General features: G+C 35.9%; 3 protein-coding genes across 4 annotated transcripts; 1 reads left to right on the top strand and 2 right to left on the bottom strand.

Annotated features, from left to right (window-relative positions):
• The first annotated feature begins 19,261 nt into the window (after positions 1–19,261).
• On the top strand, positions 19,262–26,443 carry LOC18598910 (uncharacterized). Of its 2 annotated transcripts, XM_018121948.2 has the most exons (10): positions 19,262–19,485; positions 20,273–20,329; positions 20,424–20,486; positions 20,599–20,933; positions 21,509–21,715; positions 23,474–23,695; positions 24,346–24,552; positions 24,719–24,937; positions 25,112–26,178; positions 26,302–26,443. In XM_018121948.2, the coding sequence occupies exons 2-9, from the start codon at positions 20,293–20,295 to the stop codon at positions 26,150–26,152; spliced, it is 2,331 nt and encodes a 776-aa protein (XP_017977437.2). In that variant the 5' UTR covers positions 19,262–19,485; positions 20,273–20,292; the 3' UTR covers positions 26,153–26,178; positions 26,302–26,443. The 2 variants fall into 2 exon arrangements, with proteins under 2 accessions (XP_017977437.2, XP_017977436.2); XM_018121947.2 differs by having other exon boundaries at positions 25,112–26,443.
• Positions 26,444–27,579: 1,136 nt separating this feature from the next.
• On the bottom strand, positions 27,580–29,985 carry LOC18598911 (threonine-tRNA ligase 2). The gene is made up of 5 exons (XM_007028645.3): positions 29,686–29,985; positions 28,847–28,889; positions 28,668–28,759; positions 28,498–28,597; positions 27,580–27,849 (listed from the first exon to the last, which is right to left on the bottom strand). Exons 1-5 carry the CDS (start codon positions 29,737–29,739, stop codon positions 27,800–27,802), a joined length of 339 nt encoding a protein of 112 aa, XP_007028707.3. The 5' UTR covers positions 29,740–29,985; the 3' UTR covers positions 27,580–27,799.
• A 620-nt stretch (positions 29,986–30,605) lies between these two features.
• GPDHC1 (6-phosphogluconate dehydrogenase family protein) lies at positions 30,606–36,826 on the bottom strand. Its single transcript, XM_007028646.3, has 5 exons — positions 35,260–36,826; positions 33,792–34,013; positions 31,969–32,216; positions 31,296–31,435; positions 30,606–30,965 (listed from the first exon to the last, which is right to left on the bottom strand). Exons 1-5 carry the CDS (start codon positions 35,915–35,917, stop codon positions 30,842–30,844), a joined length of 1,392 nt encoding a protein of 463 aa, XP_007028708.3. The 5' UTR covers positions 35,918–36,826; the 3' UTR covers positions 30,606–30,841.
• Between the last annotated feature and the right edge of the window lie 16,194 nt (positions 36,827–53,020).

Genomic DNA, 53,020 nt, shown 5'->3' with positions numbered 1-53,020 from the left:
GTTGAAGATTTAGTTGTTATACGTCATATTAAAAAATATAGTTGTTACGTGCCACATTGAAGATTCAGTAGTTACATGCCATGTTGAAAAAATTTAGCTATTACACGCTATGATGAAAAAGTCGTTACATGTCACGTTATAATTTGAATCGTTTTGATTTGATAAAAAAAACTTTTTGACAAAACTATCCTTCCGTATCTTATCCTTCCAAGTCAATGTCCACGTCATGCATGTGTCTTACATGTACCAAATACCTTTCACTTTAGCCCTTAATTGTTAAGAACCGAGAACATTTGGGCCTTAATTATTACAATTGAAATGTTTGACTCTCAATTAATAAAAACCCAAAGGTTTTGACCCAAAATTGAATATTTAGTCTTTAATCAAGTCTTATTACTTTTATTTTGAATAAAATAAACTTTTATAATTAATAATTGACAGACTATAATTAGTTAAAACATTCACTTATTATTTTTTTATGGCACGTGATATTAATGTGGAAGTAAAAGTATCATGTAATAATATCATCATGTTACATAATTGTAGACAATATAAAAATTGTAATTTTATTAATTAAAAAAATCATAAACAAAAAATAAATAAAAATTACAAAAAATATAATAAATAAAAATAAAGAAAAAATGAAAAAAAAAGGTATGACTGGCAGGGTGCGGACGCACCCTGCCAGGCGCCACCCTCACCTTGCCAGACGCAAAAAATTCACGTCTGGCAGAGTAGTGGGAGCGTGCCCCCTTCAGCCCAGTATAAAGGGGGCACTGTAGCATAAGGATTCGGGAGCCAAAATCTGAAAACCAAAAAAATTCCTAGGAATCCCTATCAACCCAAAAACACAACATCGAAAACATTAAAAAGCCTAGTCTAGCACCCAGGAGCAACCACAAAAACCACAATCCAAAAATAAAAAAAGCATATAAAAAATACCAAAAAATCAGAAAATATGCACAATGAGAGAGGGAGAATGGTAGGGTTTTTTGGGTGAATTTTTTGTTGATTTTTAGAGAGGATAAAGTCTTGGGACAGTGCTATCGTCAGTTGAAAGATAGATTTTGGGGTTTTAGTGCCACCAGTGGAGGTGTCAAAGCTTGGGTTTTGCTGTCGCCAGCTGTAAATAGGAGATTTTGGGTGAGGGAGCAAAGAAAGATTTAGCCAGCGACGAAAGGAAGGAGAAGGAAAGGAGAAAGGCTCGAGCTGCATCGGTTGGAGAAGAAAGATTTTGTTGTTGGCGAAAGGAAGAAGCAAGAGAGAGAGAGAGAGAGAATGAGATCAGGTCGACGTCGGAGAAAAGAAAGGGAGAAATCCGGTCAGTTGGGTCGCGTAGCCGACGACGGCAGAAAGCCCCACTAGCTGCCGACGGGTAATGAGGGAGAGAAAGGTGATTTTTTTTAGAGAGAAGTCAGAGTGTTTGGTTCTAGAGAGAGAGACAAAAGGGAGAAAATGGAGAGAGAATAAAAAAGAAGGTTTTTATACCCAGATATGAGCTTAAACGACACCGTTTTGGAAAAGAGAAGTAGACATTGAAACGACGTCGTTTTGGGCATTTGCAGGCTGCTGGACAGGGACCAAACGGTGGGCTTTGAGAGGTAGACCAGTTGGGCCAAACTAATCGTGTTGGGCTACTGTCAAACCATTGAAGGTATACATTTTGTTTGGTTTTGATTTTGTGGTTGTGTTGGGACTAATGTTTAGGTAGAAAGACAAATAAGTTTTAATAGATTATTAGGTAGAATAAAAAGGATAAGATACATATAAAAATGATTATACGTTAAGAGAGAACAGAAATTAAAAAAATAGCAAATTAAAAATTAAAAAATAAACGAGAATAAATTAGGAAGAATTAGAATTAAAATGTAATGAAACAAAAATATGAAATATATTAATTGAAAAAGATAGCTTTATATAAAATGGAGAGGGATATAAATGAAGAGAGAATGAAAATGAAAAGATAAAGAATTATTAATATAAATAAAATAATTAATACCGATGATGGGATGATCGGTCGGGACGCGAGAAGTAGTAATCTCGGGTCCATATTCCCTAGGTTCGGAATCCGAATCAAGGCTCCACCAGTACGATGGGAGGGCCTCGATTTCAAGATCTCGAAATTTTTAATAAATAAAGAATTTGACTATACAAAGATTATTCAATAAAAAAAAATAACAATAGATAAAAAAAATAAAAAAAATAAATAAAAATAATTCAAATATATAATAAATAATAAATTTGTGAAAATGCAATATACATGACATTAAATAAATAGAAAAATAGAAAAATAAATAAATAATAATAAAAAATCTAAAAGAACAACTAATTTAAAATTTAGCATTAAATATCAAGTGGCACAAACTATGAATTAATAAATATTATAAAAAAATGTGAAGACAGAAGATAAGAAAGGAAAAAAAAGGAATTAAAATATAGATATATTAGATTTAGGTTCAAATAAAAGATTGCTTACAAAAAAAATATAATAACAAAATAATAATAAAAATATAAAAATGTAAAAATAATAAAAATAAATAAAAATAAAAATAAAAAAATCATCACAAAAATAAGTTTTTCAGTTCACTAAAAATAACATGGAATCATAAATAATTTATCTAATTATAAATGGAAAATATAGGGGAAAGTTAGAATAAAAATGTAAGGTATAAAAAAATAATAAGGAATAAAATAGAAAATATAATAATAAAAAATATAATGAAATGAAAATAATAATAAATAAAAAATAGACAATTGCATTAGCATAGCATATATATATATATATATATATATATATATATATATATTGTATCATGCATATCATTGCATATAAATATTTCTATTTTCGAGTTTAAGCCCCGATGATGGGATCTCCCGAGAATCTGGCAAAGGTGGGTATTTCTTGGAAAGTTTCCTAAGTGAAAAGATGTCATCAGGTCCCACCAGTATGATGGGAGGGCTCGGGAAACATCTTTAATAAAAAGCTTTTGCCCGAATTAGGTTCATTATGCACGAAAATATTATTTTAAAAGAAAACGTACGATAACCCCGATGACGGGATTTATTCGTTGAATTTGCGAAGATGAATTTCTCGAATAATTACCTAGGTGAGAGAATGCCCTAGATCTTACCAGTATGATGGGCGGATCCGGGAGAATATCCTCGATAAAAGGTTATTCGTTCGATATATTTTTATCCCACGCCATGCATTTCATCTTGCCTCACATTTGCATTCTATTTTAGGTTAAATAGGAGATAAAATAAGAGAATAATAACTAAGGAAATAGAGTGAAATTAAAAATTAAAGCCTAATAGGATAATCTAAGAATGCTACCGTTCATGGAATGGGCGTCCCGGGGGTGCTAATCCTTCCCTGGGCGTAACCGTACTCCCGAGCCTAGATCTAGAAAACCGTAGACCAGTTTAAGGTTCTCTTCGACGGACTTAAAATTAATTTAAGGCTTCGTCAATTAGAATCAAGTTAATAGGTGGCCAATCGCACCTAGTAAAAAAGATTGGTGGCGACTCTTAATTTTTTAGAGTTTTCACTCACGTCTGGTGATCGGGTTCCCGGACCCGCACGTTACTACAGATGACGACTCCACTGGGGATTTTCGAGAGTCGAACCATTAAATAATAATAGGTTATCAAAGGCTTTAAATAATTCGATGTTTCCTTAGTGTGATGATTTGTTCTGCATATTTTGTTTAGTGCATTTGTTTATTTCGCATTTGTTACTTTATTGCTTTTAATAATTATGGGGATTTAGGATAGAGGGATGTGAGAATGTTACTCCGAACTCGATATTTTCCTTCACACACACAGCACATTTTGCATTCATGCATAAACCCTCCACCCGGGTTATGTCCTTTTTAGGAGGGAGTTTAGTAGCTACGCTCTCAAGAGGTGATAACCTCCGCACGGGCTAGTGAAAACTCCCACTCAAATCGAACTTAGTCCGTTTGAAGCTTGTAATGGGTGAGGACTGAGGTGCCTTACTAGTCTGCGTGGACGATAGTGAGGAACGATTTGGGAACCTTAGCTCTGTTTATAAACTCCGCTCAACATATAGAATACCGAGAGCAGCTTAACTCTAGGTAGGGCCATACTTGTGAGAGTATACCCTATAAATAGGTACACATGGAGGAATTTCTTCCACTCTCTCTATTTTAAATTGCATATAGGAGAAATATTGGCTACGCAACATCCAACCTAAGAGATCCCAGTTACATCCATGGCGTCGTCATCAGCAAGTCCACTCAACATATACAGAAATGACTATAAGATAGAGTTACAGATGGGGCAGATTCAACAAGAAAAAAGAGACTGTTTGACCCAAGGACATATCCCAACTTTACCCGAGAGAGTTCACTTGGACCTTCAGCAAAATGACTTCATAGAGATGATAGGAATTTGGGAACAATGGAGATGTGCTCACCGAGACAATTTTCAGAGCAAGTATGGACACATTACATGGCTTCTATATGTACCTGTTGATGACTAGATGCTCTGAGCCATTGTCCAGTTTTGGGATCCTTCATACCGTTGCTTTGTCTATAACAAGGTGGACATGACCCCTACCATAGAAGAGTACTCTTCTTTACTCCGGATAGATCATATGCAGCCTGACAAGATCTATTGGAGGGCCTAGAAGACAGGACATTGACGAAAGTTGGCCAAGTTGCTAGGAATGACTACAATAGAAGTGGATTAGCACCTGAAGAAGAACGGAGACACATAATGCCTTTCGTGGAGTTTCTTGAACGGATATATTAAAAAACACATGAAGGATGAACAAGGTCTCCTAGCTTTCGCGATGGCAATCTATGGCTTAGTGGTCTTCTCGAAGGTTTTAGGTCATGTGGAGGTATCAGTCATAGACTTCTTTGATCAGGTGACAAAGAGCATCAATCCGGCCTCATCCATCTTAGCTGAAACCTTCAGATCCTTGAATTTATGTCGGTGCAAAAGAGAGGGACGATTCATCGGATGTGCCCAACTTTTAACCATATGGGTCAAAAGCCATTTCGAATGCAAAAAGAGCAAATTTTGGAAACCTTATTTGTCTGCAAGTTGCCCTATCCTTGAATTCTGCGAAAGTGTATGGCTCGACTGCAAGAGGAAAGAAGAGTGGGTCGCGAATCTCCAAAGGTTAATGAGAACGGAAGTAACTTGGAGAGCTCCATGGATGCTGCCAATGCAAGTGATGTATAAATGTGGGGACAAGCCGTGGGTTTCGCTGATGGGACCATGGAGAGCCATTAGCTATGCACCGATAATGGTACGAAGACAGTTCGAATTTGAGCAATTTGTGCCTATGACGCACCAGCTCAACCAGTTAGAGTTTACATATGGAGAGCCAAAAACGCTAAAGAAAATTGAGGAAATTGCACAAGATTAGAAGAAAACATGCCAAGTGGATCAATGGAGGGTTACCGATGAAGTCACCACAAGATATCATACTTAGCACGACCAAAGGGTGAAAGATGTCATATGCCCCCCGAGAAATCCATCAAAACATCCCATAAACCGAAAACCTCAATATGTCCTGCTAGAAAGCGAGTTGACAAGAAAGAGACTTAAAAAAGAGATAATGAATATGAAGCAGAGACATGAGGATGAGCTAGAAGAAGTGAAGAAAGAGATAGCAAGAAAGGTACGGATGGCTTTGGAAGAGCGGGATGAGTGGCAAAGCAAGTTTGAGGAAGTGAACGTGGTAAATTTTTCTCTGATAGCCAGAATGCAAGAACTCCAAAGTGCCAACAATGCTTTGCAGCACGAGGTATGAATACAAGAACAAACTATCCAAGAGTTGAGAAATGATTGCAGCTTGTTGGAAACTGCCATGGAGGGCTACAAGGCACAGTATGAAGCAATAAGGCAAGAGTATTTCCAAATGAGGGAAAGAAATGATTCGTGCACATAAAGCCTTTGAAGGAAAGAAGCTGAAATACGATGGATACTAAGACAGATGAGAGAAGTGGCATTTAGAGCTTGAGTAATGACAGACAAGACTGAAAAACTCAGGCGAGAGATTCTTTCGAGGGATGAATTGAGTGAGCGGTTGATCGATCACCTCAGGATGGTTAGGGACCAATATGACAAAGTTGGTTTTTCCTTTTGGTAGTCATGTAATGGTTTTAGACAATGATGTAATCGGATATTTCAGTTCTATGGATGTGGATTTTCTTATGGTAAATGTTAGATGGCCAATATTTTTCCTATTATTTCCAAACATATTTCACTTGCATCATAGTTGTATGATTCATATAACTAATAACAAATGATAATGGATTCATTAACATAAAATTTTAACTTATCCATTTGACCCGTAAAGAACAAAATTCCAGAGAAATGAACTTTACACAGATACAACACAAGAGCTCGCTCCAAAATCATGGGGGACGAACACTCGAAAAGAATGGACAAGATCGAGAAGAAGCAAGAAGAGATTATGGGTCAGTTGTCAAAGATTTTGGAGTTGATGTCAATAGATAAAGGGAAGAGAGTGGTAGGGAGTTCTGGTGCACCAAAAGATGTTCAACAGACAGAAGCGAATACAGACCCTATATATCCACTAGGATTCGCACCACCACCGGCAAGGAATACGTCTATCCCCATGCCATCGATAGGACAATATCCGTTCTTTAGGATGCCAATGCCTACAGGGCCACCACCGACCTATGCCCAATAGAGTCTAATTGAAGGGGCAAGTCCTTCAGACCCCATATCTGTACCGGATCTGGAAGATCTAAAAGAACAAGAGAAGCTCAAGTATGAATCCGTTGAATCGAAGGACAATTTCGATACCCACCAGAAATTTGACCTTTTGGAGGAGATACTACGCATGATAGAAGGAATGGGAATGTATTGCTCTATGGATGCAATCGAACTTTGTCTCGTTCCAGATTTGGTTATACCCCCAAAATTCAAAGTTCCAAACTTTGAAAAGTATGATGGAACTAAGTGCCAAGTCACACACATCACCATGTATTACAGAAGGATGTCTGCATATGCCCATGATGACAAGCTCTTGATATATTGCTTCCAAGATAGCCTCACTGGTGCTGTAGCAAAGTGGTACATCCTACTGGACCGCAATCGAATCCACACATGGAAGGACCTTGCTCGGGTGTTTATAGCTCAGTATAAACATGTTACAGATATGGCTCTGAATCGCCTTTCTTTACAAAACATAGAGAAGAAACCCACTGAAAGCTTCAAAGAATATGCTCAAAGATGGAGGAATATGGCTTCTCAAGTTCAGCCACCATTGACTGAGAAAGAGACCATCGTGATGTTCGTTAACACCCTGCGAGCCCCTTACTATGAACGATTGGTTGGTAGTGCCATAAAGAACTTTACTGATATGGTGATTTCAGGAGAAATGATAGAGACTGCCATTAAGCAAGGGAAGATAGAAGAAGGTGATGCGACACACATGAAAAAATGGGAAACTTTTAAGAAGAAGGAAGGAGAATCCCAAGCCATCACTTCGGGACAACCCCAATGAGGAAGCTACAACCCTTACCAGCCATATCCACAATACCCCTATTACCCAGTTGTGAATAACGTTTCACAAAGCCCATACTTATATCCACCCATGCCAAATGCCTTTTCTAACCTATACCCATATGCTCCTATCAAACGGACACCTTACCCCACAAATATCCACCCACCTACTTCCACACCCGTTACAGCTTCAACCACACAACAAACAATACCTTCAAACAACCATACTGCCGGTGAATCAAGACGATGGCGAAACAAGCAAGAGAAAGTGTAGTTTGACCCAATCTCAATCCCATATGCTGAACTCTTCACTCAGTTAGTTGCAAACCATCTAGTGGCACCTTTATACATAAAGCTATTAAAACCTCCATTCTCGAGATGGTATGACTATTTCACCCATTGTGATTATCATTATGGAATCGAAGGTCACTCGATCGAGAATTGTACAGCATTCAAACATAATGTGCAAGGGTTGAGCAAGGTAGAAATCCTGAATTTTGAAAAGAAGTCAGAATAGAATGTTAACAACAACCCACTGCCAAATCATGCTAGGGCAGGGGTAAATGCAATCGAATGGGAGGTGTATGTTAAAAGAAACATTTCGGAAGTGGAAACCCCGATGGAAAAAGTGTTTGAAGCCTTGGTGAAGGCCGATATGCTTGAGGTTTGGCCAGAATGTCTTGATGTGAATAACTCGAAAGATATCAAATGATCATACTGCTTATATCACAAAAGATGTGTGGGGCATTTAATTCAAAATTGTAGTTCTTTCCGGAAGGAAGTGCAAAGGATGATGGACGAATCAAGGATCGAATTTTACTCGAAAGCCTTTGGGCCAGCAGTAAACATGATGGCCAAAGATTCTACTCACCCAATGAAGATAAAACCTTTAACCATTTTCTATGAACCAAGAGGAGAGTCTGTGGAAGACAGAATCCATGCCAAAATGACCATCGAAGTCCCTAAACCTTTCCCCTACAAAGATGACAAAGCTGTCCCGTGGAACTACAATTGCAATGTACAAGTTTCAAATGCGGGAAAATGGATGATCGAATCTCAAGATAAGGCTGCAAATATAACTGGTGTTGGGGGGATTACCCGCAACGGACGTTGTTATACCCCAGAGGTATTGGAGAATCTCAAGAAGGAGAAGGGAAAAGAAAAAGAGCAAAATTTGAGAGAAGAAAAGGTACAATCCCAAGAATCGACAGATTGTTCAAAAGGACCAGTGACGGAAAAAGAAGTTCCAGAGTTTCTCAAGTTCATCAAACACAGTGAGTACAATGTGGTCGAGCAATTGAATAGGTTACCTGCTCGTATCTCACTGTTATCATTGCTCCTCAGCTCGAAACCACATAGGAATTATTTGATGAGGATTCTGAACCAAGCATATATGGATCACGACATTTCAGTTGAAAATTTGGACTACATCATTGGGAACATTTCAGTAGGTAACATAATATCCTTTAGCGATGAAGAAATCTCTTCTGGAGGTAGGGGAAACTACAAAGCCTTGCATATCACTACCAAGTGTAAATGCTGTACCGTCACAAAAGTGCTGCTTGATAACGGATCGTCCTTGAATGTAATGCCCATGAGGACCTTGGCCCGCTTACCCATCAACATGTCTTACATAAGAAAGAGCTAGATGATTGTGAGAGCCTTTGATGGGATAAGGAAAGAAGTAGTAGGGGACATTGAGATATCGATAGAAATCGATCGGTGTACCTTTACCACTGAATTCCAAGTTATGGATATCGCTCCTTCATACAATTATTTGTTAAGAAGACCTTGGATCCACTTGGCTGGGGCCATACCTTAATCGCTTCACCAAAAGGTCAAGTTAATCTTGGATAGGAAGATTATATGTGTTAACGGGGAAGAGGACTTACTCATAAGCAAGCCAGCGGATACTCCTTACGTGGAAACGACGGAATAAGTGCCTGAATGTTCCTTTCGATCCTTTGAGTTTGTTAATACCACATATGTTAGAGAAGGAACCACACCACTCATTCCTAGGCTTTTCAAAACCACCAAGATGGCTGTCAGTCAGATAGTAGGGAAAAGATACCGAGCGGGGACAGGACTGGAAAGAGAACTATAAGGCATTAAAAAGCCAATACGTGCTACCAAAAATGAAGAAAGGTTTGGCCTGGGATATAAGCCGACTAAGAAGGAAAGAGAAGAAATGATAGCCGAAAGAAGAAGGGAAAGGTTGGCTCACTTTAAGGGGCATGGGTTGGAAAATCATAGAATGATATATCTTCATCTCTACGAGACATTTCGGTCCGGAGGCTGCATATTTCCTGAATCACTCACCGGTGGGAGTCGAGAGTTAGTGTCAGCATTAGGGGAAGCCTTTTTTGATTTATCAATATGTGTAACGGAGGAAGGCGAAGAGCAGCTAAGAAATGCGGAGGGGATTCCTACTACATACCTCAGACCACCTGAGTTGAAGTTGAGCAGCTAGACCACCATAAGTTTACCAGTCACTTGTGATTCAATTTCAAAGTAATGCAAACTAAACATCCGTGCTTATGCCCAAGAGCATTGGAAATTTTATGTATCGAGCTTTTTATCATTTATCATTCTAATAAATTGACATGCGTAGTGCATTTTTCATATCTCTTCTCATGATTCACCATTTCCATTATTGTCATTTCATTTCTTTACTTCAACTATTTGTGTTTACGATAGCTCTATATCCTTCAATTCCCTTTACCTTTCATGATTCCAAATAATGAATGCGAAGATGATAGTGACAGCGGTTTTAAGGTTAATTTTGAAAAAGGTACAAGTGTTAGTGAACTTGACGATACAAAAAATATGGAGGATTATGATTTAACTCCGGACTTGTTAAGATTAGTAGAACATGAGGAGAGACAAATTGTCCCACATCAAAAGACACTTGAAATGATTAATTTGGGAAATGAAGATAATAAGAAAGAAGTTAGAATTGGTACGACGCTGAGGCCGACTGAAAAAGAAAAACTAATAAAGCTACTTCATGAATATATAGATGTGTTTGCATGGTCCTTTCAAGATATGCCGGGACTCAATACAGACATTGTAGCCCATAAATTACCTTTGAAACTCGAATGCAAACCAATTAAGAAAAAGTTGAGAAGGATGAAACCTGAAATGCTGTTAAAAATTAAGGAAGAGGTGAAAAAACAGTTCGATGCAGGATTCTTGGAAGTAGCTAAGTACCCTGAATGGGTTGCAAATATTGTCCCAGTGCCTAAAAAGATGGGAAAGTAAGAATGTGTGTGGACTATTGAGATTTGAATAGAGCTAGCCCAAAGGATAATTTTCCTTTACCCCACATCGACGCCCTTGTTGATAATACTACTCGTCATTCCATGTTTTCCTTTATGGATGATTTTTTAGGGTATAACCAAATTAAGATGGCACTAGAGGACAAAGAAAAAACTACCTTCATAACTATGTGGGGGACTTTTTATTATAAGGTAATGCCATTTGGTTTGAAGAATGCTGGGGTAACTTATCAACGAGCCATGGTGACTCTTTTCCATCACATGATGCACAAAGAGGTTGAGGTGTATGTGGATGATATGATTGTAAAAGCTCGCAAAACAGAGGACCATGCGACCAATCTTGAAAGGTTATTTAAGAGGTTACGAAAGTTTCAGCTCAGATTAAATCCGGTAAAGTGTACTTTTGGGATCACTTCAGGAAAGTTACTTGGTTTCATCATTAGTGAAAGAGGAATAGAAGTTGACCCGGATAAAGTTCAAGCAATCCGTGGTTTGCCTCCTCCCAAAACGCAGAAAGAAGTTAGAGGATTCTTGGGAATGTTGAATTATATAGCTCGATTTATATCACAACTCACACTCAAATGTGACCCAATCTTCAAGCTCCTTCGCAAACACAATCTTGGGGCATGGAACGAGGAGTGCCAAGTTGCTTTTGACAAGGTTAAAGAATATCTGTTGAGTCCGTCAGTGTTGGTACCACCTGTGGCCAAGAGACCCCTCTTTTTGTACTTGACAGTAAATGAAGGATCCATGGGATGTGTGTTAGGACAGCATGATAAAACTGGTAAGAAAGAAAGAGCAGTTTACTACTTGAGTAAAAAGTTCACTAAGTACGAGTCCAAGTATTCCTCGTTGGAAAAGATGTGTTGTGCTTTAGCATGGACGGTGTATCGACTCAGGCAGTACATGCTATATCATACCACTTGGCTCATTGCAGAGTTGGATCCTATTAAATACATTTTTGAGAAACCATCCTTGTCAGGTATAGTGGCAAGATGGCAAGTATTATTGTCTGAATATGATATTGCATATGTGTCCCAAAAAGCTATCAAAGGAAGTGCAATTGCAGATTTTCTAGCAGAAAGGGTGGAGGAGGATTATGAACCAATGGAGTTTGAGTTCCCAGATGAGGACCTGATGTCGGTTTGTCAAACAAATGAGGAGGAATCAAATGAGAAAGAGAATTGTAAGATGTTTTTCGATGGAGCTTCAAATGCCCTAATGCATGGCATAGGAGTCGTGTTAGTGTCACTAGAAGGAGATCATTATCCCGTCATAGTCAAACTCAACTTCTATTGCATTAATAATGTGGCTGAATATGAAGCTTGTGTCATAGGTCTTCAGGCAACAATCGAGAGGAAAATTCATGTTTTGGAAGTGTATGGGGATTCTGCTTTGGTCATTTATCAGTTGCGAGGAGAATGGGAGACATGTGACTCGAAGTTAATCTAGTATCATAAATGTGTTTCAAAACTAATTGAAAATTTTGATGAGATTTGCTTCACCCATTTGCCCCGGGAGGAGAATCAAATGGCTGATGCATTAGCCATGCTGGCAGCAATGTTCAACGTTGGTACCGATGTCAAGATTCAACCCATCATGATTAATCTTCGAGAATGCCCCGCACACTGCTCCAGTGTAGAAGAAGAAGTAGACGGGAAATCGTGGTACCATGATATTGTGCATTATCTCAAGTTTCAGCAGTATCCGGAACAAAGCTTAGAAAATGATAAGAAAACCATTAGAAGGTTGGCAATGAATTTCTTCTTGGATGGGAACATCTTATACAATAGAAATAGGGATCAAGTGCTTTTGCGATGTGTGGATTTAGCAGAAGCTAGGAGAATAGTTGAGGAAGTTCACGAAGGAATTTGTGGGGCACATGCAAGTGGGCATATGTTGGCAAGACAGGTCATGAGAGCAGGGTATTACTAGCTCACGTTGAAAACATATTGTATAGATTTCGCTCGAAAGTGTCACAAGTGTCAGATATACGCAGACAAAATCCACACTCATGCAAATTCACTAAATGTACTGACATCACCATGGCGATTCTCAATGTGGGGCATGGATGTGATTGGGTTAATAACCCCGAAGGTATCAAATGGGCATTGGTTTATTCTAGTGGCAATTGACTACTTCACTAAGTGGGTAGAAGCAGTATCTTATGCCAATGTGACTTAGAAAGTGGTATGTAAGTTCATCTAAAAAGAAATAATATGCCGCTATGGTCTCCCGGAAAGGATCATCACAGATAACGCTAGTAACCTCAATGGTTCAATGATGAAAGAGGTTTGTGTCAAGTTTAAGATCAAGCATCACAATTCAATGCCTTATCGCCCAAAGATGAATGGAGCGGTAGAAACAACCAACAAGAACATCAAAAGGATAATTGAAAAGATGACAGATGTATACAAAGATTGGCATGAGAAGTTACCCTTTGCTTTGCATACTTATCGCACAACAGTCCGAACTTCCACGGGAGCTACGCCATTCTCTTTGGTATATGGGATGAAAGCAATTTTGCCAATTGAAGTAGAAATCCCTTCCCTAAGGGTCCTTAAAGAAGTACAGTTGGAAGAAGCCGAATGGGTTAACACTCGTTACGAGCAATTGAATCTCATAGAAGAAAAAAAGGTTGATAGCACTTTGCCATGGGCAGTTATATCAAAAGAGAATGATGATGGCATATGGCAAGAAGGTACATCCTCGTTAGTTTTAAGAGGGAGAGTTAGTATTGAAAAGAATTCTTTCGAACCAGCAAGATCCTCGCAGAAAACGGACACCGAATTGGGAATGACCATTTGTGGTGAAGAAAGCTTTTTCAAGAGGAGCACTAATTTTGGCAGAGATGGACGAAAGGGAGTTTTCCAACCTAGTGAATGTTGATGCTGTCAAGAAATATTTTACGTAAAAAAAAAATAAATTTATGAATTAAAAAAAAAACAAAAAACAAAAAAAAATTTCAAGTTGAAAACTTGAAAAGGCGACTTGAGTATGGGAGATGTGTTTAGGGTGAAAACCCGAAAGGGCGATCTAGACACGAAAGAGGTCCAAGTACTACAAGGGTTTAACACAGAAGGGGTGAAAATCATGATCCGAGATGTTCAGACAAAAGACAAGGGAGCTGATGATTGTGCCTATTTCGGGATAAGATTTCAAAACTACTATCAATATCTATCAGAACAGTCATTAAGAAAGACTTGTATCCCTTTTGTATTAGTTGGTTTTCCCTTGTTCCTTGTCATTATGCTTGATTGTAGAAACTTCCCTTTTTCTAATGAAAAATAACCTTTCTGCTCCCAATATTGTCATCATTTCCATTCTGCCAAAAGATGAGATATGAGTACATTGCATTGCATTTGTCATAAAATTGGAATGATATTTAATAAAGAGCATGATAAAGTAAAGAAAGGTTTGCAATATTTTGAAAAAAGATCATAATTGACGGGGAATGAAATGGAGTCTGGTAATATAAAAAAAAAAAGAAAAAGAAAAGACTAAGAAAAGAAAGAAAGAAATGGAAATAGAACAGAATAGAGAACAATAAAACTGTGAAGAATGATTGGACCATACATATGATAGAGGAAGAAAACAGTTGTGAGCAATGAATTGAGGAAGACGAGAGATCGAAAGCGTGATCGGTTCATCCCCCAATGATCAAAGAGAAAGCTCTAAAACACTTAAAAAAAAAAACTAAAGCTGATGAGTAGGATATTCAAATTGCCATGTTCAAAGTTTTAAAACAACTGAAAAAGAAGGAAATTCATCTTTAAAGTCGTAGAACCTTAGATGAGGAATTGATTTTTCACCATTTCAAAAAAGAAAAAAGGTTTCGTTACCTCAGTTTTGAGGAGTTCATTTTTAAAAGTCTTGTTGCCTCAGCTTTGAGGAGTTCATTTTTTAAAATCTCGTTGCCTTAGTTTTGAAGAGTTCATTTTAAAAGTCTCGTTGCCTCAGCTTTGGGGAGTTTTATTTTTAAAGTTTCATTGCCTCAATTTTGAGGAGTTCATTTTTAAAGTTTCGGTGCCTCAACTTTGAGGAGTTCATTTTTAAAGTTTCATTGCTTCAATTTTAAGGAGTTCATTTTTAAAGTTTCGGTGCCTCAATTTTGAGGAGTACCTTTTTAAAGTTTCGTTACTTTAATTTTGAGGAGTTTATTCTTAAAGTTTCATTGTCTCAATTTTGAGGAGTTTATTCTTAAAATGTCATTGCCTCAACTTTGAGGAGTCTTATTTAAAAAAAAAAACAAAATAATAATAATAATAATAATAAAACCTTGGTAAGAGAATTAAAGAATTTAGTCAAATACAGTGTCTGCGTCTTTGCACTATTTTGGATTTCCAAATTTCGCAAAGAGGGGTAGCTGTAGACATTATAAAAATTGTAATTTTATTAATTAAAAAAATCATAAAGAAAAAATAAATAAAAATGACAAAAAATATAATAAATAAAAATAAAGAAAAAATGAAAAAAAAGGTACGATTGGCAGGGTGTGGACGCACCTTGCCAAGCGCCACCCTCACTCTGCCAGACGCGAAAAATTCGCGTCTGGCAGAGTAGTGGGAGCATGCCCCCTTCAGCCCAGTATAAAGGGGGCATTATAGCACAAGGATCCGGGAGCCAAAATCTGAAAACCAAAAAAATTCCTAGGAATCCCTATCAACCCAAAAACATAGCATCGAAAACATCAAGAATCCTAGTCTAGCAGCTAGAAGCAACCACAAAAACCACAATCCAAAAATCAAAAAAGCATACCAAAAAATACCAAAAAATCGAAAAATATGCACAATGAGAGAGGGAGAACGGTGGGGTTTTTTGGGTGAATTTTTAGTTGATTTTTAGGGAGGATAAAGTCTTGGGATAGTGCTGTCACCGGTTAGAAGATAGATTTTGGGGTTTTAGTGCCACCGGTGGAGGTGTCAAAGCTTGGGTTTTGTTGTCGCCAACTGTAAGGAGGAGATTTTGGGTGAGGAAGCAAAAAAAGATTTAGCCGGCGGTAAAAGGAAAGAGAGGGAGAGGAGAAAGGTTTGAGTCGCGTAGGTTGGAGAAGAAAGATTTTGCTGCTGGCGAAAGGAAGAAGTGAGAAAGAGAGAGAGAGAGAAGGAGATCAGGCTGGCGTAGGAGAAAAAAAAGGGAGAAATTCGATCAGTTGGGTCGCGTCGTCGACGACGGCAAAAAGCCCCATTGGCCACCGGTGAGTAATGAGGGAGAGAAAGGTGAGTTTTTTTTTAGAGAGAAGTCAGAGTGTTTGGTTCTAGAGAGAGAGACAAAAGGGAGAAAATGGAGAGAGAATAACAAAGAAGGTTTTTATACCTAAATATGAGCTTAAACGACACCGTTTTGGAAAAGAGAAGCATGCATTGAAATGACGTCGTTTTGGGCATTTGCAGGCTACTGGACAGGGACCAGACTGTGGGCTTTGAGAGGTAGACCAGTTGGGCCAGACTAATCATGTTGGGCTATTATCAACCCATTGAAGGTATACATTTTGTTTGGTTTTGATTTTGTGGTTGTGCTGGGCCCAATGTTTAGGTAAAAAGACAAATAAGTTTTAATAGATTATTAGGTAGAATAAAAAAGATAAGATACATATAAAAATGATTAAACGTTAAGAGAGAACATAAATTAAAAAAATTGAAAATTAAAATTAAAAAATAAACGAGAATAAATTAGGAAAAATTAGAATTAAAATGTAATGAAACAAAAATATGAAATATATTAATTGAAAAAAATAGCTTTATATAAAATGGAGAGGGATATAAATGAAGAGAGAATGAAAATGAAAAGATAAAGAATTATTAACATAAATAAAATAATTAATACCGATGATGGGATGATCGGTCGGGACGGGAGAAGTCGCAATCTCGGGCCCATATTCGCTAGGTTTGGAATTCAAATCAAGGCTCCACTAGTACGATGTGAGGGCCTCGATTTCAAGATCTCGAAATTTTTAATCAATAAAGAATTTGACTATACAAATATTATTCAATAAAAATAATAAATAAATAACAATAGATAAAAAAAAGATAAAAATAATAAATAAAAATAATTCAAATATAAAATAAATAACAAATTTGTGAAAATGCAATATACATGACATTAAATAAATAAAAAAATAGAAAAATAAATAAATAAAAATATAAAATATAAAACAACAACTAATTTAAAATTTAGCATTAAATATCAAGTGGCACAAACTATGAATTAATAAATATTATAAAAAAATGTGAAGACAGAAGATAAGAAAGGAAAAAAAAGGAATTAAAATATAGATATATTAGATATTAGGTTCGAATAAAAGATTGCTTACAAAAAAAATATAATAACATATTAATAATAAAAATATAAAAATATAAAATAATTAAAAAAATAAAAATAAATAAATCATAAAAAAATAAGTTTTTTAGTTCACTAAAAATAACATGGAATCATAAATAATTTATCTAATTATAAAAGGAAAATATGGGGGAAAGTTAGAATAAAAATGTAAGGTATAAAAAAATAATAAGGAATAAAATAGAAAATATAATAATAAAAAATATAATGAAATTAAAATAATAATAAATAAAAAAATAGACAATTGCATTAGCATAGTATATATATATATATTGTATCACGCATATCATTGCATATAAATATTTCTGTTTTCGAGTTTAAGCCCCGATGATGGGATCTCCCGAGAATCTGGCGAAGGCGGGTATTTCTTGAAAAGTTTCCTAAGTGAAAAGATATCCTCGGGTCCCACCAGTATGATGGAAGGGCTCGGAAAACATCTTTAATAAAAGGTTTTTGCCCGAATTATGTTCATTATGCACGAAAATATTATTTTAAAAGAAAACGTACGATGACCCCGATGACGGGATTTATTCGTTAAATTTGCGAAGACAATTTTCTCGAATAATTCCCTAGGTGAGAGAATGCCCCAGATCCCACCAGTATGATGGGCGGATCTGGGAGAATATCCTTGATAAAAGGTTATTCGTCCGATATATTTTTATCCCACGTCATGCATTTCATCTTACCTCACATTTGCATTCTATTTTAGGTTAAATAAGAGATAAAATAAGATAATAATAACTAAGAAAATAGAGTGAAATTAAAAATTAAAGCCTAATAGGATAATCTAAGAATAGTACCGTTCATGGAATGGGCGTCCCGAGAGTGCTAATCCTTCCCTGGACGTAACCGTACTCTCGAGCCTAGATCTAGAAAATCGTAGACTAGTTTAAGGTTCTCTTCGACGGACTTAAAATTAATTTAAGGCTTTGTAGATTAGAATTGAGTCAATAGATGGCCAATCGCACATAGTAAAAAAGATTGGTGGCGATTCCTAATTTTTTAGAGTTTTCACTCACGTCTGACGGTCGGGTTCCCGGACCAGCACGTTACGACAATCATCATCTATTATTACATATCAACCCACCACGTTAACATTATATGCTATAAAATAACAAGTGATATTTTGAATAACAATAACTAGTCAACTATTTGTTATTAATACTTATTTGACAGAAAATAAAAATACAAAATCTTGATTAAATGTATTAAAAGAATAAAAAATTATTTAAAAATTTTTAAATAGTTTAAAGATTTTTTTAGATATTATATTTTTTTAAAATTTAAATTTATTTGTTAAAAATATGATAATTTTCGATATGTTGATGGTATATGCATTAAATACATCACATATAAACAGTTAATAACATTTGGTTTTCTGCAAACTAATGTGCTTTTCCCAAAAATGGCCAAGATAAAAAATTTGTTGCAATAATTTTGCTTCTGTCTTTATCCCAAAAATGGAATAACCTCCATTTCCATAAGAAAACAAAGAAGCGATTTTGACGCTGTGCCACAGTTGACACGTGGCAGAAAAGTATGGTAAAGTCTGGCAGTACGGACAGGTATCCCGCTGTCAAAAATTCCAAATGAGGCAGGCACCAACGTTTCGTACACTGCAAAATGCACGTCTTTTCTAGCCTATTTACCATTTTATCACTTCTTTAATGGAGAATCGTTACTCTGTAGACGGGTGCAGAAATGATATGAACACATGCCCGTCAGAAAGTAAGACTCATATAGGAAATACGGTCCCACAACTAAGATTAAACAGCAAAGGGGCGGTTACAAATTGGAATGGCAGTATCTGAATATAATTAAACTTGCAGCGTGTGGACCCCATTAAGTTGGGGCGTTTCTTTACCGTCCGATGTGCTTTTTTGAAAGTCAAGGAATCGACGGTCCACGGGCAGTCAATTGTACAGAAAAGGGTCGATAGAAACAAATGGGGAATCTCTTCGGCGGGCCCATAACCTCCTACTCGTCCCACGTGTGATCTGACACAACTGCCCTTTCCTTGACACCTGTCCTTAAAATTTCAATCTTACCCTTGTAGAAAACTTTATTTCCGGATTAGTCCCCCTCCAGGTGTCAGTGTTTCTTCCTCTAAAGAAACGTTTGTCGCTTTCAGTCTCAGCCTTTTCTCCCTCGATAACACGCACACGCAAAACTTTGCTTACTCTCAGTAAGAGCAAAGCTCACTCAATTTCTCTCACACTAAAGCTTCAGTTGCTCTCTCTTGAATTTTGAGATCTTGAAACCCTAGAAAATGTCGGATTATGCATTGTAGGGATCAATCGGGGAAGCTGAGTAGTTTCTTCCCCTCCTCATTTTGATTCGTCGTTGCAATTTTAAGGTACTGTTTGGCGCATTTCTATTTTTCTCGCGTTTTCTTCTTTACTTTTGTTTGGAACTGATTCCTTGTTTAATATAGCATTTACTTTTCTAGTTAGTTGTTTGAGCCTTAAATTTCTCTTCGAAGTGGAAACAAAAAAAAGTTGTTTTAAATATTAATGAATTGTACTCGTTAATTTATCAATGTGAGTGGACACAGTTTAAACGAAGGTGATTACAAGCTAGTTAAGTTAATTAAAACTACACATTTTTTTATTTAACTAGAGATAAGCATTTCTTTTGTTTTTCCCTCTTTTGTTTTTGGATTCTAGTGTTACTATTAGTTAAAAATATTGCGTTGGTGAGAATAAAAATTATCTATATATATTTATATTATTAGTTCATAATTCTTTTTGGGTATGAATTAGTTTAGAAATTATTGTTGTCAAACATAATTTTGTATATGTTTCTTTAACGTTCTTAATAGTACTTTGTTAATCATTTTTCCTTGGCGTTGGTTTTTTCATTTTCCTTTTTTCCGCCTGATAGATTTTCTGGTATGTTACCAGAAAATGAATTCTTGATTTCATTTGTGGAAATTTAAGGACCTTGGTAAAGGTTCCTTTACCCCTTAAGTCAGTAAAGAAATACAGTAAAGGAACACAAGGATACTTGAATATGAATTATCAACATTTCAATTAGAAATAGAAGCAATTGATAACATTTTCGTTTTTCCTTGTGTAATGAATCATTATTGTGGTTTCTTATGTTCTGCAGAAATCATAATGTGGGCGTTGTTTTCTTTTCAGGATACAAAAATCCGAAATTCATGGCTTGCAGCCTCTGGGGCCCGTCATTCCATGAAGGTACTTTGTTGTTTCTCAAATTAGAACTTATGAAGCATTATTAATTTGGTCACTGTTTTTGAGTGTGATTTGACTGAATGCGCATAATCTGCAGAAGAAAGCAGGTGTTGCATACAACCAGGATGGCAGTGTGACTTTTACTTTGGCTATGGCTTTGGTATAATAATGCTCCTATTTTTGTTGTGATTCTGATTGGTAAAATTTGTTTCTTGGCTTCTGTTACTACCAATGATTATACAGTTTTCTTTGTTTTCTTTTTACATCTGTAGACATGGTTGAGGAAAATGCTTTGAACGAGAAATCTTGTGTTCAAGTACTGAGGATATTGATTACAAAAGCAGATACTGAAATCGATGAACTTGAAAAAGATTTAGTATTGCTACAAAGTGAACTAGCCTGGGCTGAACATGAAGAATGGTCTGACATATGCTGCAATACTTTGAGAGCAAAGATCGATTGCCTGGACATCTCAATAAGGAAATTGAGGAACAAGGATGAGAATGACATTGAGTTTTACTTACTGATGCATACAGAACCTGTTGAGAAATTGAATGAAATAGTTAAGGCTTTACTCAAAAGTTTTTGCCATGGGAAAGATGAACAGGTTTGAGTCCTCAATGTTTTTCATCATTTTTTCTTTAACTTGCCATAAACATGATTCAACTCTGAACTTAAAAAGGATGATACCATTGGATTGTGATCTAATGTTGAGTTTTACAAGTTATCTCTTCTAACTCTGAAATTTCAACTGATATTTTAAACCATTGTATGGCTTATTGCATCTGCATTTTTAGTTATTTTGACTGGATGCTTGATTCAATTGCTGATACCATTGTTGTTTCATATTGTTCTGATTGTTTGTTTAGCACTGACTAGATGTTGCAGGGTTGTAGTCATGTTGAATTTTTCTGCTACCCTTGATCACCTTGGAAGGAAAGAGAATGGAAAGCCTTTAATAGACTGAAAGATGGGTGGAATATTGTTTAGTGTTTTATTTATTTGGAGTGCTTTTGCACAGTTGCGGAATTTGATAAGCATGGACGACTCCTCTTTGTTGTCAGCAGTTTTTACTCCCTGTGGTTTTCTATCATTTACTCATTTAATTTTTCCCTCTATATCTGCTTCATATACGCATTATTTCATGAACTATAACACAATTCTCCTTTCCATAATGAGCAGCGTCAGGATGTTGTTGTCTTAGATTCAAGTTGTGGTTCTCCGGAGCAGTCAGCTGACCTGCATAAGAACCAAAAATTGAGAACCTCAGATTCACATTTTATTGCAAAGGAGGAATTTAATGGTCCCATTGTTACTTCCAGCAAAAACTGTACTTCCTCAAAATCATATACAGAGATTGAAAAGAAGAAAGCAAATTGTTCGGAAACAGTTAAGATACATGTGGCTTTGCCCTCACATGCTTTAACATAACATGATCAATTTACTCATCCATTTACATATGGAATTTTAACTTTTGGGTTGTCTATTTATCATCACTAGTGAAATTGTTGGCCATTACTGCAATACAGTCACTGAGGACTGTATTAAATGTAATATTATATTAATAAGATAACTTGCCATGTTTCCCCTACTTTGCATTCTGCTTTGGGCCGCTTTAAATGTTCTACATTTCTCTAATTGGGCTGTAGATGTAGGATTTTCCATAGATCAATTTTGTATTTTTTTGCTTGAATTCTTCATGCAAACTCTTAAGAGACACAAGGTTTAGTACTCATTATTTAATTTTATAGTCTATTGTTAGTTTGTAATAGCATGTTGCTGGCTTTACATTAGATTTTGATGGATGATATTGTTGGTCTGCAAACACTGGTAGCTTTCATGATAGAGGATATCATGCGTGCAACTGCATGTTTGACTCTAGTTACTCATACTGTTGTTGATGCATCATAAATTTCGTGCTTGTAAATTGTTGCTGGAATAGTCAAAGTGTATCCAACCTTATTATACTTGGAAACTTAGAATCATTAAACAACATGGTGTGTCTTTGCTTTGATACTACTGTTAAAGTTTTGTTAGTATATTGATAGAGAAGGCCTTTAGAGGACACAACATTCGTAGGTTGACACATACTGCATATACTTGTTTTGTTGAGCTTCACTTGTAGAAATGTATTTAGTTGAGAAAATGGTTAAAACAACGGAAATTTGTGCTATCTTGACTTTATTCCAGTGCTAAAATTAATTTAGAGTACTCACTATGCTTGAGTAGGGGTGAGCAAATTTGGTTTAAACTGAATCAATTAAATTATCTGAATTTTTTTGGTTAATTCAGTTAAAAAGTTAAGTTAATAACCAATTTAATTTAACTAATTCGGTTAAAATAAAATTTCAGTCTGTTTGGTTAATCTTTTCACCAATTTCAGTTAAAATGGATTAAGAGAATTTTTAACTGAATTAACTGAGTTAACCGATTGCATACCTCTAATTTTTAGCTTGACTGTCCTTTTGGTGTTAGGTACTAAAAGAATGGGGACTCTAGAGTGTAGAAACTAAAAGAATAGGGACTCTAGAGTCTAGAAAGCTGAAAAGAGAAATCATATGTGCCTATATTTTATTTGTTTAAAGACAAAAGGATATACGAATATAATTCGTTCTTGGCATCTATGGAGGCAGAGAAACTGATCCACATGTTCTAAACAGTATAGTCATTTTAGTTCAGGAAAGATCTCCATTTTTGTTGTGAAAGTTGCAAGATTATATTCAACCAAGCATGTTTGTAATCATGCATGCATTTCTATCTTTATGCTATTGTCTCTTCTTAGCTAAATTTTTTAAATAATGTATTGGCTCATTGTTTTTGACCATAACCAAGCGCGTGTGTAATTTTTGGATGGAGCTGTATCCTGATGCTGCTCTCTTCTCAGCTGAGTGTTGGGTACAATGTGATGGTTCACAACCATTGGCCATTTACATATGAAAAGTGCACTTAAATGGTAAAGAATAGTATATAATATAGAAAAAGGAGGAGAAGAAGCATTCTTGCAGACTAACATGGGTGCTGAGTTACCCTATAAGTTATGTTTTGGCAGCTGCTGCTTGAATTTATTTGGTTGGTACTAGCTGCACCTTGGTAAAAATATTGACTGCCTTACTGCCTCCTCTTGATGTCCTTATGTATCATTCACAGCTAGCAACTACCAATGTCAAAAATGTGATACCACATTCCCTGGCACCTGTGGCTGATCAATTTGATGAGAAGAAAGTTGTAACCAACCTTGATTTAGAAACTACCAAGAAGCAAGGAATCAAAGATTGTGGTCTTACTCTTAAAGACAAAAATGTGATCCAAAATTCATCTTCTAAGTCTGCACAGAAGAGAATGCATGAACCAGACAGGGCTAAGGTTAAGGTAGTGCTCTTGCTCACTTTTTGGGCTAATCCAATTTAAAATCATTTAGTAAGTTCTGATTGGAAGGTGAAAAACTTGAGGAAATTTTTTTGAATAGGTTTGATTGACAGTGTTGGTAGACACGCTATCCTGCAACCTCAAGTCATTTTTTAATTGTGGCATACCAAATGATTAAAATGAAAAACGTTAATGCACTTGAACCTTTCAAAAGTATCTTTCTATTCTTTTCATGTTTTTATTTAACCTTCTGCTTGATATAAAGGGTGCTTTTTGTGAATATTAGTTCTCTTGTAATCAGTCCAATTCAATAAGGGAAAGTTATTTGAACATTCTGTTTGTGGATGTCTACACAAAATGATAAGGTAACCTTCTAAGTTCAACTCTTACATAATATAATCATACAGAATGAGTTTGCAATGATGATACTCAGGGAGAAAAAATTGAATCAATTGTGGTTTATGTTGTTTTCTAGGTTTTTACCGCAAATTTGTAAGAAAATGGTCTTTTGCAGCTTCCTACCCTTAACTTTACCCAGATTATCACATCAATATGCGCTTGCTCTGTCACTTATTTATATAATCATATCTTGTACAGCACTGTACTTTCTGGTATTGAAAGTCAATGAAATTGAGTATGCTTCTTTTCAACAGGAGCCTGCTGCACAGGTTGTGAATAATTCAGGCCTGGATGCTTCAAAACGTTCAGCTGACCACCTGAACAAGAAGAGTGCTTCTAGATTGAAAATCGAGAGTGAGGAAGCAACAGTACACACTTCTATATCTGCATCAGATATTTTAATCCTAGATTCATCATCAAATCCAAGGGGGAAGAGAGCAGATCTTAGCAGGAAAGTGAAGGTATGACCAGCCATCTAATTCATGTCAGCACCAAAATGTGTTGCATCATTAGATAGCTTCATGGCTATACTTAACATGCTTTGAGGTTGATACTGTTATGACTGCTCTCACTTGAGGGGGCTGTTGCAGTCTGTGGTAACTTATTCTTATCGGTTCCTCCTTTTAGGATGAGCAGCCTGCAAATATTATTGCCAAAGATTTCGACTCAGTTGCTTGTAAACAGACAACAGGCCACTCCAATGAGATGAAAATGCTGTGCAAGCATGACCTGAAAGTTAATGGATGTGAAGTGCAAGAACATTATACAACTACTATCGGAAAAAGTAAAATTACAAATTCATGTTTGAATTTTGAACATAAAGGAAATATTCTGAAAGCAGATAAGGTACAATAAGCTCTTTCTCTCACATGTAATTGTCAATTTTAGGAAAATATACCTATGGCTATAGCTAGCATTTGTTTCCATAAGTGTATTTCAATTGCTACTGTGAGTCATTTGTTCAAATCTAACTTAAACTTGCCTATTTAATTAGCTTATAATGTCATTTTCTGCAAGCAGCCTGCAAATGCTGTGGTTAAAACTATTAGTCCTGATACTTTGAGACATGCCACTGGCCTCAACGGGAAGGGAAATAATTCTGATTCCAGGTTAGGTGCTGTCGGACAGGCAGAAAGTCTAAACTGTGATATGGAGCAAAAACTTTGTGGCTTTGCTGTGAAATCTGCACGTAAACGAGGCATCAAAGAGTTAAAGTTTGCTTCAACTGAGCAGAAAGAGCCTTCAAATTCATTCTTTAAGGGAGAAGGGAAGAGAAAAGACTCTTTACAAGTTGTAAAGCGTAAAGAATCTCCACTGAGTGACAATGAACACTTTGCCTTAACTTCACTTTTAGAGCTGCAGGATGAGAGGGGAAAGGATAAAACCATTCTACAGATGGAGGGAAATCCACAACTGGAGGAAGTTCGGATGGCTGAAATTGCTGCTAGAGATGACAAACTTGTTATGAACTTATACATGAGGTCACAAAGAGGAAAGCTAAAGATAGTAAAGACAACTGAGTCGATTTCAGCCAGTGTTGAAGAGCCTAGTTTAAATTCCAAGGAAAATGTTTCAAACTCATCTCCTATTTCAAAGGGCAAGAGACCATGGAAATATGCTAACAACCATACTTTAAATTATTCTTTGAGTGGTAAAATCACTAAGAAAACAGTTCAGCATAGCCAATATGAAGTTGAAGACCAGAGCATGAGGCTCAATGCTAGCCAGAATACAATGTCACTGCCACAAAAGAAATGTAAAAAGTTTTCCAGTGTACCAATATTTGTGGAGATCAGAGGTTCATCTGTTCAAATGAACATCTCAAAGTTGCATGGGAATCTAAATGGGAGTACAGCTAAGACAGATATTTCTATATCGGAGGCTTCTGTTGATGGTTCCTGTATAAAGGGTGTGACACCCCAGCCTTTTGATACAAGTAACTTGATGAAAATGAAGTTGTGTGACCTGAGGGCAATTGCAAAAGCACAGAAACTAACAAAATACTCTGGACTTCGGAAAGAAGATCTGGTCAAGCAATTGGAAAATCGATTCAGTTGCTAATGAATATGTGGATGGCTTCTGTACAGGTTGGTTTCCCAGTTGTTTTGTTTTCTTGTACATGTTATAAAGAATTTTTTCTTTTGGGATGCCTGGTTGTCTTATATAGTTTGAATTGCTCCATTGTTCTGCATCATTGTATGAATCCCAAGGTAAAATCTCATGGTGCAGTCTTCATTGGAACCACATGTTTTTTGAAGTACATAGAATCCCAGAAAAGAAGAAGATGTAGTATTCTTACTTAGAGGACCTGGTTCAATGGCTCGTCAAATGACACTTTCTTCTTTTCACCTATTTGGGAGATGGATGTTGTGCACCGTAGTGACCGCACACACACACACACAAAAGTATCAAGTCAAAACATGATATTTACTGTAGGGTTGTAAACGCAAATCTATCAGTTGTGGTTTATGGTAACAGGAACATACTGATATGATCAACATTATAGATCAAACAGTTTTCTGCTGTCTATTTGACAATGTTGTCAGGATTGTGCTTGTGGCTTCAATTGTCGCTTAACAAAGTGCAAATGAATATGATTTTTATTTTACGTTTTAGTTGCACAAGTGTTGGGAATAATTATCCATCAAATATTTAGAAGCCTTTTGAAGTCTTTTGGAATAAAAAAATTACTGATTTTTGATTGATAATGCATTCGTAAATTACTATAAAATTCATCCTCAAATTAAACTAATTTTTTTTCCAATTAGGCTTGAGACGGACATGTATCAAATTTGTTGAGACAAGAGTAGTTGTGATGGATGGACGATCACGCTTTATATTGTTTAAAAGAAATTTTGGGAGTCAAGGAAACTAGGTGGTGATTTTTGGAACCAAATCTTTCGAGAAAACTTGTAATGTGCCTCCGAGAAAAAATAACAGAGGAGTCATACTCATAATTGATGAACTATTATGAACTAAGAGGTGCAATTATCTTACAAGTTGATGGTTATTAAATTTCGTTGCCAAGAAAAGCCAAAAGAAGCCCTTTCCTTCGATTATACGACGTTCTGCAAAATTGCAACAATCATACCTTGTGTCACAATCTCATAGTAACAAGCAATCACCCCTGAGTTTATATCTTTAATCTGTTACTGAGGCGACACTTCTCTACTGGTCGCATTCAGTGTCCCCCGGTGCAGGCCATATCTATGGCAATTGAGGCTCATATTTTTGGCAACATGAAATATTCCAAACAAGTTTCCTTTGTCTTACTCACCGATTCCTAAGTGTCTTCTATCACCGACTAGACTAGCTCCCTATTTCTTTCTACTTCCGACATCCTAACCCTTACTACCATCTTATTTGTTTGATCTGCCACAGCCCTCATTTCAGGGTCTGCTCCTATCTTCATCTCTGTTAACTTGTTTGCATCGCTTCCTCATCCCATGACCAAAGGACTTTCCACTGACGTCCACTCAGAAGGTCTATTTCAAAGTAAAGGGCATTTTCATTCATGTTTTTTTTTCATCAACACCAAGTCAATCCAATTGGTTATATAAATTCAAAAGGTAAATCTTACAGGTGTCTTGCCTTGCAGAGGCACAATCAGACCACTTTCACAAGAAACGTGTGAACAATCCATAGAATTCTTTTGTCACAAAGCACCAGACTTTATCTCAGCTTAATGTCAATCCAGAGGGACCAAACTCACAATCTCATCTTTTCCAACCTTTGTGCTGTTGCTTCTGAAACATGACCTAATGACATCAAAAAGCAGTATCAGCAAGATGTCACTGATGTATGAATCCAACAGCTATCAAAACAACCACTAAAGAAGGAAATAAACGTGACACATTAGGTAGGCATGACCTTCAGGCTATTTCAGGAGCCAAGAAGAGGACTAGTGACCAAAAGAATTTGGAAAATGAGGATTATTTCAGCGCTGAACAAAATAATCACCCAGCACCTAAAATTTGGCTTTTATATTCACCAAACAATTTCTCCTCTCCACTCCCACCATCACCAAAATGATGCTACTGGTTTTTTGAAATTTTGATTTTTAATTACTTTAGTTGCAGTATCATTTTACTTCCTTTAGTTGACATAGCCCATTATAATGATCCACATAATCAGACTGAAACAAGGTCAAATGAAAATTTTGGAATTTAGCTGCATCTGCTTTCAACTTAAATCAATATATATGTGAAGAAAAACATCATATTGTTTAAACTCTAATCTCGAGCTGCAAGTAAAAACATCATATTCTTAAAAGTCTAATCTAGAGCTGCAAGTAATCTATTTATTGCTGTCCTATTCCCAAAATTCCTTGTATAATGTATCTAGTTGTAGGACAAATTGATAACATATAAGCTTCTATAGTCAGCAGAACAGTGTGAAATTGTTACCTCTCATACTCTCCAACTTCTGATCAGCCTTGCTAACTGCTTGGACAAGATGGGCAATCCGATATTTGAGTTTTTCATTTTCCACAGCAAGCTTCTTAGCCTACACAGTAACAAGTCAGCATGCTATAAACTCTGCTGTTTTCCATAAAAATAAGACAAAGGTCAACTACCTTCTCTCGCTCTGCAAGTGTCTCAGCATTTGCATCTTCTAGCTTTGCTTGTAGTTCACTAATTAATTTGGAAAGTTCCTGATTTCCGGCATCTATATTGCTAATATTTAGGTAGACTCATTAGAATCTTAATTTATTTAAACTAAATCAGTTGTCAAATGGAATACCTTGGCCATTACCTGTCTTGCCAGCTAGAACAGCTTCTAGTCTGGATAACCGTTCCTTTAATATGAAAACAAAACTAGTTAGCAAGATACAGGATGCAATGTTATGAAAAAGCCAAGTGTTTATTGACTATTATCCAAAATCACAATATAATTAAAAGCATTGATAGGCATTTCAAAGAACAGAAGTTCAAAAAGTTTTGACCATTCTACAGGGCATATGTTAGAAATTAATGACAAATCACTAGTATGAGGTACTTCTAAGCCATGATATGGAGGTTGCTTGACAGAGAGCTAGTCCAGAAGTCCAGTGTAGACAACTGGAAACATATCTGCAGACATAGAGCAGCAGGTTCTAAAAGCACAGATTTTGTTTCACAAGGTTAAAATCACCAAGGCAATTTCCATGACTTCTCAAACACAGCAATTGCAGAATCATCTGTTAGTAACCCACTAAGAAACGAATTAAGATACATCCATGGAACTCCATTGCTGGTGAAAATGATAAACTCATACATTTGACCCCCCAAAAAACCAAATAAGGAAGGGGGGCAATGGGTTTGTAGGCAGAAGGCTCAAGCAAGAGGGAATTACCCAAAAATTTCCTAACAATATTTGCCGTATGAGAACTAAACTGGTTGCACTTGAAACCCAAATTTGTATGCAGATTAAAATAGAACCCTTTATCCAGCATTAGACAAAGACAAAGTTTTATTGAAACATTTCAATTTATATTTATTACAAGATTATTAACCAATAATTAAATTTTCTAGTAGCAAAATGGAGTATATAACAAAACTAAATAAAATTTAACATTATTGTTTACAGGAAGCAAAAAGGAAAAGAATGAAAACCTCGGCTTGGGTAGCTCTTAGGTAGAAGGGCTTGAGGAGCTCTTCGCTCGCCATCTTTTGGTTCTGTTGAAACTTGAAACTTGAAAAGCGTGGATTAAACGGTTCTGTTCAGAGCAGAGTCCACGCTCTTTATTGGCTGCTTCCACACGCTATAACCCAACCCTTCTAGACTTGCCAAAACCCTTTTACCCACACGTACCTATACCATACAAATACGTGCGTATAAATACATAGGTGTACGTGTGTACGGTTGTACGTGTACTGTGACGTTTCTCACATCCCTATATTAATCGAAATGCCAAATAAGCCAAGTGTTTGTTCGTAAAATGATGGAAATAAGTTATACTACAGAGAGTTCAAAAACTTGTATCCATTAACAACGCGAATTTTGTAGATACTCCATTTTATGCGAGTCTCTCTCTTAGTCTTAGTGAAAATTTTAAAAGCATTTCCAATTTCCATTGTTAGATATTTTAGGGTCAAATTTATTTATTGGGTTTAAAGTCGTCCACGCTAATTGGGATTCTGGTTGCTGTTGCCATTGTTAACTGACAATTGAGTAGTTGCAGCTGTAGCTGTTTGTGTTGTTTTCATATTTTCTTGCTGTATTAAGAATTGAAAGCAAACTTTAGCATATATTTAGTGATCCTTGTCATGGAAATTAGCTCCTCAGCTTTCTTCCGAGTTGTAGTTATTACTATTATTATTATAGAATGTGATAAAATGATTTCTTTCGTCTCTATATTTCTTACCGTCTTCATGGTCGGTTTGGTAAATGGTCAGTGTGGTTGAGGAACCAGTTCAGTCTAGGCCCAACTAAGCTTGCACCATTTTTGCGTTTGTACAGTCATTGCGCTATTATGAGCATTGGTACGGTCTAGTTTAAGTTCCAAACTGTTTAAACGGGCACTTGGTCTAGATACAAAAGAGAATTGCAAATCTCAGCAAGTATCAGAACCATATTCTTAAAAATCAAAGTGTCTCTGACTAAATTACTGTTCAACAGCTTGGGCAAAGAGACTAGTTTCATCAACCCTGCTTTCAATATGTATTAAGGGAAAGGCACTATTCATTATAAAACCACTATGTTTCTCACTGATACAATTGCTTCCCTATGATTAGTCTCCTTCAAACTTGACTTTGCTGTGATAACTTGTCAAGGCTGGCCAAGAAGTGAAGGTCTGTAGAATGCATGGCTCTGTGCAATCTCAATGCGGTCTCGGGGATCGTTCAAGGTTTCATCCCTCAGTGCCTGAAGGATAGCTTGAGATGACTTCTCCCTAAAGATTCAAAATGTATGACAAGCTTAGCAATGGACTTATTGATCATCGAAAACTAAGTGAGTACCAATTGGTCGAGGTATAGAAAAATCTACTGATAGTTTATGTGCTGCTGGCACAGGAGAAATGGGTGTTGGTTTCAGTGAGGCAGGTACAATATATAGCAAAACTTATATTAAGATACCATTTTTTTCTTGCGTTACCTATCCAGGTAAGAATCTAAAGCTTAGATATAAATCTCGTTATTTGTGATTTCCAGGCTGAAAAGTAAATTTAGGTAACTATTGAACTTCTTGTCTTGCATAAGCCTACTGAGGATTAAGAAATTACCTTGTGATAAGAATTTTGTAGAGTGTCTTTAATATAGGGCACAACTCAACAGGAGCAACAGGCTTGTTTCCTTCAGGATGCAACACACTTAAGCTTGATTGACTCAGAAGTTCATAAAATGCTCCTACTGCAGAGACACCCTGGAAAAGAATTAACACTGGGTAATTTTATTGTCCAATGATCAAATGGATATGTGCGATCTCAGTTATAGCTGAAACAACAAATTGTGGATTATGCTAATTGGTTAGAACTTGATCAAGTTTTCTGCAATATCTGCATAGATTATCCACAATTATGACAGCCACTTGGCTGCAATGCAGCATTCACCTTTTCTGGTTCTTCCTTTTTAAAGATTTTCACTTTGATCATTGAGAACAAAAACTGTAAATTCCTACTTCAAAACCATAATTGAAGAGGTGAATTCAATTAATGAGTCAATCTTTTGTTTATCATTTTCTATAAACATAATGGTTTTAGATAGCCATCGAAGCTGAACACTATATAAATGCGGACAATAAAGACATCATTCTCTTGATAATTTGTTATGCAGAACCAGTTCATACTTCATGAATCCTGAAGTACTGGCACATTCTCAACAAGACACAATTTTGAGACCACCAATTGCACTCACTAAATACAGTTGTAAAATAAGATGTTGAAGAAACTATTTTACCTGAATCATTCCTTTTCCACTGATGCTATCACCCATATCCCGACTTAGTTCTCCTTTGGCTAACATTTGCCCATACCATGCGTTACGACCTTTCAACAAAGTTACGTAAGTGTCAGCCAGCAAAGGGCCTGCAAGCTTCTCAGGTTCTTCAGCCAACAAATGAGTAATAAAAATCATCTCTGATGTACAATGTGCAAAATATACTGATTTGCTGGTAGCACTCTCATTGGTCAGGGCTGCTACCATTCCTGAGAAAATCAAACTTGAATGTCATCATATTGTTCCAGAATTTAGAACAGTAACTTTTTTTGAACTTTACTATGATTTGATTATTAGCTAATTGCATAGATCTTAAATTGAAATCTAAACATAGCTTTATCAAGGTTCTTCCTTAAACAAATAAGGTTGTTTGACCTATGTACTTATCAATCAAGAACCCACAGTATAAATCTGCATTCTAATTCTTATTGGTATGTTAAGGATGGGATGATCATCAAGAATAACCCGCTGATTACTCACTGTTGTCTGATTGTTCATCCTTGACAGATCAAGCAATAGGCTCCTTTTTTCATATGCAATATTGAGCAGTGTTGTCCTTTCAATTCTTGAAATCTCTATTGAGCACCTTGTTTCCAAAGGACATATGGCAAATTGTTCCCTAATTATGATTAGAAATTAAGATACAAAGATTTCCTGCAAAACTATCTCCACCAGAAATCATGGAGATAAGCAATTCATTGGACAACTCAATAGTCTCTAAGTCCCAACAAACACCTAGCTTTGGCATTTTTTTGGTTACATAATAAATGTCCCATGAAATAAACATTGTTTATAGATCCCTGTAAATATAATCTGTCCCAACAGTATTCCCAGGATGCCTATCTTAAGGGTATAATCCATCTTCTCCAAATTCGTTCACACTTACACAAGATGGTTGTACTTCACTAAAGGCAAAGATAGGGTTGTCAACCCAAGAACCAGACCTTGTTAATTTTACACAAAAATTTAGTTAGCACAAGCTGAAAGATTCTATTCTAACGAGGTGTTTTCTTATAGAAAACAAACGAAAGTATGCATTAATTGTTACTTAGGTAATTAATGATCTTATGCAGCACCTTGTTTCAATTACTTTCTCCCCTTTTTTTATTCCTTACAGGCTGATAGAATTCATAGGAATGCAAATACATTAGTAAGTATTCGGAAAGACTTAGGTTTAATTTTTTATGTATCAGGTTGTTTTTACCTTTTATTGATGGTGGTTAATGTCAATGATAGATGATTAAAATAGGTCAAGGTTTCAGCCTATGACTGATAAGACTAAAGTACCAACCTTAGGTGAAACAGAGCTAATTGTGGTTTTGTCCCCACAAACAAAGGATGACAGAATAATATAAAGAATACTCTTCCAAGGATAATTGAATCACAACATCAATAGAGGTGAAAGTTCCTGGAGGCTGCCTAGGAGCTGAGAAGAGCAAGAAGTTACCAGCTATATATCAACTACATGCTTGGCAGTTTGGTCAAGCTGCCAAAAGGAATAATGGCCAACCACCCAGCAAATGAGTCACTGTTTCTAAATCCAAGAGGTTGCGTTGAGTAATTCTTAAATGCTGGTTCAGTGGCCTTATCAGTTTTTTGTTTTTGTTTTCCCCAGACCTGAAGTTTATTCCTATAATATTTGTCAAATATAAATAACAAATAAATTCAGAAAGGGGATCTTTTATAATTATTAAATCTTTTATGAGTCAGGGAAAAAAATAACTGCAGATATTGTTGTGTGTAATATGAATTTTATTGGCTAAAGATATAGAGTATACACTTACCAGCTCCAATGGCATAGACATTCTTCAGGCCACCCATGACTTCATGAGTGACAAGGTCACTGTTGTCCCATACAATGAAATGGGGCTGCCTTAAAAATTTTGCCAGTGGTTTCCTCCACTTTTCGGCTCCGCATATTCGAGCATTAGCATATTCCTTATTGTAGATTTCAGAGGCAATATTTGGTCCCCCAAGATAGAGTATGTTATCTATAGGTACTCCAGCTGCAAGGAACATACTGATAAAGCTCAAAAATATGATAGACAAAAGGTTTTCTTGAGAGGAAAAAGTAGACAAAAGAAAGTAAACTATGTATTTAACAAAAAGACAGTTGTGACTTCTAGCAAAAACAGATCTTGGAAACAGATTGTGGATTCTGCATTTTTGACCTCCAGGCAAATCTAACAATGAAAGCTGGAAACAGATTATGGAAATTGAATTAAGTACATTTGCATTTTATAGTGATGGAGGTAAGTTCCTTTCACAAAGTGTGTGGGGAATTCATTATCTGAAAACCAACCTCCCCCTTTTCCCCTCTTGTTCCCCCAGGCAGCAACCAACAACCGAGAATAAAAAAAAAGGACAGGCAAAATTAGGAAAAAAGAATCCTCAGGCAGCAGCCAGGAAGCAAAATAGTTATGCATCACACATCATACTGTTAACTATTTAAAAACAAGTATTTACTGACCTAGCAGTTCGAATATTCTAAACGAATTATAGTTGATAGAGGCAACAAATAAATATTTGTTTTGATAAGGTTTCAGATGAGTTATGTTGGCTTGTTGAGTAGTAGTCCACTGGAATGTATCAGTAACAGAACCTTAGAAACATGTTAAATTTTCAGATTGTTTCATGTATGCAACATGCTTTTTCTGGTTCAAATTAGCAGCATAGTAATTTATCATATACAAAGCATATTAACCTCTGAAATATCAAAGAATGATATGATCCATATGTCTTTTTAAGCCAGAAATCAGATGCTTCTATGTCATCAAATTCACTAAGCTGCTACTTAACAGCCTAATAGCAGCAAAAGAATTTCACTTTTCATCAACTATGAAATGCATGATCATGGTTCACCTCCATTTTGTTCCTGGTTGCATCTATACTTTCCAATGTTTTATTTATCCGAAGGAGAACAAATATAGAAAAAAGTAGAAGAAGAAGAAGAACAAAGAAAAGGTACACTAAAGCAGAGCTAATTTCCAAGAGATGGTAGGTTTGAACATTTTTCTTAACTCAAAACCATAAGTTTCAGAGAATCATTTTAGATTACTGGAGTATTGATTTACTTTGTCCACAAAATACTCATAAGATCATCTGCAGTTACAATTTTGCCTTCTTTCACCAATGCTACTAAAATGTAAAACAAATAACAGAAGCACCTCCCTGACGAAGACACCAAAATTATTGTCAGATTTCATAGCACAAACACAATATGAGCATCAATTAATTGAGGAGAAGTCTCACTTGCTCGGTTAATCATTTGTGTTGGAGTTATGATATGAGGGACAGGTTCCAGAGCAGCCTCTATACCCTTTGACAAAGAGATAATGATAGGCACTGTGATTCGTTCCTTCCAATAATTACTGATCTCTTCAAACACCTCTCGTGTTTCAGTTGAAGGCAAGCCATTTACCACAATATCAGCATCCCAGACGGCTTCCTGCAAATTGGTCACAACCTTCAAAGGACAAAGTGGTGTATCAATCATGTTCAAGCAAAACCCGTCTTTCAAAATCTCGTCAGCAAAAAGAGTGCGATCGCCTAGTCTTGCCTCAACATACTTCAAATAGGCACAACGCCGGATCAACCTCCTCAGTACATCTTCCCTTGAATTGATCACTTCAAATAGATGTTCTGCTGTGGCTCTGTCAACAGTTTTTCCGGGCCTTCTCCATATCCTGATTTGAACCTTTTCTCGAAACTGGCCAAAGCTATCTTGCAGCAAAGCTGCGAAGACACTGCCCCAAGCACCAGCTCCCACACTGACAATCCTCAACGGATCACCATCAGTCTTGCCAAGAAGGCGCCGAAGCTCATCAAGTTTCTCTTCCAAGCCATTACAATTGTGAATAGATCCATTTGAGCACAGACTATGGTGCAATGTGTCAATACTCCCTACCATCTTCTTAGAAGAAAAAGCCCAACACAACAAATCAACTAACAACAATAACAGAGGAAACCCTGACAATTTATCAGCTCTAATTCTAAAAAGAAGACTATATATGAGCTCCAAGATGATCCTGACAACTTATCAGGTAGCCCAATTTCTGAAAACAACCCACCTCTGATTTTATATGGCTTTTTGCACTCCTGAAAACCACACTAATCAATCTTTGGTTGAAACAAGAAAAAGCATTTCCAATTCCCAAGTTGCACCGTGCTTCAAAAGAATAAAATTTTATTGGTGGATTCTTTTACCAAAACCAAAACTAACTTTGATCGCTTCATTTGTATGTTCGTACCAACCAGTTGTAGAGATTTGTCTTCTACAGAGTTTCAATATAACTAGGAAATTCAGACAAGGGTACAGTTGGTGAATCTAGCTATGCACTCGGAGTTTATTGAAGTCTGCTTAAAAGAGATTATCGTAATATTCAAATAGTGCTTTGTTTTCTCCGTCTTAGAGTTTGTTCATCTACCCATCTATAAACGTCAAAGGAAACCATAAAAATACAAAACAAAATGACCCTCCCCACAAAAGAAAAGAAAATTATGGGCAAACAAGTACCAACCTTTTTGGTGGTGTTAGTTACAAATTAAGCTAGTGTCAAATTTGAGGACTTCCTTTTATTTGAAGTCCTAGCAGCCTAGCTGGCTTCACAGCAATAAATCTTAAAGCTTCAAGCGCATTATTTCATTTGGATGGGAGAAAAATGTGTGAACTTTTTATGTGCATGCAATGCAAAACACCTAGAAAAATTCATGCAAAAGTAGAGGGGAAACGGAACAAGAAACAGGTGAATCAAAATTAAAGCAGCGGCAGCTTGACTGCATCACATTTGGCAAAGAGATTGAGATTTAAGAGAGAGAGAGGAAAGGCTAAGTATAAGAGGACATTGATGAGGAACAGTTGAGAAGTTCAGGGGAGTGTACAAATGCATTAAAGGTTTCGTTTGCAGCCAACTTCCCCAACGGTCATTAATATTCGATGACCGTCCTCGCTTTTCTCCATGTGCCAAGCCTAATCTGAATTTTTGGCATTGCATGTTGCACGTGCTCAGCCATACTGAGTTTAGTCCCGACCCTTTCCTTGCATTCCCATTTTGATTACTCAACGCAACTACCATACACGTCCTTCTCATGGTCAGGGCCGGCCCTTGGCTGAAGCCACCCGAGTGAGGGCTTTAGGCCTTCAATTTGGGGAGGCCCCAATTTTAGAAAAAATTTATAATTTTATAATAATTATAATATAATTAATTATATTAAAAATATATACAAATTAAAAAAATATAAAAAAAATAATTAATAAAATTATTTGTTCTTTTAATTTTTTAATTATGTGTCTAATAAATATTAAATTTTTTATTATTTTCTTATTTCTAGAATGCTATTAATTTTTAACTATATTCTCTCATTTTCAATATACTAACAGTCATATGTATTTAATCATTTCCAACAATTATTTTTTTCTCATTGATTTTTCGTATTTCCAATCAACGCATTTAATGATTGCCAACAATTATTGTTTTTCCTATATATAAAACTAATTATTCTTTTTCAATGTATAATATCTACTTTTGAAATCTTTCTTTCTCATTTGCTTTTTCTTCCTTTAATTTCAATTTTTCTTCAAAAAATACACAACAAGTCTAAATTGTCACGACCTGGAACCTCCCTCAGGCCCATGACAATCGCCGCGACGTCCCGATTGACACTCATTATCCGGAATGCCAACCGGAACCCCGCAAGGTTTACATATAAGTTTCTTTCCTTTCTTGTGAGCAATCGTTGTTAAATATCGAGTTTTTAGAGAATATACACTATTTTAGATAAAAAACAATCAAAATAAAATTTTCGCCACACAAGGGTATTTTGGTCATTTTTTTCTCAAAAATTTTGAAACTGGCTAAAACGTAATATACAAGTACAAAATACATAATTCATATTCAAAATGAGTTTAAAAGTTTAAAATCTTCATTTAAAACGAAATTACGGTTATTTGAATATAATAAGAAAACAAAAGAAATATTAAGGGAAATATTCTATTTTCTTATAAACAATATTTATAGAGTTATACGTGAATACTTTTTATAGCGTAAAAGCTAAATAAATTTATATATATTGAAATACAGTAAGCCAAAATATTTAATTTAATTTACAATAACAAGAGGGCCCCCGAATAAATAAAAGTAAAGAGGACTGTGAACCTACTGTTTGGAAAATACGGATCCAATGGTAGTCCTCGATGAGATCAACTATCTACAGTCTATATTGAACCTGAAATGGGTGGAAAGGAGGGTGGTGAGATTATAAAATCCCAATGAATAAACAGACATTATCATAAATATCTAAAGGCGAGTAAAATGGAGGCAAGTTTAAACAACAAATTTCAACCCATTTCATAATGTTTTCAATTTATTTCCTAAACCATAAAATATTTGTAATTTACCAAAACAGTTGTTAAGGCTTATGTCTTTTATTAAAACAAGGCTCAAGCCAAAACTAATCCTCGGGGATACCTTGGCCGAGGTATCTAACCGAGTCCACCAAGGGTGTTAAAATATTCACACGTGAAACACATTTTTATTTTTAAAACAAGCCGTCCCTTGGCGTTGGCCGAGTTACACATTCACGTGGGGGTTCGACGTGAAGTGAGCTCTAATACTACCCCGGGAGTTACCCTCATCGCCTCTACAATCGGAGTAACTATATAACTGGGTTTACCGTGCCCCTCTAATAGGCAGTCCATGGAAACCCGTCACTACAGTGACTAACCCACCAATTTTAATAAACTTTCGACAGTATAACGTGGCTTTTATTTATTTATCCAGCCTGCATAGTAAAAACAACTTACATAAATTTCCCAATGCACTCACAAAATATAGCCACATATACTCATTTCTCATAAGCCATTCCTAGGAAAATATATATTTTTCAAGTCAATTTGCAGCCTCCAATTACTCAATTTCATAATCAATATAATATATTTTTATTTGTCACATTTATTCCTAAAACATCAAAAATCCCGTTTTAATATCGTTTTCATTTCATAAAATACATAAAGGGCATTTAAAAATAAACTCTAGATAATTTACAATAATAATAAGTTTACTCACCGTTTGTACAAACTAAAAACTTTCTAAGCGCCCCAATCACTACTCGTCGAGTACGACTTCTTTACCTTTTTCGGAAGGCTTTCCTCATAGACACATTACAAAAATTTACACAATTCATCACATTGATGCTAAATCACTATATAATTAACTTAAATCCTATACTAATGCATGGTATGAAATACAATAGCCTAAAACGGCTTAAACGCGGTATTAACCTATTTTTTGTACTTTGCCCGATAAATTGCTAACACGCTCCAATTTGTCAAATTTGATCTAAATTCTCTCAAAATCTCAAATTTTGTCCGCGGGTGGTAAAATTACGATTTTGCCATTACACTCCAGAAATCACCAGAATTAAACTTTTTCACTTCCTATCATTAAATTATACTCCAAATAGTTAATCTTGATCAAAAGTTTCACTCCATGATCAAATTATTATCTTAGGTGGCAAAATGACGATTTTGCCCTTGAACATCAAAATTTCCAATTTTACCCCAAATGAACCCTCGAACTCCGAACAATCATTTTTAGTCATTCCTTGACTGTAAAATATTAAATTTCATCATACAATTTCTATTTGAACTAGTTCGAGGTTAAATCAACTCAAGTGTACCATTTGGTATAATACCGAATTTCGTCTATTCTTAGGTGCTTTTTATAGTATAATAACATGCTACTCAGTGCATGTATGTCATGACATGTGTTTATAGGGTCAGGTTTTACAACTCTACCCCCCTAAAAATAAAATTTTGACCTCAAAATTTCACTTACCAGATTCGACGAATAGATGCGTGTATTGGTTCCTCATCTGATGCTCTACTTCCCATGTCATTTCCTCCATTCGAGCACTTTTCCACAACACTTTGACCATTGAAATACTCTTGTTTCTCAGTACTCGATCCTTTCGATCCAAGATACTCACAGGTTGTACCTCAAACTTCAAATCGTCATGCAACTCGATCGGAGGTGCTTCGAGGATGTGAGAGGGATCTGGTACATATTTCTTAAGCATGGAGACATGGAAAATGTTGTGGATCCGATCTAACTCCGGAGGTAATTCTAACCGATAAGCCACTGGTCCAATCCTTTCAATGATACGAAAGGGTCCAATATATCTCGGGTTGAGCTTTCCCCTCTTCGCAAATTGAATCACACCTTTCATTATCCAATAAAACACCATAATTTATCATGATAGTATAATCAATAAGATTTAATACTTCAAAGTATTCAAATTATTACCTTTCCAAGGAGAAACCTTAAGAAAAACTTTATCATCGATCTCAAACTCCAAGTCTTTTCTACGTTTATCTGCATAGCTCTTCTGCCTATCCTGGGCTACCTTTAGCCTCTCTCGTATAACCTTGATCTTGTCATTAGTTAGCTCGATCAATTCCACACTAACTAACTTTCTTTCACCCACTTCATCCCAACAAAGTGGAGTACGACATTTCCTTCCATATAAAGCTTCGTATGGTGCCATACCAATGCTAGATTGGAAGCTGTTGTTGTAAGCAAACTCCACTAACGGCAAGTGTCTATCCCAACTCCCAATAAAGTCAATGACAAAAGCTCGTAGCATATCCTCCAAAGTTTGTATAGTCCTTTCGGATTGACCATCCGTCTGTGGGTGAAAAGCAGTACTAAATCTCAACTTAGTTCCGAGAGCTTCTTGGAATTTTGGCCAAAATCGAGAAGTGAATCGAGGATCTCGGTCTGACACTATAGAAACGGGAACTCCATGTAGCTTCACAATCTCATCTATATAGAGCTGAGCCAGCTTCTCAATAGAATATGTACTATGGACAGCTAAAAAGTGAGCGGACTTAGTCAACCGATCTACGATCACCCAGATCGCATCCTTTCCCCTTTGTGTCCGCGGCAGTCCCAAAACAAAATCCATAGTTACATGCTCCCATTTCCACTCGGGAATAGGTAAAGACTAAAGTGTACCTGCTGGCCTCTGATGCTCCGTCTTAACTTGCTGACATACGAGACCCTTTGCTACAAATTCTGCTACGTCTCGCTTCATACCTGGTTACCAATAATTCTCCCTGATAGTCCTATACATCTTGGTGCTTCCGGGATGTAATGCATAAGCAGATGAATGGGCTTATTCCATGATCGCCTATCTCAACTGGTTTCCCTCAGGAACACAAACTCGATCTCTAAACATCAAGACGTTATCCTCTCCAAATCTGAACTCACTGACTCCCCCATCGGTCAGTTTTTGAATTTCTTTTCTTAACTCATCATCAGACCTCTGAATGTCCTTGATCTGATTAAGTAACGAAGGTCGCACAATGAAGTTTGCCAATAAGGATCCTTCCTTACCATTTCTCAACTAGACCCCAAAAGATTTCATCTCTATTAATGTTGAAAAATAACAACTCTGAAGAGCTGCTAAAGACGATGAAGACTTACGACTTAAGGCATCAGCTACAACGTTCGCCTTTCCAAGATGATAGTCTATCACCAAGTCATAATCTTTTATCGACTCCAACCATTGCCTTTGCCTCAAATTAAGCTCCTTTTGGGTAGCAAATATTTTAAACTCTTGTGATCCGTAAATATTCGACAATGCTCACCATACAAGTAATGCCTCCAGATTTTTAAAGCAAACACCACTGCTGCTAACTCTAAATCATGGGTAGGGTAATTTGCTTCATGCCTCTTTAGCTGTCTAGAAGCATAAGCCACAACTTTTTCATCCTGCATCAATACGCACCCCAACCCCAACTTTGAGGCATCACTATATACTACAAATCCCTTACCATTAACAAGAAGTGTTAAAACGGGAGCGAAGGTTAACCGATTCTTTAGCTCCTGAAATCGATTCTCACAAACATCATCCCACACAAACTTAACTCCCTTACGAGTTAGACGAGTTAGAGGAGCTGCTATCAAAGAAAATCCCTAAACAAATCTCCGGTAATAACCAGCTAAGCCAAGGAAACTACGAATCTCAGTTACCGTTCTCGGTTGCTCCCATTGTAAGATTGCCTCAATCTTCTTAGGATTGACATAAATTCCAGCTCTAGACACCACATGTCCCAAGAAAACCACTTCCTTAAACTAGAATTCACATTTAGAGAACTTGGCATAGAGTTGTCTCTCGCGCAATGTTTGCAACACAATGCGCAAATGGACAGCATGTTCATCATCATTCTTCGAATAAACCAGGATGTCATCTATGAATACTATCACAAACTTATCCAAGTGTGGATGGAACACCCTGTTCATAAGATCCATAAAAACTGCCGGGGCATTAGTCAAACCAAACGGCATCACCAGAAACTCATAATGCCCATAGCGTGCCCTGAAAGCAGTCTTGGGTACATCCTGCTCCTTAATCCTCAACTGATAGTACCCAGATCTCAAATCAATCTTAGAGAATACCATAGCACCTCGTAATTGATCAAACAGATCATCTATCCGGGGTAAAGGATATTTATTCTTGATGGTCACTCGGTTCAGCTGACGGTAATCAATACACAATCGAAGAGTGCCATCCTTCTTCTTGACAAATAGAACTGGTGCTCCCCAAGGAGAAACGCTAGGGTGAATGAAACCTTTATCCACTAAATCTTGCAACTGGACTTTCAGTTCCTTCAACTCTGCCGGAGCCATTCTATATGGAGGGATAGAAATAGGTGCAGTACCCGGAAGTAAATCAATAGGGAACTCAAGCTCTCGATCAGGAGGCAGTCTTGGTAAATCATCAGGAAATACATCAAGAAACTCACTTACTATCCGGACATCCTCTAACTTAGGTTCCTCCTTTGAAGTATCAATAACGTATGCCAAATAAGTCGGATACCCTTTCTGCACTAATTTCGAAGCTTTGATGGCCGAGATTACAAAGGACGGTAAAACTCGACGTTTCCCTACAAACACAATCTCTGCTCCCTCTGAAATTTCGAAGAACAACTTCCTTTCCGAAACAATCCACGTTCTCCCGATGTGCAGTTAACCAATCCATACCCAATATTAGATCAAAATCCTGGATCTCTAGAGGAATTAAGTCACCACTAAATTCTTCCTCGCCTACCCTTACCCCACAGTCTCTATAACAACTGTTTCTAACTAGCTTTTCTTCTAAAGGGGTGTGAATCACAATTTCTTCCTCTAATGGTGACAGGTTTCTATCAGCAATTGATGTAAATGTGGTGCTCACATAAGACCTATCTGAGCCAAAATCTATCAAAACATAAGCATCTTTATCAAATAAAGACATAGTACCTATCACTGCTCCAAGTCGGACCCGTGCCTCGTCTTTCGTCACAGCGAAAACTCTTGTCGAGGTATGAGTCTGTGGTATCGAAGGTGGATGTGCTGGGGTATTACTCTCCACATCGGACCATATGGCCACTCTCTGTCTCGGTGGCAACCCAGAAGAATCTCTCCTCTGCATATCAGTGTGAGCTGGTGAAGATGATGCAACTACCGTGGCTCGTCCTAACCGTGGGCAATTACTCCTAATATGACCCGTCTGTCCACATTGGAAACATCTTGTTGGCCCTCTACATAGCCCACTATGATAATTTCCATAATTTTTGCATCGGTCAGAACCTCCAAAACTCTTCCCAGAACCAGTCATAGCAGATCTGCTAAACCTCGAAGGTCTCTGTTGTGATGGTGGAAATGGAGGTCGAGGAGATGTCACGGAAACAGAAGTAGTACTCCCTAAAATCGTTAAGTCTTTGCCTCTTTTTACTGGCTAACTAGAAGACATACCAGGATTCCTCCTTTTTGTAAACTCAGTCCGAATCCTCCTATTCTCAGTCGGGAGCTTCTCAGCCCGTAAAGCCATCTATACCACCTCCTTATGTGGCTCCCTACCAGTCACTGTCATCCGCTCTCTAATCTCATTACGGAGCCCTTCCTCGAAATAACTGGCCTGATCCTGTTCAGATTTCACCAGATCCGGCACATATAACATCAACTCGTTAAAACCAGTCTCGTACTCCTCTACAATTAGATTTCCCTGTTTCAAACTCAGAAATTCTCTCTTCTTTTCTTTCTGATGAAAATAAGTGAAATACTGACCATCAAATTCTTTGAGAAAATCGGACCACGTTTGAGGAGTAGTGGAACGGGACTTCACTGAATTCCACCAAGTACGAGCCCTCTTCTCTAATAATCTTGTAGCCACCATCAGCTTCATGTCGTCGTCTAATCTCATATCAAAGAGAGTCTCTGAAACCTGATTAATCCAATCCTTTGTCACAGTGGCATCTAACTCACCCGTGAAAGACACACAACCGAGCTGTCTAGCCTCCTTTAGCTTCTTGAAAATGGATACATCTTGTATCGGTGGTGGAACTAAAGGAGTAACTGGTGGTACTATAGGTGGAACTTGACCAGTTGAAGCTCCACCAGCCATTGCGGTAAAGAAAGCTGCCAATGCTTGTGCTGCCTCAGTAGGCATGGTGGGAATACCCGTAGGTGGCGGAGGAGGTGGAGGATGTGGAGGACTATTGGCCTGCTCAGCAGCAGGTGCTGCCAGAATGGTAGACGTAGCCGATTCTTCCCCTACTGCATCTAGCTGACGACGTTGGGAACGACCTTTTCCCCTCCCAATCGATCTAGTGAGAGGTGGGCGTCTGCGTCGAGGAGGCATAATAATCTATAAGAGTAAACAAGCAAGCTTAGGGAACCTTAGGCTCTATATGAAAATGCATGCATTCTATTCAACCTAACTTAACTTAATCCAGGGCCACACTGATACTGTAAATTTTTAAAACCACTTTAAAATAAAAAACTCTTATCTTTAAAACCAAAAGCTCTGATACCAATAGAATTGTCACGACCCGGAACCTCCCTTAGGCCCATGACAATCGTCGCGACGTCCCGATTAACACTCATTATCCGAAATGCCAACCGGAACCCCGCAAGGCTTACATATCAGTTTCTTTCCTTTCTTGTGAGCAATCGTTGTTGAATATCGATTTTTTAGAGAATATACACTATTTTAGATTAAAAACAATCAAAATAAAATTTTCGCCACACAGGGGTATTTTGGTTATTTTTTTCTCAAAAATTTTGAAACTGGCTAAAACGTAATATACAAGTACAAAATACATAATTCATATTCAAAATGAGTTTAAAAGTCTAAAATCTTCATTTAAAACGAAATTACGGTTATTTGAATATAATAAGAAAATAAAAGAAATATTAAGGGAAATATTATATTTTCTTATAAAACAATATTTATAGACTTATACGTGAATAATTTTTATAGCGTAAAAGCTAAATAAATTTATACATACTGAAATACAGTAAGCCAAAATATTTAATTTAATTTACAATAACAAGAGGGCCCCTGAACAAACAAAAGCAAAGAGGATTGTGAACCTACGGTTTGGAAAATGCAGATCCAATGGTAGTCCTCGATGAGATCAGCTATCTACAGTCTATACTGAACCTGAAATGAGTGAAAATGAGGGTGGTGAGATTATAAAATCCCAATGAATAAACAGACATTATCATAAATATCTAAAGGCAATTAAAATGGAGGCAAGTTTAAACAATAAATTTCAACCCATTTCATAATGTTTTCAATTTATTTCTTAAACCATAAAATATTTGTAATTTACCAAAACAGTTGTTAAGGCTTATGTCTTTTATTAAAATAAGGCTCAAGCCAAAACTAATCCTCGGGGATACCTTGGCCGAGGCATCTAACCGAGTCCGCCAAGGGTGTTAAAATATTCACACGTGAAACACATTTTTATTTTTAAAACAAGCCGTCCCTTGGCATTGGCCGAGTTACACATTCACGTGGGGGTTCGACGTGAAGTGAGCTCTAATACTACCCCGGGAGTTACCCTCATCGCCTCTACAACCAGAGTAATATATAACTGGGTTTACCGTGCCCCTCTAATAGGCAGTCCATGGAAACCTGTCACTGTAGTGACTAACCCACCAATTTTAATAAACTTTCGACAGTATAACGTGGTTTTTATTTATTTATCCAGCCTGCATAGTAAAAACAACTTACATAAATTTCTCAATGCACTCACAAAATATAGCCACATATACTCATTTTTCATAAGCCATTCCTAGGAAAATATATATTTTTCAAGTCAATTTGCAGCCTCCAATTACTCAATTTCATAATCAATATAATATATTTTTATTTGTCACATTTGTTCCTAAAACATCAAAAATCCCGTTTTAATCTCGTTTTCATTTCATAAAATACATAAAGGGCATTTAAAAATAAACTCTAGATAATTTACAATATTAATAAGTTTACTCACCGTTTGTACAAACTAAAAACTTTCTAAGCGCCCCAATCACTACTCGTCAGGTACGACTTCTTTACCTTTTTCGGAAGGCTCTCCTCCTAGACACATTACAAAAATTTACACAATTCATCACATTGATGCTAAATCACTATATAATTAACTTAAATCTTATACTAATGCATGGTATGAAATGCAATAACCTAAAACGGCTTAAATGCGGTATTAAGCTATTTTTGGTACTTTGCCCGATAAATTGCTAACACGCTCCAATTTGTCAAATTTGATCTAAATTCTCTCAAAATCTCAAATTTTATCCGCGGGTGGTAAAATTACGATTTTGCCATTACACTCTAGAAATCACAAGAATTAAACTTTTTCACTTCCTATCATTAAATTATACTCCAATTAGTTAATCTTGATCAAAAATTTCACTCCATGATCAAATTATTATCTTAGGTGGCAAAATGACGATTTTGCCCTTGAACATCAAAATTTCCAATTTTACCCCAAATGAACCCTCGAACTCCGAACAATCATTTTTAGTCATTCCTTGACTATAAAATTTTAAATTTCATCCTACAATTCCTATTTGAACTAGTTCGAGGTTAAATCAACTCAAGTGTACCATTTGGTACAATACCGAGTTTCGTCTATTTTTAAGTGTTTTTTCTAGCATAATAATATGCTACTCAGTGCATGTATGTCATGACATGTGTTTATAGGGTCAGGTTTTACAGTTCTTTTATTATCTTCATAAAGCTGTGAGCTTTATTTGAAAGAATATTGCCTTAGTCTTGAATGTTCATTAAAATATAACAATTATTCTGATATTGATGGTTTCGATTTATTTTCAGAGTTAAAAATTTTAAAAGAAATTATACAGTAAGAAAACAGTCCAATTGACATACTTAATCATATAAGAAGACTTGATTCTTCTCCAAATGTATATATTGCTTTTAGAATAATATTAACAATTTCAGTAAGTGTTGCTTCAGGAGAAAGAAGTTTTTCAAAACTAAAATTAATAAACTCTTATTAAATGGATTGGTTATATTATCATTTGAAAAAGAAATATTAGAAAAACTTGATTATAAAAGTTTAATTAAAAATTTTACATTTCAAAAACTCATTAAACATTGCTTTTTAACTTTCTTCAGGATTTGGCCCGAACTGTTCTGCAGATTCCCATGCGTTACGCTAGAAGAATAAAATTTTAATAAATTTTTTTTAATTTCAATTAAAAAAAGTCCCATTTGAATATTTCGCTTTAGGCCTTTGAACCTATTGGGCCGACCCTGTTCATGGTGCGTGTGTGTGTATATATATATATATAGTTATGGGTCCTTTTTCCCACCTTATCATAATTGAATCTTTAAACCTACCATTTCTTGAAAATTGCCAAATTACAAGTTTGCCATGACTAGTGGTGTCTAGAGTCGGCCCCTAGGTGAAGCCACCCAAGCAAGGGCTTTAGGCCCCCAATTTGGGGAGGCTCAAATTTAAGGAGAATTTATAATTTTATAATAATTATAATATAATTAATTATATAAAAAATATATAAAAGTAAAAAATAATTAATAAATTTATTTGTTGTCACTTTTTTAATTATGTACCTAATAAATCTCAATTTTCTATCACTTCCTTATTTCTAAAATGCTATTAATTCTCAACTATATTCTCTTATTTCTAATCAATTAACGATCATATGTATTTAATTATCTCCAACAGCTATTTTTTTCTCACTTATTTCTCTTATTTCCAATCAACTCATTTAATGATTTCCAACAACTATTTTTTTCCTATATATAAAACCAATTATTTTTTTAGTTTTCTATATAGCGGTAAAAAGTTGAAGTCATTAGATGATAATAGTTTGAAAGAATATTACCTTAATCTTGAATGTTCCTTAAAATATAATAACAATTCTGATATTGATGGTTTAGATTTATTTTCAGAATTAAAAATTTTAAAAGAAATTATACAGGAAGAAAACAGTCCAATTGACATATTTAATCATATAAGAAGACTCGATTCTTTTCCAAATACATATATTACTTTTAGAATAATGTTAACAATTCCAATAAGCGTTGCTTCAGGAGAAAGAAGTTTTTCAAAACTAAAATTAATAAAATTTTATTTAAGATTAACAATGTCTCAAGAAAGATTAAATGGATTGGCTATATTGTCAATTGAAAAAAAAATATTAGAAGAACTTGATTATAAAAGTTTAATTAAAAATTTTGCATCTCAAAAAGCTAGAAAAAGAAAATTTTAGTAATTTTTTTTAATTTCAATGAAAAAAAACCTCATTTGAATATTTCACTTTAGGCCTTTAAACTTATTGGGCTACCTTTGGTGGTGTCTAAAGTTCAAATCACTAACGTTTAACGAATTTAATGCACAAATTTTGTAGGATGTAAAATTCTATTTAATTTGATTTATTTTTAATAACTAAAAAAAAAATTAGAAACTCAATTTTATAAAACCAAATTATAAAATTTAAAGAAATAAAGAAATGAACTAAAATAAAATAATTTTTTATTAGTTAAAAATAAAAAATTATATCAATAGAAAAAATGAATTAAATAAAAAAGATAAATATAAAAAGGTATTTGTTATGGAATATGGACATATCACATCACATTAGACCAATTCAAATTAGAGTATATTTGATAAATGATAAATGTATTATCCACATTCTAGATATTTCAAGATTCATCTATATGTGGAAATTATCTAGGTGATAATGTCGAATTTGTCAAGAAGATAATGTAATTTAGATATATATATATATCTTATTAGGAGATTGTGATAACCATTGATTTGTCATGGCTTCAACTGTAAATAGGGGGTCACCCCACCCTCATTTGAAGAATAGATATTTTTCATTCCAAGTATTGCTTCAGTAATACATAAAAAGCATTCTCTCAATATCTCTATTTTCTTTCTGTTTCTATTTTTTTTTACAACACGTTATTAGCACGGACACCAAAGGAGGCGGTAATTTTCTTGATTCTTCATCAACCAATTAGATTTTGATTTTGTATACCGTCTAGTTGGCCTAAAATCGACAACGGACTTAAAGCATCCGTTTGGCCCCTAATCAACGATTGGCCTCCAGGAACCTTATTAGTTGTCATAATTAATTTATGGGTCCATTTTTTTATGCGTAGAATTATGGTAAATATCGAAAAGCCCAAGTTCCACATCTGGGATGTGAGTGGAAGCAATTATCTATCCCCATGCCTTGATGTGGAGATACATTTCTAAGGGCCAAGTCTTACTGATGCAATTATTATAAATAGGAAAGCAAATGACAAAGATAAGGTGAATGCATTGATCTTCAGTCGTTGTCATTTACATGAGAGTATGAAGATTCAATATTTATCCGTTCAGGACCTTGAGATCCTATGGACGAGGATGAGAGAGAGGTATGATTATACCAAGACAGTTATCCTCCCTTAAACATAATATGACTAGCAACATTTTAGGCTACAAGACTTCAAATCATTGTTCGACTACAACTTAGCCTTATTTGATATTGTTTTTTGGTTGTAGCTATTCGATATTAAGATCATTGAATCAGAGCTATTAGAGAAAACGTTTTCCACTTTCCATGCTTCAAATATTGTATTGTAGTAATAATACTGACAGCGTCAATTTAAGATATACTTGGAGTTGATTTTTGTCCTCTTAACTACAGAGCAGACTAATGAACTGCTGCTCAAGAACCATGATTTTAAACTTGCTGTCTCAAAATCATTACTTGAAGCAAATGCTATCTCTAGTAAGAATACAAGCCGATTTAAGGGCCATGAATGTAGGCAAGGGCATAAGCCATGTCAAACCTTGTTCTATAAAATAATTACGACGTCATTTACATGCTCAATAGAATGTTTGCATATTTAGGAAGTTTGAAGAATCGTTAAAAGACGATATTGCCCCTAATGGTACCATTAAGTCGATTAAGCCTCGAACTAGTTCAAATAGGAATTTTAAGGTGAAATTAAGAGTTTCACAGTTCAGGGATGACTCAAAATGGTAATTCAGAGTTCGAGAATCAATTTGGAGTCAAACCAAAATTTTCACTAACTAAGGGTAAAATGGTCATTTGTCACTTGGGGACAAAATGAGAATTTTTAGAAAAATATTTTTGGCCCCATTTGAGTTATTGGAGTATGATTTGAGGTTTAGAAGTGAAAAGTTTTAATTTCGGTATAATTTGGAATGTAGGGACGAAATGGTAATTTTACCACCTCGGGGGCAAATTAGTAAATTTTCACCCCTGACACTTGTCAAGACCAAGGGATTTTATTCATCATGGAAATGGATAAACATGAGAAATGTGTGGTGGAGAATTAAAGAATTAAAAGTCAAATATTTAAAATTTAAACCAATAAGGAAATGCCATGTGTCATGTTTTTATTATTTTATTATTTCTTTATAAAAAGGCAAAAAATCAGCCCATTTCTCCCATAGTGATCAGCCAAACTAGAAGAGAAGAGAAACCAAGGAAGAACAAACCCTAGGTGAGAAAAATCAAAGAGAAAGTGTTGGAATTTAAGGATTTGATCAAGCAAAGGTAAAATTTCTTTGATTTTGCTAGTGATTTACCTTACCCATGCATTTTCCCTTAATTTTCATGGTTACATTACATGTTTTCATGATGAATTCATGGCTGGTCAAAATGGTTATGGAGAGAGAATGATCTTGGATTGGTTTGATTTTTAGGTATGTTAGTGTTTTTAGGTGATTAATGATGTGTAGCATGAAAACAAGTGAAGAAAACCACCAAAGGTTTGGAACCCATCAATAGTCGAATTCTCTAAGTGAATAATGAGGAATAATGGGATGTTATTCTAGGTGATTTGATTAAGAAATAATAGTTTTTTGTGTAAGAATTAATGAATTATGGAGAGAAAATTAAGTAGAAAAAATCACGGAGTTAGTGTACCATTGTTGGCCGAAAGTTCCAAGAAGAAAAGTGAAGATAAATTTTGCCTAATTGTGTGTTAATTAGTTGTGCTTGGTGAATTGAGGGATTGGAAAAGAAATGGAGCAAGTTGGAGTGAAATTGGACGCATTGGCCAATTTATCGGATGAAAAATCGACTTAGGCCAATACCGGGTCTAGATGACTACCCGTGCATTTTTCATTTCATATCATGCATATATATCGAGCTTGAAATGGCTTATAACTGTTAGACACAATTTAATTGAAATATGTGTCATGGATTATGGCTAGGTGGTGAGCCATTGGATACGGGTAAATGACTGTACCTGCGGACTGAAAATATGAGTATTTTTACTCCTAATACTGTGAATAAACTTATTATCGTCTTAATTATCTAGAGTAGTTTTATACAATTGTGTGATTTTATGGAAAATGGGTTTAAATGGTAAATTGCTATGTTTTAGGAGAAATTGTGATTTTATAAAATGATTTTATAAATTTTTTGAAAAATTGAATACTGGTTTTGAAAATAGAGTAATTGAACACTGCTTGCTTGTGTTATAAATTGTGTTTTAAATTATATGGCTTATAACAATATGTGAGCATTAATGGAAAAGTCGGTATTTATATCACAATTATATATACTATGTATTCAACCTTGAAAGGCTAGATTGCGATAAATTGCCATGTCATGTAGATAAGGATTTTATAAATCAGGTGGTAGATAAAATAAAGATTAGCTACTGCAGTGGCAGGGTTTCGTAGACCAACCTATTAGAGGGGCACGGTAAACACCTTTATATTCTCACCTCGATCGTAGAGGCGCGTAGGGTATCTCTTGAGGTGGGCTTTTTGAGTGCACTTCACGTTAACCACCACTTGAAGTGAGACTCAGTCAACGCTAAGAAACGACTGCTTTTTTTTAAAAAAATAAAAATAAGTTTTATGATTATATAAAATTTTTCACAGCTTTGGCGGACTCTGTTGGATACCCTTGGTCTAGGTGTCCCCGAGTACAAGATTTGGCATGAGCCAAGTTTTAAGAAATTCACGAGCCATATTGATTATTTGATTGAAACGAATATTCGTGTTGTGAAAAATTTACTGAAATGAATTATTTTTAATTGTCTCCCTTTACTCGCCTTTAGATAGTTTAGATAGTGTCTGTTTACTCACTGGGATTATGTAATCATAATCTCACCCCTCTTCTTATCCATTTTTCAAGCTCAGGACAGTTTTTTGATAGTTGATTAAGACGAGAATTAATCTCGGAGTTGCATCCTAGAAAGTAAAACTTCGTAGCCTTACACCTTCTTGGTCAGTTGAGGGCCCACGTGTCACTGTAAAAGTAATTTTATACTTCAGTTATCTGATTTAAAGTATGTATGAACATATTTATCTTTTACACCATGTTTTTGGCGGGTTTCAGTGTTTTTGAAGAAAAATGACGAAAAATGCCCTTGTGAGCCAAAAAATAATATTTTATTGTTTTGATTTGGAAACGACTTATGATTTCTTGAAATGCGAGATTTAATAACTGTCGCTCACCGGGGAGATAAGGAAGCTGATGCTAAGCCTTGCGGGGTTTCTATCGGCATTCGGGGTAATGAGTGCCTATCGAGACGTCACGACGGTTGTCACGGGTCCGATGAGAGTTCCGGGTCGTGACAACCCACGTAGGGGTGGCGAAAGACTTAATCGCCCTAAGCAATCCAACCTTGGCTCGAATCAGGGTAAGGGCAAGAA

The sequence above is a fragment of the Theobroma cacao genome, chromosome 5 (assembly GCF_053813885.1).
Source record: "Theobroma cacao isolate CCN51 chromosome 5, ASM5381388v1, whole genome shotgun sequence".
Taxonomy (NCBI): Eukaryota; Viridiplantae; Streptophyta; class Magnoliopsida; order Malvales; family Malvaceae; genus Theobroma; species Theobroma cacao.
The sequence above is the reverse complement of the archived record's forward strand: the minus strand, read 5'-3'. Positions and strand labels throughout refer to the sequence as shown.

Bases quoted from the DNA above. Each gene is read 5' to 3' on its own strand.
- LOC18598910 (XM_018121948.2), top strand. From the start codon at position 20,293: ATGGCTTGCAGCCTCTGGGGCCCGTCATTCCATGAAG. The intron at 20,330-20,423 runs GTACTTTGTTGT...CATAATCTGCAG, and splicing joins GGGCCCGTCATTCCATGAAG to AAGAAAGCAGGTGTTGCATA. The intron at 21,716-23,473 runs GTTAAGATACAT...TATCATTCACAG, and splicing joins AAGCAAATTGTTCGGAAACA to CTAGCAACTACCAATGTCAA.
- LOC18598911 (XM_007028645.3), bottom strand. From the start codon at position 29,739: ATGGCGAGCGAAGAGCTCCTCAAGCCCTTCTACCTAAGAGCTACCCAA. The intron at 28,890-29,685 runs GTTTTCATTCTT...TTCATATTAAAG, and splicing joins TAAGAGCTACCCAAGCCGAG to GAACGGTTATCCAGACTAGA. The intron at 27,850-28,497 runs GTAACAATTTCA...TGATGTCATTAG, and splicing joins GAAGTTGGAGAGTATGAGAG to GTCATGTTTCAGAAGCAACA.
- GPDHC1 (XM_007028646.3), bottom strand. From the start codon at position 35,917: ATGGTAGGGAGTATTGACACATTGCACCATAGTCTGTGCTCAAATGGA. The intron at 34,014-35,259 runs GTGAGACTTCTC...TGTTCCTTGCAG, and splicing joins ACAAATGATTAACCGAGCAA to CTGGAGTACCTATAGATAAC. The intron at 31,436-31,968 runs GTAAAATAGTTT...ATTCTTTTCCAG, and splicing joins GTGGAAAAGGAATGATTCAG to GGTGTCTCTGCAGTAGGAGC.